General features: G+C 46.6%; 4 protein-coding genes across 7 annotated transcripts in view; 2 read left to right on the top strand and 2 right to left on the bottom strand.

Annotated features, from left to right (window-relative positions):
* The window catches only part of ubald1a (UBA-like domain containing 1a), a 17,414-nt gene extending 5,461 nt beyond the window's left edge, over positions 1-11,953 (top strand). The window contains exon 3 of the mRNA XM_084485328.1: positions 9,319-11,953. Within this exon, the coding sequence (XP_084341454.1) occupies positions 9,319-9,726 (408 nt within the window). The 3' untranslated portion in view covers positions 9,727-11,953. The remainder of the gene's footprint in view (positions 1-9,318) is intronic.
* A 9,577-nt stretch (positions 11,954-21,530) lies between these two features.
* Positions 21,531-24,475, top strand: LOC311366789 (uncharacterized protein; the record flags this gene model as incomplete). The annotated part of the gene is made up of 6 exons (XM_084485570.1): positions 21,531-21,720; positions 22,166-22,255; positions 22,463-22,501; positions 22,807-22,878; positions 23,124-23,244; positions 24,336-24,475. The coding sequence occupies 6 exons, from the start codon at positions 21,531-21,533 to the stop codon at positions 24,442-24,444; spliced, it is 621 nt and encodes a 206-aa protein (XP_084341696.1). The 3' UTR covers positions 24,445-24,475.
* A 1,175-nt stretch (positions 24,476-25,650) lies between these two features.
* On the bottom strand, positions 25,651-49,948 carry mrtfba (myocardin related transcription factor Ba). Of its 4 annotated transcripts, none has more exons than XM_084485867.1 (16): positions 49,819-49,948; positions 45,364-45,445; positions 43,586-43,859; positions 38,877-38,942; positions 38,403-38,458; positions 38,023-38,098; positions 37,292-37,453; positions 36,784-36,986; positions 36,265-36,408; positions 35,693-35,940; positions 35,234-35,405; positions 32,968-34,128; positions 32,278-32,430; positions 31,937-32,074; positions 31,413-31,473; positions 25,651-31,150 (listed from the first exon to the last, which is right to left on the bottom strand). In XM_084485867.1, exons 3-16 carry the CDS (start codon positions 43,746-43,748, stop codon positions 30,645-30,647), a joined length of 3,309 nt encoding a protein of 1,102 aa, XP_084341993.1. In that variant the 5' UTR covers positions 43,749-43,859; positions 45,364-45,445; positions 49,819-49,948; the 3' UTR covers positions 25,651-30,644. The 4 variants fall into 4 exon arrangements, with proteins under 4 accessions (XP_084341993.1, XP_084341995.1, XP_084341994.1 ...); XM_084485869.1 differs by having other exon boundaries at positions 36,784-36,983; XM_084485868.1 differs by lacking the exon at positions 49,819-49,948 and adding an exon at positions 48,007-48,050.
* Positions 49,949-55,415: 5,467 nt separating this feature from the next.
* ercc4 (excision repair cross-complementation group 4) lies at positions 55,416-61,615 on the bottom strand. Its single transcript, XM_084485440.1, has 11 exons — positions 61,299-61,615; positions 60,792-60,972; positions 60,203-60,398; positions 59,831-60,038; positions 59,295-59,475; positions 58,197-58,328; positions 57,972-58,076; positions 57,212-57,863; positions 56,956-57,048; positions 56,715-56,827; positions 55,416-56,323 (listed from the first exon to the last, which is right to left on the bottom strand). Exons 1-11 carry the CDS (start codon positions 61,473-61,475, stop codon positions 55,590-55,592), a joined length of 2,772 nt encoding a protein of 923 aa, XP_084341566.1. The 5' UTR covers positions 61,476-61,615; the 3' UTR covers positions 55,416-55,589.
* Between the last annotated feature and the right edge of the window lie 10,084 nt (positions 61,616-71,699).

Raw genomic sequence — 71,699 nt, 5'->3', positions numbered from 1 at the left:
CTTTCTAATTCCCCCCCCCCCCCCCCCCCCACTGACCGCCCTGTGATTAAGAGATGTTGTACGCGATGACGTCGCTGTCCGACAAGGGAGGGTGCTGTGTCTGGTTTCCTCTGGGATCCGTCTCTGTTGGATCTAGAGCCAAGCGGCCCTGTGATTAGAATGGCCCCGTCGGCCATGTTGGGGCCGCCACCGGTGGCCCGCGCTGCTGTGGGCCGGTAATACACGGGGCACCACAGGCGGCCCGGGAGGAAGAACTTGTAAAACTCTAGGGTTTGGGTTTAAGTGTTCCTGGCACTGGGAATAGCCGAGAGAGAGAGAGAGAGAGAGAGAGAGAGAGAGAGAGAGAGAGAGAGAGAGAGAGAGAGAGAGAGAGAGAGAGAGAGAGAGAGAGAGAGAGAGAGAGAGAGAGAGAGAGAGAGAGAGAGAGAGAGAGAGAGAGAGAGAGAGAGAGAGAGAGAGAGAGAGAGAGAGAGAGAGAGAGAGAGAGAGAGATTTAACGGGAGTGCATCACTACCTATTTTCTCCCTCACCCCATCCCTTTCACTTATTCTGCCTATCAGCCATTTTCCTGTTCTTCAAGTGTGTGTGTGTTGATGTGGAGGGGTATATAATTACTGTGATACATCATGTCAGCAGGACAACACCGACTGTCTGCGCCTCCTTTGCCTCTTCGCTGTCTGTTCCAACCACCGTCGCCACACACACACACACACACACACACCGATGAAAGGAGATGGAAGTAGTGTCAGTAACGTAAAATAATAATACAATTACATGAATGTTTATGTATCATGTATGTTGAATGGCAATTGCTGGGGGTCGATGTGGGGGGCAGTAGAGCAGTCCCACAGGGTGGGTCACAGCAGGGTCTACACTGTAGTACAGTACAGACCTACTGGGTAGAACCATGGCAGGTATGTGGTGGCATCAGCTCGGTTGTGTGTGTGTGTAAACACAGAAGCGGCTCTGTATCTCCGTGGCAACAGACACAAGTCCTGCTGCAGACTGTTACTCAGCGAAACAGAGGTGATTATTATGATCACAGAGCCATCCAGTTTATTTCTTTTTTATTTCACTCAAAGTGTGTGTGTGTGTGTGTGTGTGTGTGTGTGTGTATAAGGGAATCTAAGCTTAAGAAGTATGTATGTGCGTGGGTGTAGTGGAATTTAAGCCTACGAAGTGTGTGTGTGTGTGTGTGTGGATGTGCACACGCCTTCTGCAACCATGCCAGGCAGCGAGCCACATCTGAAGAGGTTTGGCCTGTGCTCAGCATGTTCCAGCATGCTGCCATGCGTCTTTCCAGGAGCAGAGCTTCCCAGAACACAAACCACACACACACACACACACACACACACACACACACACACACACACACACACACACACACACACACACACACACACACACACAAAGTACACACACACCGTAACACACACCGTAACACATACACCCAGACCAAGAATCCATGTGGGAGTGTTTGAAAGTCCAGATGTGTTTATGACCTGAGTTAGGTTTCACACAGACACATCGGTTAGGAAAGACTTACACACACTCACACTCAAACTCACACACAGACCCACGCAGTCAAACACAGTCACACTATCTACCATGACTGCTCTGATTTCCTAAAGCCGTCGGATGTAGCTAGTGTATGCGTATGCGTGTGCACGTGCGACTCTGAAAGAAAGGCCGCATTGTTCCATGTTTCGCTCATGCTTATGTTAGCCTCGGGGACCGGCCGGCCTACAGTGCTAATATTGCACTGTGATCTCCCAACTGAGGCTGCAGCTACGCAAGCTTACCCTGCTCAGAACAGAAAGCGCAGCTCTTCCACCATCCAGCAGTGCTTGGCCGTCTTTGCAGTGAGCACTCCCCAGTTGTTGTGTTGTGGCAGAGCGCGGAGCGCGTGTTGACATTGTAACTGGGGGGGGGTTGCGCCGTGTGTTGGTAAACAGCGAGCTGAGTTTCTAGATCTGTGTGCGGGTTTTCTGTAATCTATTGTCCCTCTGTTTAGGCATTGTTTTGTTCCGGGATTCTGTGTGTGTGTGTGTGTGTGTGTGTGTGTGTGTGTGTGTGTGTGTGTGTGTGTGTGTGTGTGTGTGTGTGTGTGTGTGTGTGTGTGTGTGTGTGTGTGTGTGTGTGTGTGTGTGTGTGTGTGTGTGTGTGTGTGTGTGAGGGAGGTCGCTGAAAACAGTACAGTACACCGCACACACAGGAAAATACACCAAGCTCTTCTCGGCTTCTCTCTTGTTATTGCCGTCTGTCTCTCGCTCTCTCGCTGAGGTTTCAACACACAGAGAATAGTCTGGGTAATGATCAACAGAGCCCACATAGAACATTGCATGCACACACATACACATACACACAGAGTATTGGGCTCAGCTGGTCTGGTTGAAAAGGTGTTTGGGGTTTTCTGTCGAACCTTCAGGAACTGCTGTCTACCTCCTTTTAGTCTGTGTGACCTATGACCCCCATCCCCCCATATCTCAGAGGGAGTGACGTGATAGAGACGCGCACATTGTATTATGGGCCATAATCCTATTATTTGCGTTCTGCGGGCTACAGTAGCCGTGTTTGCAACCGCTCGACTCGTGATAGGCTGTGAGTCCCCTCCCCCCTTCCCCCATTATGAGACATGAAGTGTGATGCTCATTGTACAGAACGTCCAGACAGTGCCTCTCCTCTACCCCCCTCTAACCTGTTAGTCACAGTCTGTCATAGGCATCGCTGCTCCATCGCACTTCCTTTGTCATCTCCCTGCTCTCGTTGCATTGTTTGCATAGCTAGCTTGCTCCCCCGGGTTTGTAACTGTTACTCGTCAGAGGAGTTGCCCTACTGCGACATGCAGGCTAAAGCTAACACCTAGCGGAACACTCCCTGTTTAAACATTCATGAGGCCGGCTGAATCCCGGACAGTTAATCCTCCCCCAGCCGGTTCCCCTGCCCCGTCTATCTATGACCCTCTATAGAACAGTCCTGGCCACCAAAAACCCCCCAGATCCATGTTCTCTGGATCATGTCCTCCATCTTCTGGGCTAGGTTTATAGTTAGATTTCACCTCCTTTAGCTTAGCCCTTTTTCTTCTTTGCTTCTTTTCCTTTTGTTCGTTTCCATTTACTTTTTAATTACTTTGTTTTTTCTTAAGTCAAAACATAGTACCAGGCAGCAGGCAGTACCTTTTGTATTGACAGCATGTTGTTGATTTAGTTTCAGCATTACCATTTCCTGTTGCATCCGCCACAAAATGTCTGGAACAATCCTGCCAGAAGAGGGGTTTGTGGTACACTAGCCTTGGCCTAACCTGTCCAATCTAATCAGTGAAAAACTTTATTATTTAGTATTTCTTGCTCAGCACCGAAATGAAGACTAGGAAAATGAAGGCATTTAAACTAGAGCCCGATCGGGCGAATTCCAAGATGAATGCCATGTTCCTGTAAAGATATCCTTACAGAAACACGATATGCATGCATCGCAGTATGTGTACACACCTTCTACTGTTGGCATCATGTGTAGTCTGCGAGGGCTATGACCATCAGGTCTGTTGTTGTACCAGCACAGGGTGTACCCGACCTTGCTTGCTATGTTATTAAACTAGTCCGGGCTTGATGCACACACAAGCACTCCACATTGTGAGAGAAGGTGTTGACTAACTCCCCTTGTTCTTGACATACCCTTTTTCTTTTTTTCATGGCAAAATACTTTTCATTTGGTTATTCAGCAAAGGTTTGACTGGGCTTGCCCACGCAGCCCCCGTCACCGCACGCACACTTATCCGTAGTTTTCCACTGACATGCCGCTCTCATGGTGAGCTTCTCGCAGCGCTGCATCATGGGATTTCATCGGTTATGCCCTAGGATTCCGACCAATACGACCGCACTGCTACCATTTTCCAGTCCCCCGAGGGAACTGCCCAGGATAACCACTGTCCTCTGCTGTTGTTGGTGCTGTTGTTGGCGCAGTCTATCGGGCTCCTCTGAGCTGGCCGTTACCATCCGCTCTCTTAACGTCCGGCAGCTGGAGAGATTGAACGGCGTGCCAGGGTGCGTTCCAATAGTCGTTCTTCTAATCTCCAGATGTCCTCCTCGCTGGCCATTTCCTCCAGTAAGATTTGCCCCCCCCCCGAAAGGTATAACGGACGAGCAAGAGAAGGAGGAAGGAAAAAATTGTGTTCAGCGGTTTTACCGGAAGCAGTGTCACCAGAGAAGTGCTGGGAAAAAAGTCAAATCTCTCACTGACACTTAGCAGGGATTGATGGGTTAGTGTTTGAAAGTGTGTCTCTCACACGTACAGGACAGCAAGGTCACGGTGACGTGTTTCCATGGCAACAAGCCGCCGGCTGAGGAGATTTAAGGCCTCAAAGAAGGTGACAGTTGAGAAGAGGCAAACACAAACAAGTTATGAACGGTGTGTTAAGCCCAACACACACCGCCGGTGCAGCGCAGCGTCAAAAAGAACGCTCCCATTATTTCCGACATACTAGCCCACACCGGCGGCGCCTTGACGCGCCGCCCCACCAAGCTTCACGCCACTGCTCTATTCCCTAGCGTCGCCACGCGTGAAAAAGCGCTTTTTTTAAAGCGCTTTTTTTAAAGCTATTTTGTACATCCCGGCTTGATACAAGGTCCTGTACATATGGAGATTGTTGATGCGGTAGATGAATAATTCCACAATGCAAAATGAATGAGCAATGACAGTAAATAAAGTGACTAAACCGTAAACAAAGTGCCCGACAGGACATAAGTAACTATGAATTAATGTGACGATCAAGCACAAACAGAGGATCATGGGCATCAGGGCCATATATGTAGTCATAAAACAACTGGTATGACGTTATGGTAGCCTATACCGACTATATGTTTGTTGATCTGCTGCTTTCAAAACATAACCACAACGGTGCTGCAGCACTACGCTTCCTATTGGTGCTAGGGGCGGCGTTTGACGTGCGGAAAACTGCGCACCGCTGCGCTTCACCGGCGGTGTGTGGCCGGCTTTACACTCCAATCGATTGTTATGTTTGAAATTCGGAACAGAGAATAGCAAAGCAAACCACAAGTCTTAACTCAGAAACGGCAGTTGGGAGGGGGAATAGGGGAGTTATTTAATTGGTCTGTGCCAAAAAAGCAATCCCTTGTTCGGTAGGTGCCAAAAAAGCAGTCCGCCATTTCCTACATTAAGACAAACCCTTCCAGAAACAAGTGAAATTGTCAAGGCTTGTTGTTAGGTGAGGCAATAAACTTTATGGTCTTAACCTTTCCCTGCTGCCTCTCTATAATCTGTACCCTTTTCTCATCTGAAATGTCAATAGTGAATGATGAGTACTTTACAAGGGAGTTGGATGGCCAGAATCCAAAAGGGAACAACTGGTTGACTGTTGGCAGTGCTGGGGTTAGGCTGTACCCATGTCACAGATGGAGGAGGTTATATCCAGCATGGCCCTGGGGAGATCCACCGGAAACTTAAAGCATGGAAAAACATGTTTACATAGGCATGCATAGGCAAATGCAAATACAATCACATACACACACATGAGACGCGTACGATATCTAAGGCGTCTGTTTGAACAAGACTAGAAGCACAAGCTCAGTCATCTTAATGATCACAGACAGACAGACAGACAGACCCACGTTTTAAAGTTCTCTCCAGCTTCCTGCCAGCCATGTTCAGTCTGTGAGAAGCTGGGCTTCAAGTACCACAAATTCACCTCCATCCCACCACCATCCCCACAGCCACCGTCCCTATGGCAACCGCACTTTCTCTCTCTCACCTCTGTTTAGAACACAGGCCCCCTCTCTCTCTGTTGGTTCTCTGTGTTTGTCTCTCTGACGGACGAGAGCATGATGAGGAGTTTACGCTGCGTCAAAATTGAACCGTTATGAGTGTTTTATGTAAGTTGGTTTTTGTATACAGGTGTGTGTGTGTGTGTGTGCTCACGTGACAGACGACATACATTCGGTGCCAACATAGTGTTGATTGCGTGCGACATGACGTGAACATTGAAGCGCTCACCATGGCAAACGCAGCGTGAGCCCTTCAGCCCACTCTAAGCCAATCAGATTTGAGCCCCGGCTGGTCTGCCCCTTCCCACAATCCCTTGCTGCAGGTCCCTTGCCGTTGTTCTTAAGGTTAAACAAGAGCTAATCTGCATTCAGCCTGTTCATCACCCCTGTGCTGGCAGTTGACACACTTAAACACACACACACACACACACACACACACACACACACACACACACACACACACACACACACACACACACACACACACACACACACACACACACACATGCCCGTTGTAATTCTGAACAACTTGTGGTTCAAAACAACGTTGAACTTTGACTATGAAGTATCGTCAATAAAACGTCAGATAGCATCTTGGTAAAAACAAAGCGGTTGCTGGATTACATCATTTTGATATAGCTGGAATAGAACGATCATTTAATTACAGGCCTCTCTCCTTATTGCTCAACAGTGGCCTGTGGTTTTCCTTTTCATAAATAATTATTTCTGTATTTAGTGTTGTGCTGTTGATGGCCGCAGCCCTCTCCAAAAGTATTTGAATGTATAATCCGAAAACAAGGCAACCAACTTCTAAATGTACACATACCTGGCCAGTGTAATTATAGCCGGGCAGTTGCTGGTTTATTGGCAGTTGTCACTTTGAGGAGGAGGTGTTTATGAGAGCAAATCCCCCCTTGAGGGTCTCATTGCAGAAATGCACCACGAAGAAGATAGCATTTCTCTCATGTCGGCCATTCCTGAGCCAAGTGGGACCGAGTAGTGTCTTCTTTCGCTGTATCCCACCTGACCCCCCCCCCGCCCCAGTGGAGGTCTGGAGGTCACTCTGGCATTCCAGAATGTCTCTTTACCACCCACCCCACAGGAAGTGGCGTCCGAGATATGAGCCGGCGCTTCCTGTCCGAAGGGCATTGAGGACGACGCTCACCTTTCACAACAATCTCACCCAGAACCTCCTCCCCCACCGCCCCCCTCCCCCCGCCCCTAGGTCCCATGTCCGGTGGGCCGGTCCGCACCCACCCAGGCTCCAGGGCTGTATTTATAGATGCCGGGCCTGCACATGGCAGCACTTTTAGGGGGCAAGGTGGTCTGGTTTCACCCTGGCAAACGTGGACGAGAGGTGGTGGTAAGGGAGAGCGCTGGCTGTCGCTTGTTGTCCTGACAGATAACCCCAACCCAGGCCTCCAGAAGGCCTTTGGGTCCGGAGTTGTACACAGAGAATTCCTCCTACCAGGCGACTGGAAACCATGGATAGGTTTCTCGTACACTGCTGCAAATATCTTGGAATGCGGTTTCAAAGGAAGTCTATACGTTTTGGAGAAAGTTATTTTAGATTGTTTTATTTTATTTTTCTGAAAGAAAAATAACTAACACCGCCGGACCATGTGTGGATCAGGGAGGGGCGGTTGGGTTCCAGGCAAAAGGCAGGATCAAATGCTTTTTTCCTAGTATGAAGTGCGTGGTTTGCTGTAATTGTATGAGCCATGCTTAGCTGTTCATTAAAAGTGTCCCCGTATGCTTTAAATACACGAAGAAGACATTATCTGACCCTAATGCTCATCCCATAATCACAGAACAATCATCCATCAAAGTGTTCAGTCTGGGACCGGTGCGGAGTAGCCCAGTGGAACCTCCAAGCCTCTAAGTCCCAGAAACCACTGTGGGTTTTTATTGTCAGAACCAGATTGATGACCGTGTTGACTGTCTGATATACTATTAACTGTAAATGCATGAATCCCTTTTCTTTGAGTTTCACTTTTGCCTATGCAAATCACATTTGCAACATTTTAATAGTTCTGAAAATGTTCAATTTTCAAGGTCTAAATTCTGTTTTGTTAAGTAAAAAAAACTAAAATACATCAGAGGAAAACTTGGATGTCTCGGTTGGTGATTATAAGACCTGGCAGACTGTGTTAGACCTGGCAGACTGTTAGGCTAGCTGCTAGTTAACCTTGCAGCTAGTTATGCGTAGCAGACAGTCTACGGTCCCACCTATCACGTCAGATCTGTGGTATATTTAGCAGCTTAGCGTTGTTCCAGCCCTGCGTTTCCGCCGAGCGTTGGAGGTGTGTGTGTGTGTGTGTGTGTGTGTGTGTGTGTGTGTGTGTGTGTGTGTGTGTGTGTGTGTGTGTGTGTGTGTGTGTGTGTGTGTGTGTGTGTGTGTGTGTGTGTGTGTGTGTGTGTGTGTTCCTCTTCGCACCAACAGGAATCAGGCTTGTGGAGCAAAGAGGGAGAGAGTGTGTGTGTGTGTTTGCGTTGTGTTGGCCTAGTTCACTGTTGCGGTCAGTGTGGACGACATATTGTTGATGAAACAGGAAGTGAATGTAAACAAGGAGGTTGGGAACAATAAGGAGATGGATGGCCAGGAGGGACAATCATGTTATGGTTAAGGAGCGCTGGGAAAGAGAAGGCTGGGACTCCCCTAGCTCGACACCTCCCCCTCCCTCCCTCCCTCCCTCCCTCCCTGCCTCCCCCCGTCTCCCTCCCCTTCCTCTCCCCATCTCAAGTTTTCCATGTAACAAAGTCCCAGCCCTTGGCGGTGTGACTCAGTCTGTTCCGACAGATGACTTCAGCGGTGGCCGTACATGTGCGGACCCATTAGTTCTGGGTACCGCCACCGATATCCCGGATCGATCCAATTCCGATTCACAAGGACCTGATTTGATTCGGTTAAGGATATTTCAGTTACAATAGCAGTTTTGCGTGGATGTGGAACAAATTCTCGGGGAACTCATTCTGTAAATTGTACAAGCACCCTCTAACCGGTTGCATTATTAAAAATCTAAATGTTTTAATTAGGTATTGATCCAAAAGCAGTCACGTGATGTACTCTTTATTTAACAAGGACAAACCACTACACACTGCAGTCAACACAATATAGTACAAGTTGTCCCAAAGGGCTGGCCACGTGAGACCAACAGGGTTGAAGCTTCAAGCATCCAGGGAAAAGTCCTATATTAAAATACCCATCCCTGGGCCCCACTCAACCCGGTAATGCTCACCATGTAGGCAGTACGCCTACAGCAAGGGCAGTGTGGCCTGGGATCGATGCCCATCGTACTTCTGCTTCCTATGTTGTTCCCTCTCTGCACTGTCTTGCCCATAATGGCAACAACAAATAAAAAAAAAGCCAATAAATTTTCTTCAATAAAACAATCAGTTTGTTATTTTCTTCTTAAATAACAACTTTAAAAAAAATCTAACATGGGATTTTATGAATCGATATCAGATCATTCACGTCATGATTTGTTTTGGGAATGATTCTAACCAAGTCCGAACCCTCTTGTTCCTCTCCCCGTCCCAGATGTGCACGCCAGCCAACACTCCGGCCACGCCCCCTAACTTCCCGGACACACTCACCATGTTCTCCCGCCTCAAGGCATCTGAGAGCTTCGGCGGCGGCGGCGGCGGCGGCAGCCCCATGTCCGCCGCCATGGCGACCTCCCCGCCCCCGCCCCCTCCCCAGTTTGGCGGCGGCTGGGGGGTCCCGGCGAACACCACCCAGCACCACCACCACCAGCAGCAGCAGCAGCAGCAGCAGCACCACCACCACCACCACCACCACGCCCCACAGCCCCAGCAGGGCCTCTGGACTCAGGGGCAGCCCCCCTCGCAGGCCCCCTGCCCCGGGTGGCCGGCCATGGCCATGAACGGGAGCCCGCACGCCGGCGCCGAGCAGAAGGCCAGCGTTGCCATGGAGGCGGAGAGATGAGCGCCTGGATGGGACTTACACCCCCCCCCGCCCCCCCACCCCCACCTCCTTCCCCCCCCCCCCCCGTAGAACACGCCATCCTGTTTGATTGAGAGGCAGGTGTAGAGGAGGGGGCACGGGAGGACTCTGGGAAGGGGGGGGGGTTGGGAGGATTTCAGGAGTCGATGGAAGGACGAAAAGGAAGCGGGTTCCATTTTTTTTTTTTCTCTTTTGATTTCTTCCAAAGTAACGGCGTGGGATTGGAAGAGGAACGCGGGCGAGGGAGCTGAAAGAGAAATGGAACACGGACACTTTTTGACAAATGAAAAGGAGAAAACCAATGCAAAATGTTATATAACAGAAAAACAAGGAAGAAAACACGCATACACATAGCAACGAAAGCAACCGAAATATTTGTACTTCTTTTTCTCAGATGACACATAGTTATGGGAAATATTACAAGGACATAAAAAAAAGAAAGAAAATACAAAAAGCAACTGTCGCGGCCAAGGAATTCTGTGTAATATGTATTTTTTGGCAGGTAACATCTCAGGCAGCGACATCACCACCTTTTTTTTATTTGTGCTTTTATTTTGAAGTCAGCGTGTCTTTCCACCCTCGCTGTGTCGAGAGACTGCTGCGCAGGAAGAGGTCACACAGGCTACGCTGTTTGGATTGACTCTGTTCTAGCGCGCATGTGAGCGTGCACATGTATGCATGTGACTGAGTGGTCAGTTTCAAATCAAGTTTCATTCTCAAGTACACATGTGCGTACATACACGCACACACGCACACGCACACACACAGTCACACAGACACACACACACACAAAAAGACACACATACTCTAGCAGTAAGAAGAAACTTTCATATTTTTCATCCCCACTGTCAAGGTGGGATTTTCTTACCTCACCTGGTGGTCACCTGACTTCTTTCAGCCAATCAGGGATTCTTAAACCAACCGTTGCCGACAAGGACACCGGACACATGTTTTGTTTTTTTAAAGGATTCTTTTTCTTGAAGGCAGCAGCCACTTTCGTAAAGATTGTGCTAAACAAACAAACAAACAAACAAACATAGATTCCTTCTACAATGGCTTCTCCTTCAGCAGAGGACTTAAGCAGTTTTAAACCTGGACTTTTAACAACTTCGACATCTGCCCCTGTTTTGGACTCTTTTTGGACTTTAAGATTTGGGTTTTGTTTTTATTAAAAGAAAAAATGAATTCATTGTTTCATATAATATAGTTTGTAATATTACATGTCCGGGGGTTTACTGTTTCTCGGTTGTTTTTTTTAGGAGGTAACGGGCCGTGGCTTAGAAATGTGGGCGGGCTTGTTCCTATCCTTTGTTTTAAGGAGCCAATCGAAACACGGCTAAAACTGCAGCTGATGGTGGAGGGGCTTGGACTGTCATTGTGTAGTTATTTGTAAGCTCCCCCTCGGAACAATGCATTCTTTCAACACTTTGTAGCAAACTTACCTGAAGCCTAGACATAGCCCACCCCCACCCCCACCCCATGCAGTGTTAGCCTACATTTCCCAGCATCCTCCGTGGGAGGGGAGAAGCTGTCCAAACTAAAGCGCAAAAACTCCATTCTGCAACTTGATGTCAGAGGTCCACAGAATATAAAATGAATATCAAAATATATAATAACGTGCTATACAACGTGCATCATCAGGAGATTGGAAGACGTAACACTGGCTATGCAACACTTTAAGAAGTTGCATACTGTACTTAAGAAGAGGGTGTGGACACTTCAGGAACGCACCTGACATATATGGCAATATTTTCTACGATGCAGGTCCCTCCCGTTCTCGTTTAGGTTTTTCTTGGACGGGATTATCCTGATTTCCGGAATGTGCTAAAGAAAAAAAAGAAAGATATTTTGATTAGTCTGTTATTAGTTTTTCTGGAAAGACTTAAAAGTTATTAAGATTACAAAATATATTAAAGGAGAACTTAAGAGATGTTGCTGTTCATTCTGACTTCACTAATTCTTTTCCATATGCTCCATACTTTATTTGGTGAAATCAGAGTGTTTTTTTTAAGTGGGAGGGTGTTGTTTTATTTTGAAAGGGGGGAACGGGGTGGGGTAGGAGGGTGGAATTGTTCCTTAATGGTTTATCATGTATGTCCCCCTCCCCACCCTTCTTGTATGACCCTATGATACCATTCCCACAATATTTGTGGACTACCTGATAATTAACTTATCATTTTTGTGTTCCTAAATAAATATCGTATGTCGACCTATCAGTTTACACGTGTACTACTATTGCGTGTGTGTGTGTGTGTTTGCAGCCTATCCTTGTTTCCATGTTAAAAGGCTTGCATATCAAAATAGTGTAAGGCGTAAACTCTGCTGCAGGAGTCAAGAAAAAACTTAGAATTAGAATTGTGAATCTTGCATACAAAGTACACACAGAGCCACAGGGGGAAACACTTGTTTGGCGGCTTTAACTCTGACACATAAAAAAATCTATCTCTCTCTCTCTCTCTCTCTCTCTCTCTCTCTCTCTCTCTCTGAGAAATAAGCAGGCTTTGTGTCGGTGCGGCGAGGAGAGGCGTGAAAAGGCGAAGAAAAGATGAAAGGACGGATTCAGCCGAGAGAGACGTTTTTAAAGGGGAATGAATATAATTTGTCAGTCTTCAGTATCCATGACTTAATGGTCCTTGGATGTAAACACAAACAAATACCAGCTGTCCACAGACACACACCACAGTTAAACACACACATACCAGTGGTGATGTGGGTGGTGAGCGAGTGCAAGGTCACTAGGTTCTTGTTCTGCCCTCGCTTCAACTCCCTTCCTCCACTGCAGGAAATTAAGAGTCTGTGTGTGTTCTGTGTGTGTGTGTGTGTGTGTGTGCGTGTAATTGTAGATCAGCAAAGCAAATGTGGACGGGTGCCCATCTCTTTGTCCCCGTCTGTCAGTGTGTGAGGGCACAGCGAGTGTGTGAACGCATAGCCTGGCACCGCAGTGGAGCTAGTCTATGGCTGTGCTGGCCAAATTGCATTAGTGAACCACACACAGCATTCGACAACAAGCACACGGGTGTCCACAGTCTACACACCTAGGGGGTACACCAGGGTACCGGGACATGTCCCAATGAAATATGCAAAGCAGGTTACAAGGTCGCATTTCTAACCAGCTTAGTGTAACCTCATTCCCAGGAGTTTTCATGGTTAGAGAGTCTTTCAACTGTTTATAGGGCTACCCATAGTATACACATGCAGGGGATTCCTGCAGTTTTTCAGTAATGTTGTACAGTAGGCCTTAGTATGACTATTTAACTTAATTTACATTGATGCCTTTACATACTCTGTGGTTGACACAGCTAGAGTCTGTAATTCACTGTGTAAAACAAACGTTCATCTATTAGGCCCATGGCCTAGTTTAGCAGTGCTGTGATAGAGGGCTATAGGGTTTCAAGGTAATTAAATGACTTTCTCATAGACCCAGGTAGAGGTAAAATGAAGGACGCTGTGTGCAGTGTCTAGTGCTGGGCTGGGGGGGGCGGGGGTTGCACAGTCAGGGAGTCTTTGGGTGCGTTTGTAACCTGGCACCTCTCCTCCACCCCCGGTCTGTCCACAGGTGGTGGTGGAGGTGGTGATGATGGTGGTGGTGGTGGTGAGGGTGAGGGTGTCTGGCTTTGCAACTGAAAGAGGCTGCAGCTAGATGGAGGGTATATAGGACAAAGGTGAATTCACGCAGACATCGCCAACTGGCTGGGTGGCGCAGGGCCCAGAGACCGTACCGCACACTACCGGGGATGTGATTGAGACTAGAGTCCAAGAGACAAGAGGCAGACAGATTGTAGGACACACAACGACACCTTACACTCGAGATGGGTCGCTTCATTACGCAGAGTTGACGGGCTACATTCCCGAGCGATGATCCATGACAACACTCAACATCTTTTATGAGACCAGTAAAAGATCCCAACCCATGTTTAGAAATCCACCCGGCATTACTATGATGACTGTGGTTTGCAAGGCAAACCCTCTTTTGTTATTGAGTATCTTATTCTTCTGATTAGGGGTTCCAGCCCTATTGTTTTCCTGGTTTAAGAGTTTTTCGTCTCCAGCCATGTTGTCTCATGTTCCCATGAGATGGTAGATAAAAGAGAAATTAAACTTTGCACATGCATAGATGTTTGCCCGTATCCCCTCGTACGGTTTTCAAGGAATCGACACAGAAGATGCTCGGCCCGGTGACTGCTGATATGAAATATCTAATCAATTAGGGTTATACCTTTTACCTATTAAACTTTATAGCTTCATTGATTTCACATAGACTACCGTGTCTGAGCCGTTCCACCTCCCTAGGATTACAATCTATTTTGGCTTGCGATCCAGTTGGACCCAATACACCCTTGCAACGCCCTAGAGACCCACCAGAACACCCTAGCAACCCCTTAGAGACCCACCAGAATGCCCTTGCTTGTTAGCTTTAGCATGCTAATGAAATGTTAGCACCATACTGTGCTAGCATGGTCACATTGACGTGCCAATGGAAAGTGCTCTAGTATGCGTTAGCAGGCTAGGACTGTAGCGTTCTAGCGTATTCGCGCACACAACGATTTAGCTCAAATGCAACTGTGTGTATTTTCTTCTAGTTCGACTTTTCTCATTTAAATAAACCGCCATATTTTCCGTTGTCCACCATTTCATCAATTTGCTAAAGTGTACTGTCTCTTACAAGACGCAAACAAAAACAACTTTTAATCTTCACGGTGGGCCTGAGTCGGTGTTCAGACCTTTCCCTAAAAAGATCCCCCCCCCCCCCCCCAACCAAAAAAAACCGATCCTCTTCCATCATGCAACACTCAATCATAACACTTATTCAATTTGAGCAAAGCCACGAAAAACAAACATGCCCTCATAGAATAAGAATTCCCCAACTGTAATAAAGCTAATGTAGCCCCTGGCTGGGCGCTGGTGCCCACCCTGCCTCCTGTGACCGCATTGAACCCAGGCACAGTCAACAATGGCGCCGTGCCATCTCAGCCGTTCCACTGCCCCGCTGCTGAGTGGGACACAAAGCCGCCTTTATCTCTCACACTCTCTGTTTTTTGTTGTATCAGTGCTGCCTGAACAGACACATTAGCACTGGGCATTGAGCACCGCGCATGCACACACACACACACACACACACACACACACACACACACACACACACACACACACCATAGACCAGGATAAGCATTCTAAATGTTCTCTGGCTGCACGTCAGGAAGTTAGTGATTTTGTTCTCTCTCTCCTCTCTCTTTCCCTCTCATCTCTCTTTATCGCTCACCATGTGCAGGGGCAAGACTACTGCCTTTGAACCTGTTACTCCTCTGGCTTGCATATGAACATCCCCCTCACTGATGTTAATTTGTATTCTACCCATAGAAGCATATTGAGTAGCCAGCCATGTTGGTTACAAATTACCATGAAGACTTTGAACATCACATATTCATCTTCCTAAGCAGCTGGGTTCCATTCTGCTCTGCTCTGTTCTTCTCTATTCCAGTGGGGCTTAACTGGTAGTAAAGGTATTACAGGGTGTCATTTTTGTGACAATAGTGTTAAGTTAACAAGTTCACTGATGATCCCCATGGAGCACATTCCCATTTTAACACATTTGGATCATTGCTCTCCTTTCCTTTCTTTCATTTCCTCAAAGGGAGAGAAGGAGAGAGAGAGAGAGAGAGAGAGAGAGAGAGAGAGAGAGAGAAAGACTGAGACAGAGAGTGGAATTTGGGGGATTATTTAAGAGGTTGTTAGGGTGTTATAAAAGTGTCCTAAAAAGACGTTTACAGTTGAAGTTGCACCCCAGGGAGCCTCGCCTGAACCAGACATTACACACAGGAACAGCAAGACGCAACTCTTCAACCCTTTTGTGATGGAGCTCCCACACAGTCAGTGGCTGATGGTCTGTGGTAAAACACATCCCAGACATGCGTCGTTCCCCGCACACGTTCTACATTACATTACATGTATTAAGCAGACGCTTTTATCCAAAACGCCTTCCCAGTGTCACCTTCACCCAATGGTAAGATTTGAACAATCGTCAGACCAGACCAGGATGACGTTGGCATGTGTCCTGCACTGTCTCCTGTGTATACTGTAAGCAAGTAGACCAGCCCTGGGCGTGGCCCGGGGACGCTGTGTCTCTGGGCATGGGACGGAGGCCGTCTGTGTGGCCGCACAGAAACTGCAGGTAACGCTCCCCACGTCAGACCTGCATGCTGGCCCCGTGCCCAACATCTGCCCCTCCCTGCAATCCCTCCTTCTTCTGCGTCTTCTTCTCCTCCTCCTCCCGCTTCCTCCATCTCTTTGTGCTGCTGCTGTCTTCTCCCCCCTCGTCCCCCTCCTCTCGTTCTCTCTCTCTCTCTCTTCGCCCTCTGTCCGTCTCCCTCTATCGCCTTCGTCCCCTCGAGCGCTACCCTCAGCCAGTGTGTGTGTGTGTGTGGTTGTGTGTGTGTGTGTGTGTGTGTGTGTGTGTGTGTGAGTGTGTGTGCGTGTGTGTGTGTGTGTGTGTGTGTGTGTGTGTGTGTGTGTGTGTGTGTGTGTGTGAGTATGTGTGTGTGGGTACATGTGAGTGTGTGTGTGTATGTGTGTGTGTGTGTGTGTGTGTGTGTGTGTGTACATGTTGTCTGCTCAGTGCCTACACACAGAGGATTAGCAGATTGGCTGTGATGCGGTGACCAATGTGTTTTTTCGCAGATCAAGTGACAGGAAGTTCTTTGTTTCCCTGTGTGTGTGTGTGTGTGTGTGTGTGTGTGTGTGTGTGTGTGTGTGTGTGTGTGTGTGTGTGTGTGTGTGTGTGTGTGTGTGTGTGTGTGTGTGTGTGTGTGTGTGTGTGTGTGTACACCACTGACCCCCACCTCCAACAGCCCATCGCTCAATATAAAAGTCCAGCTGCTGGACAGGAAGTTGTTCATAATAGCTCTCTGAAATATGCTCTCACACATTCACACCACACACACACTGGTGTTGCAGTCCTAATCCGGGCGCGATGATGCAACCTTCCCAGAGAGGGACGATGTCATCACAGAGCTTTCCTCCGGGAGTGTTCGTGCAAACGCCTGGCATCTGCTGAACAGCCCGGGTAGAGGAGTCATCTAGTCAGTCATCTAGTCACACACAGGGTCCCCATATACATCCTACTACTGTACTCATGCATACACAATGTCCCCATACACAACCTAATACTGTACCTAGGAACATGGTACATAATATAAACATATACAACCTTATATTGTTCACAATGTCCCCATATACAACTTTATACTGTAGATACACACACTTTGCCCAATTACCTCATTATACTGTACTCATAAATTCACAATATCCCATATACAACCCTTATACTGTACCCATACACACACACTGTCCCCATATACCGCCTACTACTGTACTGTACTGTACTGTCTACAGTCTGACGAAAACGAGACGATAACTAAATAAAAATCAATTTAGGATGACAAAAACTACAACAAAATCTTTTGACACTTTCGTTAACTAATAAAAACGAGACGAAAATGTAAGCGGGACGATTTGGGAAGCGATCCAATCAGAACTAAGCTCTTTATGTGGGGAAGTAGGCCTACTGATCGTCCCGCCCGGCAGGTCAACTAGCAGGCGCTTGCTGCGTCACAACTTAAGCAAGTGTCCCTTTGTAAACAGTTTGGCGCAACAATCACCGGTTAAAACACAACCAACTTGAAGTCATTGGCAGACGAGTCATCCCGAAATTCATTTTTATATATTTTTTAATATAATTTTTTTTCATATAATTTTTTTTAATAATTTTTTTATATGATTTATTTTTTATAATTTAAAAAAAAAATGTTTTTATATTATATATTTTTTTATATATTTTTTTAAATAATCTTTTTTAATACCTTTTTCACCATATATATATATATATATATATATATTATTTTTTTTTTTTTTGGATGATGATGCGTGTGTGTGCGCGCCCATCTGTCTAAACACACGCAAATTAAACAAATTAAACACAAATTAAACCGCATAATGCAGTCCATGGCGATGTATATTAACAGGGGGACACATGCATATTATGAACACAAGTCGACAACGATAATTTATACAATACTGGTAACAAACGATGTTTATTAATGTATTGCCGCACATCATTAAATAGACCCACAGTTGCGGCCATCGAGGACCGCGTCCGCATATGTTTTAAGTTGTCTTTGCCGCAATTTACATGACGAATCAGTGTTTCTGAAGTTGGAGAAGAAAACACTATTCCATGTGTTAATTATGCCTATTATTTGACCATAAACTGAGCCATTTGAAGTTTGAAATTCATGTGGACATGCATCTGTCTCAGCGGAGACTGCAAACGCGCTGTCAAAAATCAACTCGTCAAGTCAAAATGCATGCATGTTACGCCCAAAACACACCTACGGGTTTCAGCCCAACCCATTTTAGATTTGCGCCGGGCGCAAAGCTCATTTATCTTGCCGTCATAATAGCAACAGCGCCATAGAACCGCCCACAAAGTAGCCTACTTTGACTTTGTGACTTTTAAATTTAGATCGATATTGCGCAACAATCGGGAGATGGGGACCCCCCGCGAATTTTGAAGGGTATTTCGCACACTGTTCCCACTACTGTACATACACAATATCCCCATATACAATTACAATACAGTAATATTGTACCCATACAGACACACTCTTTCCCCATTTACTTCATACTACTGTACTCATGCATACACAGTGTCCTCTCATACAACCCTCATGCTACACACACACACACACACACACACACACACACACACACACACACACACACACACACACACACACACACACACACACACACATACACACACACACAGTCCCTATATTCTTTCTACTGCTTTACCAATACATACACAATGTCCCAATATACAATACTAAACACACACTTTCCCAATATACATCCCTCTGCTGTACCCATTGTCCTACTATGCCTGCTGCTGATTCTGTAATATCTATTTAAACCACCTTAATGTCTGTCATTTGTCAATCAAGGTTTTTGTTTTCTCAGGTCAGTTTTATGTGCAGATACTACACACAGTATATGTAGGCTACTTGTACTTGAATTGTATAGAATGAGGCCATACAATGATTGCCATGTTTATTCAAATATATAGTCATCCAAAAGTAAATTACATCTCTGTTGTTATTATATGGAAAGATCATGGTGGATATGCAAATGATCGCATGCCATTCACACACATACACAACCACACACAGGAAAACAAAACATTCGTCATTTGATCTGTATCAAACACAATGACGCGCAGATAACAGCTATATTGCGAAATCCATATTGGCTGCATGTGTGTGTACGGTTGTGTGTTTGTGTGCGTGCTTGCGCGTCTGTGTGTGTATTTGAGAGAGAGCGGAAGAGTGTCAGCCGCTATCCTGAGCAAACACTAAATAAGAAGAAATACAACGGAAATACAGCAAGTAATGTCCTGCTTCTCTCATTGTTTCGCTTAATTTAAGAAAGAGTTATAAATATACAGAAGAAATAAGGGGGGGGAGAAATAAATAAAGGAAGAGAGTGAGGAAGCTGAGGCAGAGGGGGGAAGGGAAGGCAGGGCTCGCTGTCTGTTGGTTAATATTTTAGGTAGGTATGCGGAGGCGAGTGTAGGGAGCCTGGGTGACGTCACGTTGGTAAAATGAACACATTATCCGCTGGAGCGGTGACCTCCCGTCCCTTTAAGATAGCAGCCTGACATCTAGTGGCGAGCAGGTGCATAAGCACTAAACATGTACCCCCCCGCCCCCCCATTTCTGCATTTCCCTGCAGCTTCTGATCTTAGCGCAGTGTCTTGGAATGCTGTAGTAGTGTACCGATAAGATGTAATGAGCTACAGAGCATGTACATGCATCTATCCCACGTGGTGAGATTCTCGACGTTATTACTGGATTTAAGGAAACGTCTTTGTTATTCCAGCGTGTTTGATTGACTCTCGTAAATTCTAGGCTACAGACTGCGCAGCCAGGGCCGACGGACTGCGGTTGTAGAAATTAGGCTTTAATATATATATATATATATATATATATATATATATATATATATATATATATATATATATATATATATATATATATATATATATTGGATTGTTGTAATAGTTTAATAAAATAACTAAATGTCATGCGGCAATATGTCACAGCAACAGTTAAATAAATTGAAGTCTGCCTCTCAGAAGAGAAAGGTGAAGAAAGACAGGGAGAGTAGACAAAATTGAGGACTTCTTGTATGGGACTTGGGACTTCTTGTATATAGGGCCCAGAATTTGGTGCTACGCCCCTGTGTGCAACTATCACAGTAAATTATGCAATCATTTATTTTAATGGTTGCACCAATAAAGTAAAATGAGGCCACTTGATAAGGATTGGGATACAAACACATTCTTTATCCACATGCCATTTGTGCTGTCCGTAATATAAGCAAGACTCCTACTTAGTGTTGTGCGTGACCTGATGGGAGTGTTTGTGTGCGGATGTGTGTTTCTGTGTTTGTATGTGCAAGTGTGTGTGTTAAGGTGTTTATGCATGTCCTGTGAGAACAACCGTGTGTGTGTGTGTGTGTGTGTGTGTGTGTGTGTGTGTGTGTGTGCGTGTGTGTGTGTGTGTGTGTGTGTGTGTGTGTGTGTGTGTGTGTGTGTGTGTGTGTGTGGGTGGGTGTGCAAGCAACGACAACAATGGACACAAACCTTTAAAGGAGACTGTCTCCTTTCTAGTAGACAATTTCTATTGTCTACTCCTTGTCAGTGTGAGTGAGTCGACACACACAAGCTCACGTTAAGGTATACACCGTCTGCGTAATATAGGTCACACGTCGCTTGCGTTGTTCATTTGTGTATACCTAACACAGCTTGTTAGGTATACATCTTATTGTTTTTCCTATAGGGGATCGGTATTATTATTATCTTTATTATCATCGGCACATAAACAACATGCTGAACACAACTGGCTATTATATCCCATATACCATTCAGTGAGTGTTAAATGTTTTAAAATAAAAAATAACTATAGATGACTATAGATGTATCAGATGTGTATTCGTAATGTAATGTCCGTTAGGTTATTTTTGCCCATCAATACAAGTGAAAAAGTAATCTTTTAATGAGAACAAAATGGCATTCTCTGTATATTATATGTAAATGACATATGCCCACTATCTGACATCAGGTTTCTGGACTACTGATTTGCTTGTCCAAAACAGATAAGAGACTGTAGCTGTTTATACACCTCCACCACAGAGGCACACAGTTCATCTAGGTAGGGCCGCGCAGTCCCTGCCAAATGAGGAACAACACCAGGATGTACAACAACAGGCGCACTCGACTGTAACCAGGCTGGATCTTTTCCACAAGAAGAATTGTTGCTTTTGATGCCCATGTTTCATGTGTCTTTCTTTGAGCACTTGAGTAGGCCAACTTCAGCTGCTCACTGGAAGCCAATTAGCCATTAGCTCTCTGTTTGAACGAAGGCCACATGACGTCGCTGCGGTAACGAGAATCAGTCCTAGGTTTTTGTGTGTTCAATCAGCCCTCCTTAGATTTACGCTTTCAAGATTTGGGAAAAGGCGTTGGCACAAAGTTCTGTTAGATGTTGAAGGGGTACCAGGAGGACTTCAGCCATGGGCCCTTCAAGCAGTTGAAATTCCTGCAGAGCAAATTCTGAGCCTCAGACAACCAGAAGAGGTAGATCACTTTTATGTTGATTAGAATCCTGGACGTTATGGTAGACAAGTGAGACTTAACAAAGTGCTTCACAGAAAACATTCAGAACTTGGGGATGGACACATCCTCGGGTCCAAAGGCCCACACGGAGGCCTTTTACCCTGGCTTGTCTGGGCCTGTGGTGGGGCCCAAGTCAGAAATATTGCAAAGGATCAAGATACGCAAGGCGCAACTCAAGTTCCGTCGCACGGTGCTGTTGAAGAGACAGCAGTTCAGGATGAGGGTATCGGCATCGGAGGACCAGGGTGAGTTAAAATTTGAGGAACTAGCCTATATTCATATATGAGGGTAACAATCAGAACCCAATATTATATACAAACAGGAGTATTAAGGAAAGTAATAAGCCTGTCTGTAGTTATAAAAATGGTATAATAAAATATATAAACTATTGAATTATTACTAGAATTTTATTTTATATATAATAAAAACAAACAAACTAAAAAAGAACATGTATTAAGGAGAAAAGGAATAGAATAAATATTTATATTTTTTCTTTTCATTTATTTTGTATTTATATAGGCCTATACATCAAAGTCTAATAAAAGATACATTCATTATGAAAACATTTTTAGGCATCAACAAAAATTATCCAATATAGGTAGGTGTCTGTCTTGAGTTATTATTATTTTTTAATCTGTTGTTATTGAGGAACACATTATTTTATAAATGTATCTTTGTGCTGTGAGCCAGAGGAGGAAGTGCAGATCCCTGAGCTAGTGGACATCTCCAGAGAGCTGCAAGGCCTGACTGCTAAAGAGAGAGAACTGGGCTACTTTGACGGTAGGAAAGGGGGGATCCCAGTCCATGTCGAGGCATCTGGACTTCCACTGGACCTCACCACTGTATTTTATGAATGCCTTCTCACTGTTTGATAGTGTGTTCTTGGTCATTTATATAGTGTTATAGTGTGGTCACCGGTCAAACAAGTTTTAGCTTAAAACATCCACACAGAGTATGTATCTGACATTGGGTCTTTTGTTTGGTTAGATGAAGATGACGAGGATTTGACACCAGAGATACTCACAGGTGAGAACAAACTAATTCATGAGGGCATCATGGCAAACACTGTAGGATTTTTGACTCCATAAAAAAAAGAAACAAACCCTCAAACCTTGAATCACCCTAACCCTAGACACTAGGAGTCAGATACCCTAGACACTAGGAGTCAGATACCCTAGACACTAGGAGTCAGGGATCCTAACCACTAGGAGTCAGGGATCCTAACCACTAGGAGTCAGGGATCCTAACCACTAGTAGTCAGATATGTTAACCAAAAGGAGTCAGAGATCCTAACCACTACTAGACTAACCCCCCCTCCCCTCTTCTTTTAGAGGAATGCATCCACTGGCCTGCCCCGCCTCCATGTAACGTCCCAGATGCTAATAAAGTAGTTCCTACTGCAGGTGAGCTCAGCAAATCAACAAACAAACGTGACGAACATCAGGACAGGAACATTTAACTCAACATACAATTCATCTGTTTTGGTGCAAGGTCATGCTCTTGCAAGAATATATATGTAAGCCTATGGGATGTACAACAAACACTTACATACCATTATACTCTTCACATGCAAATGTGCCCCATATTAAATGCACACCTGTACCCAGTGAACTCAGACCCATCCTCTGCTCATCCCTTTAAATGAAAGAACTGGGCAGGAAGCCAGCTGTCACCAAGTGTCCCAGCTGTGGAGCCATCGGAACCACAAAAACTGCCAAGAAACGGGGTGATGCCCCTTGGTTGGTGTGTGGGCTGACTTCCGTATTCGGGTAATACCTTCACTAATCTAATTCACTAATCGGATGCAGAAGTTCTACCACAGCAGAAATTCTGGCTGGAGACGGAACAGAGCCTGGGTTGGAAACCAAAGACTGCAAGGGGCGTATTAAGTCCTTGTTTGCTGTTTTGTTCGGATTGTTACGGATATATTTAAGCGAACCGAGTGGATGAAGATGATTCATCTAAAATCTGATTTGGGCGACATCAGCGAGCTAGCCTGGGAACTAGACGAATCTCACAAGCTCATGTTTCATTTGCTCTGCAGATAAGGTCTGGCTCCCCTTCCCTAAGAAAATGATGTCTGCCCGGTACGAAATAGATCAATAACAACCATTTATGTAAATGCGGCGGGATAATTATGATGACGCTGTGGAGGCATTTTCAACCACAACAACAACAAAAATGGCTGCCGCTGATGTAAAGTGGTCTGTTGATATCACTATCGAGACAGTATTAAACAAACTGGTTGTTATATTTTCACATGAAAAAAGAACAAACGACTGCACTGAAAGCTTTAGTTGAGAAGAAAGATGTATTTTATTTTAGTCGCTCAGAGCTGCGTGACCCGTTTCGTTTCTATGATTGGCTGTAGGCCTATCCAATTGAGAAAAAAAAGTCTCTGTAAAGGTTTAAAATCGTGTAGACTAGCCACTGTAGATACACTCTTCTTACCCCTTCTGAAATCTTCATCCACTCGTGTGAACGAGTTTTTCTGAATCGGTATAATATCGAACAAGGTGTGACTCCGCCACTTGCAGTTTTAGGTTTCTGGCAACCAATGACGTGCCTCCAATTACAAGATTGGTCGAGACAATTATGAGGTGAAAGAAAGTGAAACAACCCGTTCCCCCAGTCTGGAGCTCGTTTGCATTCATATTTTAGATCATTCATCCAAATTTGGATATCTTGATCTTCATAAAACAAACAAAAAAAAGTGATTCTGATCCGTTGCCTGGTTAGAGCGCCCGTCTGTGTTTTTAACAGGTTTTTGGTTGTCTTTCATTGAGGCAATTGCCCATGCGGTAGCATCACAATCCTCCCATTTCCAATCTCATGCCCCCTGTGTCTGTCCTACTCACAGGTGTATTGGCGGATGCTGTTTGATTCCTTTCTGCTTGGACAGCCTAAAGGACGTCCATCACAGCTGTCCATCATGCCAGACTACAATACACATCCTACAAAAAATATGACACTATCGTTTTAAGACTCTGGAAAATATTAACTCACTCACTTACCCATCGAGTCATACGTTCCTATTCTGGAAGGAATGACTGATTTTCAAAGGTGATTAGGCTATATCCGTGGGAGTACAGAGGAAACATCCTCAAATTATTCATATTACATACTATATATATTGATATTCGTTTTTACTCTTGCATTGTGGATTCCAACCATATTGCTCCATTTATATATACTGTTGTGTATGATGACATTATCGAAGAAAGTGTATAACTCTGATGTTAGGTGGATGTCACATGATATCCCAAATATATATAAATATTTTGAAAAGTCGTATTATTTACATAGACAAGATGACATCTTGCCTCAGCCAGTGATGCAAATAGTGCCTGATAAACTGAGCCAGCTAACAATATTATGATTATAGTTCATGAACCCAGAACAGGTTTCAAAGTCACCCATGCAAATAGCCAGCAAAGGTTGTTGAATTATGAAATACAAGGAACTCTGCTCCAAGTATTTATTTTCTCTCAAGATATTAGCTTGAGAGGTATGGAACTGCAATTGGGACAATATTAAATAAATAATTCAAGTTTAATTTAATAAATGCATTACATGTTATGGTCTATTCCCGCATGCATTTAATTGTGTATTTATTAATGCTAGGTATTTAATAATTGTAATATCAAATAATTGATTTAACTATGTACGTGGCGCTAATCATGATCGTCTCGTGTGCACACACACCATGGCAACAAAAAAGAAATCATCAACATCACCTAAGAAGGCCAGTGGGCCTTGGTTTTTCTTCCAAAGACCATCTAACTAGCTTCGGAACCAGAGAAATCTGCAAACTAATTTTATTCGCTCTAGACAGAGCTCCATCAGACATCATGTATTGACTTAATTACTGCTTTACAGATCCTTCACCATCCTCACCTCATTCTTGATACCCTTGGATAACCAACCCAACGGCACTTTTAAGAGCCAATCTCTCAATCTATCCATCCAGCTATCTTTTCTATTCATCCAGTGTACTACTGACCCTCTAGGAATGTCAATACTACTCACATTCACAGTACACCAATTGTTTTATTGACAACATAAAAGGCATACAGTAACATTACTTATATACACATCTCGAGTACTATTTACAAAATAATGAATGTGTTACACATGTAGAAAAATATGCATTACATCTATATAAATATGTACACAATGTGCAAAACATATGGCATACACACAATACGAGGCATAGCAAGGGGTGTGGGCGGAGAATGGAGGGGTGAGCCAACGGCTGAGACCCAACAGAAGGTGGACTCACACTAACCCTTACAATAAAGCAACTGGCAAGGCGAGGCCTTGATGACCCGTCTGTCCAACCGTGATGTGTAGGAGGGCTGTACTGTGTTAGTACAGTACTGCACTGTAATAGAACAGCAATGTTATAGTACAGTGCTGTAATGTGATAGAGGAGCGCTGCACTGTATAGAACAGCGCACTGTTATAGTCCAGCAATGCACTTTAATAGAGTGCCACTCAACTGTAATAGAACGGCTTCAAGCGCTGCACTGTAATAGAACGTTAAGCACTGCACTGTAATAGAACAAAACAGCACTATAACAGAACAGCACTGTTACAGAACAGCACTGTCCTGTAATAGAAACGCACTACACTATAACAGAACACTGCACTATAACAGAACAGCACTGCACTGTAATAGAACAACACTGCACTATAATGGAACAGCACTGAACTATAACAGAACAACACTGCACTATAACAGAACAACACTGCCCTGTAATAGAATAGCGTTTGTGAAAGGAAACAGACATTGAATTGTACTGATTGTATTGTTGCTGCCTCTGACACAGTAGAAACTCTTGGGATAGATATGGGTGCTAGACGGCGATGAAGAGCGGGGCATAGAGGTCAAGAGAGTGGTGACATCAGGAAGGGGTGGGGTCAGGGTGGACCCCTGGTCGGGGAACACGCACGGTCAAAGTGCTTCTGAACCGATCTCAAGGAGTTAGAAACATCAATGCTGCCCGGATAAGACCGTCCAGCACCGCTTCAAAGAAAAATATTTTCCATTATTGCTTCATATTAAACCCAGGAACCAACCAAGAGCCACCAGGGCTCCATGTGCCATAACTTGAACCATGTTGTTCCTCATGAGTAAACCTTGTTCTTTACACTATGCTAAATCACCTACGTATCGTAGCGTCCCAAAGTACTCTTTTTGTAAAATATTTGTCAAACACGATTTATGCAAACTGACCAAGTTTCTGTAAAGCATGTCAATTACCCAAATAACTCTACATTGCACAGACCTACATAGAAGCCCCCTCATGACAAGCCCCCCCTAGCTAAAGGGGGCCCTCACATATGAAATGCTATAACAGAATAACCGTTAACATTTAGTATTACTTTGTAAAGGATCTTGCATTGATAATCAGGCAGGATCGGACATACAGTACGGTATGTCAGGAGATCAGCTGGGAGTATTGCGTTGAGCCGTGTCTCTGGCCAATCAATGATAACCTCTGACAACCTGTGGCCAATTTGAAGTGGGAGTAAAAACAAAAAGACATAGCTTCATGCACAGCACACCTTTATAAACCTATGGCATGGCTGCCGTGGATTTCGAGAAAATCTGATATGAAAAGTTAACAAAAACCGACTTCAAATAACAATAACATTTCTTACAGATTATTTTACAGAACTTCTTAAAAAAAAAGATTTAACAGTGTTGATCTTCTACACACTTATCCCCAAAAAAGTGATAAATAGAAATAAACTAAACAATGAAACCATGACATTCAGAAAAAAAAGTGAACAATATATTCAACGTGACAATATATTCAATGCAACCATATATTCAGTGTTCCTCTGCCATTTTTGGCAACAAAAGGATGTGTGTTCATAAAGCCCTAAAGGCAGCAGAGCGAATGTCAAAAACATAGTCCTATGTTGTAAAGTCATGTCTACAAAAAGTACTGACAATTCCTCTATCCTACTTGGTTGAATATAATCAACAAAAACATAACAAGTGAACCACTGTAATAATATTTAGTCATGATCATTTTTGGAATTACATGATGTACTCTGTGCAGTATTTGGCATTTTCTTTGACTGCGGGCACACACAAACATAAAAAGACCTGTACAGATGCGTGCACACACACACACACACACACACACACACACACACACACACACACACACACACACACACACACACACACACACACACACACACACACACACACACACACACACACACACACACACACACACACACACACACACACACACACAAATATCTCTTACTTCTGTTGTCTTCCTTAAAGTGCAGCTTTAACCTTAACGAGACTATTAACCACCATGACATCACACAAAAACTGGGGAATGATCCACCATTTCAATATTCAACAATTGACAAACTATAAATGACTAAGAACATCATCGTCATTGCACTGCTGAACAGGATTAGTGAAGATTGTGCTGATAATTTGTAAATCCATAAAAAAAAAACAAAGGATAATTTACTGACGTCTATGAATCAAACAATTCCCCAAATTTTGCAGATATTTGAGCAGTTGCAGTAATTGATGCTGGGTGACAGTTGACACTCATGAAAATAAAAGAACACAATCTCTTATTATTTCTTATCTAGTTATTACTCCCTAGTATAGAGAACACCTCTATGCTATATTTTTTGCATGACCCTTATAGCTTTGAAAAACCATCGCACACTGATGCTTCTATGCGTAGGCGTAAGATTATTGCCGAAGTGAGTTGCAAAGCGTATCATGTTGTCAGGACGAAATTAAATATTTTCTTAAAGGGTTTTCAGAAAAAAAAAGAAAAAAAAAATATCAAATGTATATATCCACAGAAACTGGCCTTCGGAATGAATCAATCAGCGATACCCAAAAGCCTCTGTCATGGATCTAGTGAAGTGGACCTAGAACTAACAAGCACTACTGAAGAGAAAGGCCTTAACAAATGAGATCAATGATAATAAAAACTCCTTGGATTCCAAAGCGCTGTACAGCAAGTGTGTATCAATCAAAAGGTAGTGAAATATCAAAAAGGTGGTCGTTTTAAAAAAGGTACGTTCTATCCAAGAGAAACATGTCACCGTGTCAAAGCAGTAAACAGAAGATGCGTTTTATAAAACCGAACCCCGGGTTCAACAGTCATCAGAAGCCTTTTCTTTAAAGTAAAAGTTAAAGTATCTAGCAATAGCAAAAGGACAACACGTGTCCTTTTTCTCTAGATATAGATTTGAAGCAGACAGCTGGAGGGAAAGTGGCTCGATCACACTATCCTGAACTCTTCAACACGGATACAATTGTACACATGGAGAAATTGTGCCAGGACTTACATGCAGAAAAACACAGAAAGACGAATTTACACGTTTAAACAAACATGCTTACTTGCCCACATTCTTCCTCTTCCATTCTCTCTCTCTATCTCCTTGACACAAACACGCATAGACACAGACACACACGGGCAGGAAGGAATCTTCTTAATCTTAAAGTTATCTATTGGCTGGCGAGTCTACATTCTTCTCCTCTGCCACTTGGCTCGACAAAGGACGACCAACGACTGGTGGAGGCCAGACATCATAGACAAACCCCTCAATGTGGAGCCATTTACCATCTCAGTGGTGAAGTTCCCACTCTGAACCACATGCAAACAAAAGTGCAGAGAGCTATTTACAACAGCACTAATATATATATATATATATATATATATATATATATATATATGAACAAGTAGCACCTCTCTGTAAAGTCTTCAGACACCTCATAAGGGTGTGGCCGCAGCATACATGCACTTCAGTCAGCTGTGCATGTGTTGATGTAACGGTACTTGTTCCCTTAGTCGCTGTGGTCGGTTATAGTTTCCATCGCTAGGGAAACGAATGAGCTGCCGGATGTGTGACTAGCGTCTTGCTTTAGTCCTTCTTAACATCTCAGAGGTTACATTCAGGAGCTAAGGGCTTTGGGAGATCACCAGGGCTGATCGCCGTGGTGACCGTGGTCGTCGTTTCATTCCGGGGTGCCGATCTGACCCGGTCGGAACGGCATCAAAGTTCACATTTCCTTTTGGATGTGGATGTGAGGTTGGCGATAGCTTGCCCCTGCCTCTTTAGTGCATAGTGTCTCTCACTGAGTGGGAGGAGCCTCCGACCCACTGTCATCTGACGAGCTTGACAGGACGACGACGATGACGACGACGGGGGGGGGGGGGGGGGGTTGTCTGGTGCCAGCTTCATATCGCAGACTATACTGGCCACACGCATGTGTTGTATATTCTGGATTAAGTGCTGTACAGGGTTGAAGTGTGTATACTGAGCATCCAGATGCAGCAAGTGGAAGAAAGTGAGCTTTTGCTTTAGTCATTTTAAAGTATTGACGACAGAGATCCTAAAACAACCTGGTCCTGGTCTAAGAAGTGAATGCCCTGCCTAACACTGGGTCAACCGTCAGAGAATCACTGATAGCACCTCACCTAGTTTGGCACAGAATGCCTCAGGATATCAGCAATTGTAACAACAATGTCTACCTAACGGGTCTGTCGCCAAGCCAACGTTGTCTTGTCAGGGTCGTGTGTGTGCGTGCGTGTGTGTGCAGTATTTACATGCACACAGCCACACACCAAAGAGTCTCTGTAGGCCTCATGTTCCCAAGGCCCGGTCTGTTCTACTGTTTAACCCTGTACTCAAGGTAGTGGTCTACAGGTTACCCAGGTTAATGCTGACTTATAAAGCCATATGTGACTTTCTCAACTTTGATCAAATGCTATTATAAATGGAGTCTGCGATAATCGAAAGGTAGCGCTATGATCAACATAGCTTCAACTTTTGCTGGCCGAATGGGCCATCGTGAAAACTTCTGAACGATTCAAATGTGAATGGACATTCCTTCTGAGGAAACAACTCCTCGACAAGTGCTACGGCCATCAGACAAGCTCAGCGTCTTCTCTCTGAGAAACTACCGTTGTCATCACTACACTCTGACTGGATTGAGTTCCAACGATTAGCCATTGGTGGACATCTCCTCACTAGCCTCCTACTCGGTCGGTCCTTCCTTCTCTCGGGCGTAGTCCGTCCTTCTCTCGGGCGTGGTCGAGCCGCTCTGCCAGACGCCATCACCTTGGGTCCTTCCTATCAGTCTAACCCCCCAGCCCAGCTCCATCTATTCCCAATGCAGCTGCAGGTCCTGGGTGTCCAGGAAGTCCGAGGGCATCCCCAGAGGGGTCAGCGCCCCGGCGGGCCCCGGGGGCATGGTGAGGTCCAGCCACTCCATGTTGTCCAGGCCCGGGTCGGACAGGCCCATGTTGAGCGAGGACGGGGACGAGTCGCAGAAGGACAGCTCCGACGTGTCCATGGGGGAGTAGGGGTGCTGCTGCTGCTCCATCAGCTGGGCCTGCAGCTCCTCCATCAGGCCCAGGGTGCGGGGGTCCGACACCGGGGAGGTCCCGCCCAGGGTGCGCTCCAGGAAGGCCTCCAGCTGGTGGTCCGAGGCCAGGGAGGAGAGGCTGGGGTCGGGGGACGGGCTGAGGGCCAGCGGGGGGGCGACCTGGATCTGGGGCGGGGCCCTGGAGAAGGCGGTGTTCACCGGCAGGGTGGTGACGGTGGCCGTGACCGGCAGGCTCTTGGGGAGGGGGCTGTGGGGGTCCTGCTGGATGAAGGGGGTTATCTCTGAGGAAGGAACCAAGGACACAAAACCACGGGTTAGTGTCCTTTAGGGTTTGATAAGAGTCCTGACGCGAGATGCTTTTCGTTGTTCCAATGGTAGAAAAGAACCTTCAGATAACGATGTGTTATCTGAAATATCAGATGACACATTGTTGGTTATTTTTAAGACAATGGTGTCTGGTGTCATCAGCACTTTTCAACATTTGACACTTTTCTTTGGATTCCTCCGATGTGTTTGTGCGTGCGTGCGTGCGTGCATGCTTACCCCCACTTTCTATCAGGATATCAAACAAGTCATCCATCTGCTGGCTGGTTGCTGTGGGAACCTGAGAACCGAGCCAATAGAAAAAGAGCATTGAGGCGTGTGTGCGACCAGTACCAAGGAAACAGCCTTGAGGCTGTGAATGAATAAATACTTGGTATTTAAAAATAAGTATTTATAGATCTTTGCAGTGTTTTCAGTGGTCTGTCAGATCTGCCAGAAATTCACTTCCACACTTTGAACTGTGTATTTGTGAAACACATACTTCTACCAGAGTGTATTCGGTCAAAGAAAATGTTGTTAAGTGAGCAAAGCACAAAAATGAAGCTTGGCTGCATTATCTTTGCTCGCTTCAAATAGACTCAAATCTATTTTGGGAAAACAATTATAAAAACGAACATCTGATACGGCCATGTGTTTGGGCTCAAGTGAGCTTTGTGCGTCGTTATAAAGTGTTTTTGTGGAGTGTGTGATTGTGCATGTGATTGTGAACGTGCACGCCTCAGAGCACTGCGGGCCTGTCTGACCTGTGAGATGTTGTTCAGATGCAGATTGCGGCTCTGTTTGATGGCGTCCTCGTAGCGGGGGGGCTCCTTGCTCTTTGGGGGCTGGTTGACCTGCGATGTCGGGTGCAGGATTAGGGTTTGCTGGAACGGAGAGGGACACTGCAAGAGACATAGAAATTGTATATACAGTTAACAGTTATGAATAGCAGGAGATTTTAAGACACTTGCAATAAAATAAAATAAGGTGTATTCTATTAAGTCCCAGACCAGAAAAGAGGGTTGCTATCAAAGTGTAAATGCAAGGTACTGCAACAATAAGCGCTATAGAGCCTCAGAGGTCCCTCAACAACATTCTAAAATACCTTGTTGAGGCCTCCGTTGGGGAGGCTGTGGTTGGGAGAAGCCCGCGGGGAAACCCTGTTCTCCGGGGAGCGACTCAGGAAACACTGGGGATTCGCCTCCGGACTATTCCGCTTCTCCAGGCCCGTGGGAGTGTTGTTGCACATCGCCAGGGTCTATGAGGACACGGCCGGGGGGAAAAAAACACGTTGACAAAAAAATCAGTATAGTGTGGCCGTGAAACAAGGCCCCGTGAAGAAACAACACCCATGTGATACACAGCAGGCTCATCCAAGCCAGCGGACTCTGCGGATGCTCTGCACTGCTCTTCTCCATTATTTTTCGGATGCAAAGAATTTGATTTGAGATGAGCCTCAAAGGCCTTCTTACAAACGTACAGTGTTAAGGTTATGGCTCCCCAATAGAGTGCAGTGATTATTAATGCATGTAAAATAAATAAAAAATAAATGGGTTACAAAGGCACCTAGTCGTGAATTATGTGTTATTAATATACAATAGCAGATAAGTTAGGTGCTAATAATTGCCTGTGTCAATGGGTTTAATTTCAGATATTCTGTCATACTTTGTCACATACTGTACTATGCAAGTCATGTGTCGCAACAGGCACAAGGAGGCCCTGAGCTCACTTTATTTTTTAAATTTTCTTTGTTGACATTGTTCATGTCACGAAATTATCAGGTGATGTCACGGACCTGCATCAGAGGGGCGTGATTGGTCAGCTGCTGGCTTGGCTGGCTCGTCTCCATCTTGGAGCTCTGCAGCTGGGCAAGCGAGGCCTGCACCAGACAAGGGGCTGGATTCGACGCCGCGTGCTGGAGCATGGGCTGCAGGCTCACAGAGGCGGAGGGCAGCTGGATGGTGGTGGTGGATGCGGTGCTATTACTGGGCAGAGAGACGGGCAGGAGGATCTGTGTCGTGGGCTGGCTCCCGGCGGTCAGCAGGGTCTGGGGCTGGCCCAAGACCTGGGAGACGGTGCCCTGGTGGCTGATGAAGAACTGCTGCAGGCCGGGGGCGGGCTGCTGCGTCTGGGGCTGGGGCTGATGCTGATGGCCGTTGGGGCTCCGCTGGGACTGCGAGACCAAGCGGGGGCCGGGGCCTCCTTGGCGCTGGATCTGGGAGAAGAGCTGCACCTGGGGGATCATCTGGGTCTGGACCTGGGGGTGGACGGGCCTCCCCGAGGACACGGTGACGTCCTCCAGCTTCACCACCGTGGGCCGCTGGTTTGGGAGGGCAGAGGGGCCCAGGATGGAGTTAGTGGACGAGCAGTTGGCCAGGAGTCGGCCCTCTAGTTTGATCAGGTTGGAGTTGACGAGGGCGGGCGCGGCGGCGGCGGTGGTGGTGGTGGGCGCGGCAGGGAAGGAGGAGCTGACGGAGGAGGGCGTGTCCTGGCTCCTCTTCTCCACCTCCAGCTGCATCTTGAGCTCCTCCACCAGCCGCTGCTCCTGCTCCAGCTTCCTCATCAGCTCCTCGATCTGCCGCTCCTTCTCGTGCAGCCTGCGGTCCTTCTCCTCCGGGACCGGAGCCTGGCCCGGGTGGGCCCACACCAGGCCTCCCCGCCCGGGGCTCACCTCCTGGGGGTCGGGGGACGCCCTGGACCTGGCCAGGTCCTGCTGGAGCATGGAGAGCTCGCTGCAGAGGGGGGAGACTGGAGGAGTGGAGCCGCTGCCCTCCAGAGCCCTCTGCTGGACAGGTAGGCGTCCCGCAAGGCTGCCGTTGCTCAGCTCCATGGGGGTGGAGTTGTGGGTGGAGGCGCCGTGGTTGTCCTGGAAGGGCTTCAACCTCTCCATCAGGTCGGTCTTTGTTCCGGACACAGGAAGCCCACGTAGTTTGAGCTCCATCTTTAACTCGGCCACCTGGAAAGAGATCGGACGGTCGTCAGTACAGAGGTGGGCTGAGGAGACCAGGTGTGTCTTGCACAGTGGCACATTAGACTTAGACACTGCACTATGACTCTTTACCACTGCAGCAATGTACTCCATTACAGGGTAAAACAATGTAGAACAATGTAGTAGTGGAGCCCCAACACCATGCTCCTTTCCTGCATGTTACATTTATTTCGGTCTTTCGGATCCACTCTTGATCCGAGTCGGACCAAGTAAAATTAAGAACGTGTCGCACATTTTAAGAGTGGAAAGGAAAACACACGTCAGGAGATTGGATTTTAGGTCACACGTTCTGTGTTTATAAGGCGTTTTATAAGGTGTGGTAATGGATGGCGCTGCAAGGAACGCCAAGGTTCTGAGCAGCACTGGTAGTTACAGTGCGCCACAAAGGGACCCATTACTGGAAACCATACATCTATAACAGTATCCGTCACTAGAGGTTGCTAATGCGTCAACGTGCATGGAGCAGGTTCAAAGAACACATTGACATGACGTTGCATGACGTTCTGCTAGGGTGGTTATTTTTAACCTTTCCAGTTTTTCCATTTCATACCTCAAACTAAGTAGGCCCTTAAATGAGCCTTGGTATGTATGCCTTGGAGGGAAATTCCCTGCAGAGAAAGTAATACTTGTGGCATTTGGGAACGCCTCCTCGACTCAATGTCTTCCAACACATGATAGGGCTCACTTACACAACAATCACAACAATCAGTGCAAGGGCCGATAGACGCTACAACATTTTGTGTTTGTGTTGTGCTGTGTTTCGGCAGGATCTCCTTATCTTCATATACATCCTACAAACAGCCGCATACCATGCGCATCACTCACGCGCCGACGTGCCCCATTGGCATCGCTGACTGAAACACAACATGGAGTCTATAGTTAGGATTTTTTGGGCTTTTGGCCTCAAAGCGTATTGTTTCTTCTATTCCCGGGCCCATCTGGCACTGTTCTATTTATCGTGGCCCGTGGGCAAAGTCTAGACAACGGTGCCTTGTGTAAATACGTAGTGACGGCCCGTGGTAAATCTCTCTCCTCCTCCACCTCCACCTCCTCTGGGACCAGCGCTGGGTACCTTCATCTCCTCCAGGTTGGCGGGCAGCACGCCGGGCTTGCGGTTGGACAGGGAGCCGCTCGGCCGGGCTGGGGTCTGGGCCGGCTGGGGTGGAGGGGGCGAGGTCTGGGGCATGGGCGCGGCCGGGAGGGACACCACGATGGAGGTGCCGCCCTGACCCTCGCCCACGGGTCTAGAGAGAGGGAGAGAGCGAGAGGGGGAGCGAGACATGGTAAGAGTTAGGAATATCAAGTAAAAGATGGAAGACGAGGAGAGTGGAAGTCGAGATACCGCTGGCAAAGTAGAGGGTGGTAGGACAAACTCCAGATTGTAGCACAATACAACTTTTTACTTATTATATAGTGAATACACTTTATAATACTGATACTATATGCAGACTGAAGAATGGTAGTTGTAGTTTTTAAACCTACTTGAGCGGAGCAGGCAGTATGGTCTGGTAGTTGTAGTTTTTAAACCTACTTGAGCGGAGCAGGCAGTATGGTCTGGTAGTTGTAGTGCTGCTGCTGCTGGCTGAGAATCTGCAGCTGGAGGAAGAGCTGCTGCTGCTGGAGGAGCCGAGCGTAGGAGGAGTCCATGGGCGCCTCGCTGGCCTCCAGCTTCTGGTCCGGGGGAACGTACTGGTGGTACTTGAGCTTCCTCACCCGCGACTTGGCCTCCTTGCCCTTCTTACTGCGGCTCTTCTCCGAAGGCAGCTTGGGCTGGCTTTGCTGGGGACGCAGGGAGAGATGGAGTTGAGGAGTGACCGGATTGAGACATTATAAGCTAAAACAGTTCTTGTTGCTTTTTGTTGTACACAATAAACAATGTGATTGAGACAAATTCTACAGCCGATCGCATGGACTTTAAATAAAATCTATTATTATCTGAAATGTTTGTTAGTAATTGTATTATTGATACCTTTTTGATTTTCCACTATAGCCATTTACAATGCTGGTGATTTAGCTTAATCAATGATGTATTCAAATCACTATAAATGAAAATAAAATGAAAACTACAGCCAAAAATATGTAAATTGGACCTGTCGTGCTTACTTTAATAAGCGTCGGGCCGGGCTTTGATGGAACTACAGTGGTGATTGGCTGTGCAGGAGGAATTGCTTGGCCAATAGTCAGTTGCTCGTTGGTGGAGAATGCCTTCATGAAGTCTGCCACCGCTTGGGAAACAACTGTGAGGGGCTGTAATGGAGAGACGTTTAAGACATTGAAAAGACTTTATACTGGAAATATCAACAACCTCCATTGAATGCATCGACTACTGCATAAAAATCTAAATTGCAGATGGGGCAGAAATATGCATTGTCTGTGTAAAAAAAACAGCTCAAAACAGCAATGTTGCATCCACACTCAACGCTTACAAGTCTGCACACTGAAACCTCTTTGAAGCAGTCTTACTTAAATTACCTTTTTGCCATTGATGAAACTATTTACTTTTAAAAGGTAAATACATATATTATATTATATACACAACCTCCAGACCTAAGAAGCAAAGGTATCTCCACCAGGTACAATAGTGCCATTACCCTACTGCAAACCAGCCACGTATCCTCCTACCTGCAGGGTCTGTGGTGCCGGCGGCTGCGGTGGCGGTGGTGGGGGTGGTGGTGGTGGAGGTGGGGCCTGGGTGGGGGTCTCTGGGGGCCGGGTCTCCGCGGGCGAGGGGGCGGAGCTCTGGGACTCCTGGCTGGCCGGCGTCTCTGGGGACATGGCGTCCCCGCTGTCGTCCTCCAGCACCTTGGGGTAGTTGACCTGGCCTACTGTGGAGGACAGACCACACCACTGACGGCCACCGCAGCGTCCACAGCTGCCTCTCTTTTGACCTTTGAGACCACGCTTCAAACAGTGTTTTCAAACGCCAAAAAACAACCGGTTTGTTCGGAGATGCTCTGTATTCAAGCAAAACGTATTTATTTCTGAAACAAACGATCGTGTCGCGTTTCGTCTCGCGTTTTCGTTTCGTCGTCGTTTTTTTTTGTAGTGTCCCTGACCCACGCACACCCACCCACCCACCCACACCACCAATCAGATGTCTTGTCGTCAGCCCCTGGCCCTGCCCACTCACCGATGATGGCCTCCTTGACGCTGGAGTCCACCGGCAGGATGTTCTTCTCCACCAGCTCCATGGGCCCGGGCCGCTGGGCGATCTTCTCGTTCAGGTTGTCCGCCAGCCGGGCTCTCTTCAGCCTCATCTGGGTGGCCTGCAGCGACGGCTCCGCCCCCGTCTCTGGAGAGCGGGAGAACAAAACAAAACAAAAACAGAACAAGGTTGTTAATGGATGGATTAAAGCTCGACTGATGGAGGTTAACGATGTCCCTGCCGAGGTCGGGGGAGGTCGGTGTGTTGATGTGGCGGATGAACGAGCCTGCCAAATGTGATGTATTTATTTATTATTAAGTATACCGGAAACCATCAAACATTGATGATTACTGGATTGATTCACTCACCATACCCCGGGTTTCACCAGAAGCGGCGCTGCCCAAGCCATTTCCATTTTAGTACTTAGTTCCTCTTTAATGTATAACGATTTAATATCTAGGCTGCAATGTTTTGACTTCCCTCCCCCACGTGCTAGCATAACACTCAGCGCTCGGTGGATGTAATATGCGCTGCACCTCCCGGAGCACTGTACAAACAGCGTCTGGGCCAAACTCAATTTTGTGAGATGCGGTGGAGAAGGGACCCCCTAATCCTGGGCAAAGCCAGAGCAGCATTCGGGGAAACATTTGAGTCTGTCAGGCTAAGCTCAGATAATAGACTGGATGTACCAGCGGTGATGAGCTACACATCCTTACCCTGGAGGATGTGCATGCGGACCAGCTCTGCCCTCTCCGGCCGGCTGCGGATCTTGTGTTTGAGGAAGTTCTCCGTCTAAGAAATGAGACAAAAAAACTAAAAGTTGCAGGAGAGTCTTTCTTTTCAGGTGTCCTGTTTGCAGATCGTCTCCCAATGCGTTTCTATCCCTTTGGGCACATTGGCCACCATTGACCAATTCATATCCATGTATCGGTCTCAACCAATCACATACGGGATTGAGTTTTTGACTTTTCTTTCAAATGTACAAATTCTGTGTTCCGAGTTCCGAGGTTGCCGTTGCTGGGTCAAGTCTGAGATGTTGTCATACCAATGTATTTCAGTGTGTACTGCACTCTCTTGTTCACTGCTGCAGTCTTACCCTTGCTCTTTCCAAGCTGCGTATCTGCCCATGGAAAGCAGCTGGGCTCTTGAGGGCTACGGGGAGAACACAAAAACAGTTTCATCAACACATGCATCAAAACAGGGACGCACCATGGATTCAGAAGGATGCGCGATTCCCCCCAACACAATGGGTTTCATATAGATTATATACAGGGTGTCCCATTCGTTTAACCGTGTCACTCATGTGCGAGATATTACACCCCACTTGAAAAGAATAACATGTGTTGTGCATGCAGGGGGGGGGGTTAGTGTAGCGGCTAGGGACTTCGACTGTGCCAGCCGAAACAGTTCTGGCTTTGGATCCCAATGTCTGCAAGTTTGACTGTAGGCGTCATCCCTGCCTCTTCGTTCTGTGTCAACCTAGTTTTAGCCAGGTTTTACTTAGCTAGTCGTGTTCGCGAGAGGTAGGACGTCAGGTAGAAGGATGCGTTAAGGGAGGCTCTCTACTCACGTGGCATGATGCCCTGGTCCACCAGCTGTTCTCTGGTCCGTCTCTGCTGGAGCCTCAGCTGCAGAACTGTGAACAGGAGGACGGAGGCAGCACACGTAAGCCAGGCTTGTAGGAGGAAAAAACGACGCATCGGCTGACATGTGGACCACGACAGGAAGCACGAAGGGTCAATGCTGTCCGTAAACAGGAAGTTTGGGGAAGTGAAACAATAGAAAATATGTTTCCAGTCACACCGTCCAGCTGAAGGAGGTTCGGACAATAAAGAGGAAGAGGCTTCCTTTCGATTTGTAGATCCAAATGTTTTACTGGATAGCATATTAGACAAACATTGATAGACAGCCGTTTTAGCAAGGCTGTATTCATTGAACACATTGGAATCCCCCCAAAAGCTTGTAATGTCTCCTAAACGTATCAAACTATAATCAGAGAAGTCCTGTATGTCTGTCTGTCTGTCTGTCTGTCTGTCTGTCTGTCTGTCTCTCTGTCCTGCGATTTTCTCGACAACTGCTCCTTCGATCGACGTCTCGCTCGCCGTGTGAATTGCTGAAGTTGTCCTCGGATTAGCGGTTCTCCAGATATCCGCAAGCAGCAACACCCTAGGCCAAGCCATTGACCTGTTTCGAACAGGCACGCTTTGAACAGACACTGCACTGGTAAATCTAAATTGGCACCCGATAGCTCACCCCGAGAAACTGTACATATTTTCCGTGCAGCTGGCAGAGACAGCGTAGCACCTGGCTATGCACTCCCCCCCCCCCCCAGATGCATGAGAGAGACGAGGTCCTTCATTACATTCAATACACAGCACCAGTCTCCACGTGTCCCACTAACAGACAGACACCCCAGCCAGGGGGCCCAGACACCAGGGACAAACAGCCTGCAGGTTTAGATCTGAAAATTTGCCCGCTTGCTGGAAGACTCTCTGGACAAATCCCCGGTGCAGGAAGGATGAGTCAAAGCATCGTCAATCAGCAGGAAATGAACTGATGAGCTGATTTCTCTACCTTAGATTGGTGGCTTGTCAGTCAAACCACGCAAAATTAAGATATCCATTTGCACTCAGGTTCCATTCATATTCATACGACTTTGTAGACTAAATGATTCTTCCACGAGCCCAACAGAAGAAATTAAACAATCGATGAAAAGAATATACTAGTGCTGCACTAGCGACAAGGGAAAACACTACAACACAAATGTTCCGTCCAACTTTGAGTACAGGGGCACTTCAACTAACTGCACAAAGGGAGTTGTAGTTCCTGCCCCTGGGCCGCTTTATGGATATTAATTATTTACTTTATTACATAGTGTGTTACAAGTGCATCACTGTTGTAACACCACCCCCTACATCCCAAACACACTCAACTCTACTACAAGTAGCACCAAAATCAGCGTGTCAAGTGATATGATGCAAGTGTCCAGCCTTGTCCTATTCCTCAATAGTTCAGTCTAAGATCCCCTTCGAGGGAACAGAGGGTCGCACTCATGATTCACTTCCAGAAGGAGCGTCCAAACTCTGAAAATAGTGTGACGCCCACGGCCCACGGCCCACCCGCCCACCCCCCCTCCCCCCACCCCACTCCTCCTAAATCCTCCGACAGACAGACTCAACTACAGCTACCAACACGGAGAATGAGAAAAGCTGAAATGGCTACGGTCAATAAGCATTAGCAACCTGCAGAATTAGCATGATTAACACCAGAGCAGAACAAAAACAAAGTTCTTACCGGAGCTGAACCTGCTGGTCAGGTCGACAGGTGTTACTATCTCCATACAAGCCATCGTGCCCTCGCTCGCCTACTCCCTTACAACTTGCTCTCCAAAGCACCGAGCTTTAGCTTCATGCCACTGGCTGCTAGAAGAGCCGGCTCTCAGCTAACATAGCATGTCCGGCGCTCTACAGTCATGTTGTGTTCGATCTGGATGGAGTGAAACCGGAGAGGCTGCGAGTCCGCCGCGCTACACACCCTGTCCAGGAAAATAACAGCACTATAACAATGCCCAGATTTTTCTCTGGCATTCACTTGTATTTCTCTCTTTGCTCTCTCCCCCCCTCTAGTCTCTCAGTGTCTCTTGGTGTGCCTAAAGAGGGTATCTGCATACACACATGCTCACAGCCAGACACAGAGGAGGGAAAAGGGGAGGGCAGGGGAGGGCTGGGCTGCACTAGCTCCTGTAACTGCCTGACGTCAGGACAGATGCCTGAGTCAGCAGCATGGGCCAATCAGAGCCGAGCACAACAGGACCGCTGCATGCACAAAACAAAGCACACCAAAAAACACCAACAACATCTAGAGGGCTTTGATGAGAGGCACGCTCGGAAAATAAAGCGTGCGATCATCGTTTCCTATAAAAAGATGAACACTTGAATCGGTGCACATATTTCCATCAGCCTGGATAGCGAGACATTCGCTTTGTATATGTTGAGCACATGTCTTTCCTAAACATATATCTGAATCTTTTTTGCCTGGTTACACACACACACACACACACACACACACACACACACACACACACACACACACACACACACACACACACACACACACACACACACACACACACACACACACACACACACACACACACACACACACACACACACGTTTGAGGACAGAGAAGTAGCTATTATTCAGACCAATAATGTTTATATGAACTGCACCAGATTTTTTTTACAAATCTCCAGTGCAAAGGGAACCATACGTATTGACCAGAAGGTTGTGTTCTTGTGCCTGTTTAAGGTGGGACCATCAGACTTCCAGTCAATTTCACCATCTCTCTCCAACGCCCGAATGCCAGGAAGGGGCATGCAAACACAAAGTGACCTTTCACCTGCACAGCACAGATAGGTGCACACATACGTGCACACAACACACGTGCATGTGTCAATCATCAGTTTGACCCACACCACTGGAGAGATACTGTCAGTTATAAGAGTCCCCCATTCTTTCTCTGGCTGAGTGGTTCCCATTCTGATTTTGAAGTGAACATGATAAATAATGGGCTGCTTTGTGGCTGAGCCTGCTAACACTCTAACCACAGAGGCGCTACGCCTTGCAGGGATCCAGGTTTGATTCTGACCTGCTGTCCTATGCGAAATGTCATTCTCTCTCTTTCAACCCCACTTTAACCTCCATCTTCACTGTCCATCAAAAAGGCTAAAAAGACAATATAGCTAATTTATTTTAAATGGCGCCTAGTTTAAACTGTACTTAAATGTTGAGAGCGTGAAGAAAGAGCAGGAAGTATCCTATCAGATAAGAGAGTCTTTTATCTGTTCTCTGCAGCCTATTTCTGGCTTGTCTGACTACATCTGTGCTCACATGTTAATCTGATAGATTAGCCTCCCGGTCAAGTTGCCGATGCCATCGCGGCACAGAGCTACTGCCAATCCAGCGGTGCTGGCTGCAGTCCCTCCGTCTCCTCCTCCCCCTCCTCCACCTTCTCCTCCCCCCAGCCAACCGCCAAGACCAACCAAGAGCCAAGTCCAAGTCAAGGTGGCAGTTTCAACACATGGGTGTTAAAACACTAGAACACAGAAGGGGAACTGGTCGTTGGAAAAGGTGGAGGTGGAGTGGATGAGCCATCTGTGTCTGGGCCATGTGTGTGTGTGTCTGTGTTTACGTCCCGGGGGGGGGGGTGTATGTAGAGAGTGTGTGATGCTGCTGCTGTTGTAATTCCACAGAGTCTTTCCACTCAGTCACTGTGCAGTGTAAATCCCATTCTTGGCCGTGCTGAATACAAAACCCGAGGCCCTCACACGACCTGCGCCACTTTATCACTCCCAGTACTGGGCGACAAGCGCCCCTCGAAATCCGATCGATATCGCTGGGTATAATTTGCCTGAGAAAGCCCGCGATCGCTCAACACCAGCGTGTCAATATTGTCCCAGGCTATCATTACCGACTGGCACTCCACCCGGTACAGCAAAGGAGCTGCGTGCCAGCGCTGCTGAAAAACCTGCTGCAAGAACGATCTTGCCCATCCGTCAGCCTCTCAGTCCGGACGGTGGCCCCGGTTCAAACAGCCACAGTCTGGTGAGAGTGACGGGAAGCCGGGCGAGTGGAACGCACTGCAATTTCCTTTGGGTGAAATCTGATGGGAATATCAGGGCTCGCCTGCTGGAATGTTGATGAGGCACTGCCGTTAGCCAATGATTGGTTGACCCAACGACAATGTGCACAAGCCGACCGGTCGGAATGACTGACTAACCATGGGCACACACAGACACAACCCCACACACCCACATACCCACACACGTGTGTACGTGCAGTTTCTATGGTCGGATACAGACAATACGACTTTTGTATTTTAATGCTGCATTACTTGGACCTTCTACTGTTTTATCTCTATTCCAAGTATTGCTGCTGCCTTCAACGGTGCCCTGACTGGATCATCTATATGGATCAACTACCTAAATCTCCCTATGTTCTCCTCCATCATCATTGCACACACTGTCCCAACACATAGTGAGCCAGAGCAGCAGCCTGAAGCCCGGACTGAGACGGCTATGGTCTGAGGACAACATCATTGTACCCTACGCCGGAAGTGCCTCAGAGCTCTTTCGAACTACGGCGCTAGAAGTGAAAGACGCTATAGCAGCTTGCCAGTCTCGTCTCCACGCTTCTGCTTCCCTCACTGCTCAACGACTAACTAACCCCATGACGGCATTCCAGTGGGAAACGCTGGCCTAGAAGGAGATGTGGGCTTACCGTTCTTACGCTCGTTGAGGGGGGGCAGCTTCACTTTGGGCTGGAGAGTCAGCTCCTCCAACTCGTGGGTCACAGCCTCACTCTGGGGACTGGGCACGAGAAGACTCAACATCCCACAATCCCCCTCTGCTCCCAACAGCCCCATGGAAGCCTGGAGCTCCATGGTGCCGTTAAAGAGGGCAGGGAGGTTGGATGGGGTGTGGGGGGGTCCCGGGCAGCGGTGGACGAGTCTGCAGGCGAGGCTGCCCTCCTGCCTCTGTTGTCACAGCGACACCTGAGAGAAAAGAAAAGGGAAAATACATGTGGTTAGCGAAGATCAGATAGAGGCACATAGCGAAATCTATGCCTATTAGCAGCCGATTAATTTGGACTTTTATTCCTAACCACAAAGAAAGGAATACAGGACTGACTGTAGACTAGATGTGGGGGTGGGTCTTTTTCTTATAATAGCATTTGACTAATAACTAATTAGTCTTATAAAGGAAAAGACTAAATTATGCAGAGTATAAATTATTAAGTACACTTTAATGTGCACGATCAATGGTTCAGAAGAAGTAGAAATAAAACCCACAGGTTCACGTCATGGTTCAACACCATTTTGTGGGCTCTTCCAAAAAAGACTCCAGCAACTCGGAATAACAATCATTACCGACGCGTTGGCACGGCGCACTAGGACCGGGTTAAAAGGCTTGGGGTGGCCTTTCGCTCGCAGAACATCTGGAAGCATTCAGGGCCTGCCCCCATTTCTCATTAAAAAGCACAGCACTTAGCTGATAATTATATGAGGAATAATCATTTTCAAACCACGGAGGCCTGAGAAACACAGGAAGCCCGTTTGAAGAACCGGCTCTACGGCACCGCCGCCGTCGCTGTCGTCTCCATGTGACGGCGGTTTTCTAAAATAGAGTCCGGGAAAGGAACCGCTTCAGGGAGCAAAACAAACAGCCGGGTAACCAAGGCTCTCTGACTAGCCTCACGACCCCGGGGGGGGGATGACGGATGGCCGGGCCGCACCAGCGCAAACGGGGCCGGCGCCGGTTATTGTTTTTCAGCGAGGGCCGACAGCCATCAGTCGTAAGGGTCCGAGGAGCCGTTAGTGAAGGGAACGACTGTGTTGGCGTTGGCAGAGGACACCCCACCTCGACCGAGCGGTGGTGCGGGCTGCGGCCATCGGGGCGAGGGTTACGCCATGGGAGTCGATGGACTGACTGAGGGGCGGCGCCGCGAGAACCGCAGAAGACATCACAGAAGGAGAGCGGGTCGTAGAGCAAGAGCCGGAAGTGCAATGTGAGATTTCGGGTTTGATTCCCTTCAATCTCCGCAGGCTACCTGTAGGCATCGTTGACGACTGCTCTTCCGTGCCTCTGACTTTGTAGGGAGTCACTTAAAGTGGATTCAAGTGTAGGTGACTATTTGCCTACACAATTGTGATAGAAGTCAAAACCTGAATTAAGCCTGGCACTGGATCCCTCCCTCCTCCTGTGGTGGAAGGAGGGATGTGATGGATAGGCAAGCGCTACACTTCTAATGGGTTTCTACCTAAGCTGAGAGGCTACATATAGGAGAAGAAAATGCAAGTGTAATATTATAAACCCTACCAACACATATGCACAACAAATGGAATCCATTCCTATGCTGGACATTTAGCGTGAACATAACAACACGGAACATACGAACCATAACGATACGGAACATACGATGACGGAAAACAGACCAAGAGCTATTTAGGGTCATATCCCGGTACAGGTGGGATTTTTCTTTCGTAAGACAAAGCTTACCTTTGGTGGGAGAGGAGTGGATCAGCCGTCTGGCCAGTCTGTCTGATCGCTTGCCGCCACTCTAAGCCATGGATAAGGAAACCTAAAAGATACGAGAGAGCGGTCCAAGCATAAATTTCCAACACTCAATAAGAAATTCAACCCTCAACAAAAACAACCCGTGTCCAACCATTTTAGGACCTCGACATTATTCGGGATCAGAGTATATTAACTAGCTTCGGTGGGCGAGGAAGGAACCAAAATTAGCCACAGCGAAACGCAAGCTCTCCGATCTAGTGCGCTTTTGAGCGTTCTGATAAAGGCCAATGTGTTGTGTGTTGCTGGGGAAACTGGCAGCGGTCTCTATGACGATGGGAGGTGGATGGGTCCGATCAGAGGTACAATGGCAAGGGATGCTCAAGAGACTCTTGTCAGTTTAAGTGCTGTGGCATCAAAGTGCCGGAGAAGGAGAACAATATGGTCTTCTTGGTGGTATGATGCAAAGAGAGACCTTTCCCAGCCATTCGCTGGGGCTGGTGTACAAAAGATCAGCCTGTTGGATTGGATACCAGATGGGCTTCAATTGGATATAGGTCGCTAGGAAACTTCAAGAGAGCGAGAGCGATGAGAGAGAGTGGGTGAGAGAGAGAGCAAGGGAAAAAGGGAGAGTAAAACAGATAGGGTGTACAGGGTGAAAGTACATCTCATGCTTGTTTAGACTCTCTCCATACATTCCAACACACAGCCTGCCACATGTTCGGGAGTCGGGATTCAATTCAAACAGAGATAGTGAGGAGAGAGAGAGAGACAGAGCGAGTTTGTGAGCGTGAGATAGAGAGTAATTCAGGCTGCAGAGAAAGAGAGCCAGAGAGAAAGAGAGAGATGGTAGAGATAGCAAGACTAAGACAAGTGGCAGAGGGCGAGGGAGTGAGAGCGAAAGAGAGAGTGAATGTGAGTGAAGGAAAGTAACGGCCCACTAGGATACATTGGGGTAAACACAGGACCGTGTCCCCGGCAGAATTGTATCCCAGGTCCAGATGGCAGCCCTGGCTTGGGGCTCTGAGCCTAGCAACAACCATTCAGAACAACTACAGATTATCAATTGACCTCTGGTATACTATATATGGTACGGATGTACTGTATATATATATAAGTTAGTAAGGAAGAATTGAGAGGCTCTGACTTTTATGTTGTGCCTCAAGTTGCCTGAAGAGCCAACTCAGTTGTGGGAATAATTTAATGTGTTAGACGGCCACGACTAGGGCCATGGGGAACACAATGTGCTTCATCCAATGTTTACTCTTCAGAAAGGGAAATGTGCTTCGAGTTAGGCTCTCGTAGACTAAATAAGCATTCTAGTTTGCAAATACATACGCAGATCGGCAGTTTTGCACAACAGCTTATTTTGTCATTTTTTACCCTTTAATCCAAAGAAGCTGGTGTCAACAAAAAAGTCATTAAAGAACAAAAATCTTGCTTAAGGATGCCTAAAGGTTGGGCATTGAGACATGAACTAAGTCAGTTTTGGCAGGTAGTCGAAGATCCACAAGACTAACCTGCCCCGAGCTTATAATATGAAATATGAAAATACTCAAAAAACATCTGGTTGCACCTTTATCCTTGGACAGAGAGATTCAGAGAGCCTGAAAAAAGAAAGATGGAGATAGAAACCAAACAAGTGAAATAGCTCTTCCTGTGTGTTTTTACATAACAGAACATTAACATAACAGAATTGACAGCGTCTCAGTGAGACCATTCTCACTAGACTTCATTAATGTCCGCCTCAGGGGACCAATAAGTCATTACTGTTCTACAAAGAAACGGGGAAATAACTTCATTTAAATCGTTTAAAAAGGAGCCAAAACAAGTAGCAATTTCCTCTGGTGTTCAAAAGATGTCCAAGTATCCGATACACATTAGTGGCTGGAAGTAACTCTTTAGAAACCAAGTGAATGCCTCAGCTTTCTGCTAGAAGGCCAACAGCCACAGGCTTAGCTGTTGCTGTTACAACTAATTAGTTACCTCCTGTTGGCGGTGTTACCACTAATTAGTTACCTCTTGTTGGTGTGTCTGGCAACATTGGATTCATTTGGCTTCACCAGCACACATCAATACAGCAGAAATAAAGAACAGCTTGCCTGCTGTTGTATATAAAATTAGATTTGAGTAGAAAACTACATCATCAATATTGGCTTGTATGCAGAGGTGCCATATGCAGAGGTGAAACGATAAATAAACTCAATGGCGCTAAATATGGTTTGATCCACCCCCTGCCTGTCTGCTTATCCTGCATTTCACGTCATATCAAGTGGTAAAGCTAAGTAACCAATGCTAATTGTGAACTAGTTAGACTCAAGTGTGCCACAATTGTGTTATCGTGGAATCTCAGAATCGCAGTGGTTTTCCCAAAGCGGATATACACTCCAGGGGAAGCTAAACCAAGTCATTATTTGTTTGTGTCTAGGACCTGAACATGGGCTTTATCCAGTCATCCACACATGTACATCCATGGGAGTTGATGGGAATTTCACAAGGCCACTGAAACCAAAAACAACCAGAGTGAATGATTGACCCATTTGCATCAGCACCACAACGCACCACAGTTCCAGTAAGAGAGGAGCCTATTTGGTCAATGAATTAGGTCACATTCAAAACCGGACTTACCGTTGCAAACTAAATGTAAAGTTGCCTTGGGCGCACAGGATCCCACCTAGACCAGACTAAACGATCTGGGAAAAACAAAAAGACAGAGCAAGAGGGGGTGGGGGGACTGTTGGAAGAGCTCTGCATACCGACGAGAACGGGGCCAGGGGTCATCGATACTACAAATAGCATCGGTCACACACACACACTTCATATCAAGTACTCAATGGCATACTTTGTTAATACTACTACTACTACCAATGAATACTATATCCTACTATTTGTGTAAATAGGACGAAAATAAAAACAAACATAACAATTGGACTGATGTCCCTGCCATCCTGCCATAACGTCCATGTCATCTCTAACTCGCACGCACACATGAAGACACACCCACACACACACACCCACACACAGAGAACCACATAATGGTCAGCTGTGTTGGTGGTGGGAAGCCCGTGTAGAATTAAGCAGCAGACACCAGACTCAACTGGTTGCTCTCTCCCACGGAACAAACATTACAAATGATGTCATCGCCGTGGTCACTGTTCATCTGTGTTGCCACACATTGACAGGTCATGCCATTTCCTCCCTGCCTTGCCAGCTGCTGGCCTATACTGAATGGAAGACACATTTTAAATGATAAAGCAATAATAAAAAAAAGAAAAAAAAAGGATAGCCTGTACAATAGCAGAGGATAGGGTCTCAGGCTTTAGAATAAGGGGCCAAAAATAAAGGTCAGGTGACAGGAATTAAACTCTAGTGAGGGAAGTCAACACACCATCGAAACAAAGGAACCACTGGCTTTACATTTAAACAATGAAATGCAGCCAGTAGCATACACCCAGGTGCACCCAGACTGCAGGCTAAATCTATTCAGGGACTATTGTTAAAATAATATTCATACTGCCAACACGACTGACAGACAATGCAGGAGGAACAGGTTGGGGAACCAGTTGGTGAAAAGTTTCACACTATGGTTTGACCTGGTATATTTATGACAAATGAGACAAGTTTTCAGTTAAGGCTGCAAATATAGTACCTAGGCATATGGCAAACATTTACAAAACTAGGCTATCATTAGCTAAATTATACACATATTCTGAATGAAAATGTGTGTTTTAAGCATCAGTGAGTACAAACACTTCACAAAAGAGAAAAACAATCCAGAGATGATTGCTTTCCCAACACCAATATCCGCCGTTTCAGACTTTCCAATGAAAAGAACAAATAAGAAATGACCTCGGAAATGACCTCATCATGTCTGTGGTTGACTCATAAGTCTCGGTCTGATTAGTTACACGATGACATCACTATTATTACATCATATAAGAACCGCACGGCCTTCCGCTCGGTAATAGCGAAAATAACATTGGATTGGGTAACAGAGACGAGATGTCATGTTACTAAACGCGATATGGGTTGCTCATCGTACAGTTACTCGCTTGACAGCGACCGTTGCTATTTTGCGCTCAACATACTGCCTTTCAAATATGCGACCAACGTTGATACACAGGGGTTTCGATGTCTACCTGTATGAATAATGCGGCGGTGGCAGCAGTGTAGGTGTAGGACAGGCTAAAGCCGCTTAGATAATACATCTGACAGGTGTGACAGCGGCAGGCACTGCAAATATGACTGCACCCAACGAACATGATATCATTGCCTGTCAGTCGCGCTAACGTTAATCGGTGCAGACCCCCATGTCGCAGACATCCATCCATTCCCGCTACGTAAACAATCATGAATCTCTCATGACATGTACGCGAGCTATATCGAGCTAACACGCTAACGTGCCAAAAACAAGACAACACGGCAGCTGTCGGCTCTTACCAAACAAGAAACAGGTTGCGCTCCGGTAGACGGCACGGCGAACGCGGCCCTTGGCGGATGTATGTTGTGTATTTTTCTGAATAGCCAAGTTTATCTGACGGAGTAAAATGGCTGCGACTGATCTATTGGGATGCACTGAGTGACGTCACCATGAGCATCGCACTGGACGCTTGCATGTGGTGCTGGTGGGGGGTGGGGGCGCGCTTGGTTTATTTATGGTATTTCAACAACAACCACCTCTGGTTCGGTTTCAATCGGCATCCACCTAACCAATTAGTAGAGCGTAACAGTGACCGCCCCCTTTTAGAACGGTTCTGGTTCCGAAAGTAAATTTCCCATTCATTTTCTCCATCGACTTTTCAGAAAATCGTTATATAAAGAGTTTAAAGCCTGGAACCAAGCCAATTATCCGTCAAGTTAGTCGTGACAATAAAACATCTGATTTGGGGCAACAACAAAAGAAAGGAAAACGGAAAGAAAGACAAAGGTACAAGACTGAGTACATTATTTTGTGAACGAGCGAAGGAACTACTCATCCCATAAACCATTGCAAACCTTTTCCGACGGCTACAACCCAATAGTCTGTTTATTGCATCGTATAACCTTTGTCATTATTATACTGTTTATATCGTTGATAAAAGTGTGTGTGTGTGTGTGTGTGTGTGTGTGTGTGTGTGTGTGTGTGTGTGTTATAGTTTATATAGTGTTGTCATTTCCATTAATCTAAGGGAAATCATGGTTGCTGTGGTGGTAAGCGATCGAGTTCAGTGGCAGCAGTTATCGACTTGACTTTCACGGGTGCGGTAAACATTTCCATGGTAACTGCAAGCTCCACCAATCAAAGACGTTGGGTTACACTTAAGGATTGTGTGGGTAGTGTATTGCTTTTAAATGACATCACAAATAAAACATAACATAACATTAGCATATACCATCATTTCACAATCTCTTGGCTTGTGGTAAGCATACTTTGGATGGGTTCTAAATTAACTTTTTTGATTACCAGCCAATCAGAATTTCCACTAGCCAAATTTTTTGTTGATATTTGTTGTTGATATTCTCAATCTCATCCCCTGCCTCCTTCCTCTTCTCGCCCCCAGACGTCTGTCCAACCAACCACCGCCGCATTTAGTTTAACGCAGTGGTTCTCAAACTTTTTTCGGTCATCCCCCACTTTGGACAAGGGGGAATTTTCAAGCCCCACCTGCCCCCATCGCCCCACAACAATGCTAATGAAATACGCCAAGCTTAACATTTCCAAATTTATTGAAGTAACATCAAGTTACATCATGTTATATCTAAATTCTAACTAAATAACATCAAATAACAGCAAGTTCAACAATAGAGAAAATAAAAGTACAGCTGAAAGAAAAAAGAGCGAGACTTCTCCGGTGCTGGATCTGATAGCCTATTCAGGAGGAGTCAACTAAAACCTTCAACAGTGGATGATGTGCTTTTTTGCACGGCAATCTAAAGCACCACGCCAAACACCACTAGTGTAATTCCCCGGCGTTCCCCCGATATAGAATGACGAGTTGGAGCGCGGCAACGGCACCTATTTTATTGCATGCTCACCAGGGCAGGGTCCGGAGCAGGGGGACCTCGTGGCAGATTGCTCGAGGTCCCCCAGTCCATGAGGAATGGGATCAGGAACCCCATCACAGCCATGTACCTCCATGGCTGCCTCGCAGAGGCCCCTGCCCCACTCCTCTGGAGCTCCCTCTCCTTATTACGCTCCCTCTTAAATTTGTCCCTGAGGGGCCGCCACCTCTTCATGCATTCATCCATTGTAAATATATAGGAAATACAATTATTAGTAACAATACAATCTGCTTCATTCTTATCTTTCTGTAAAGTCTTGTACTATACCATCTACTTTTTTTGTATTTCAATAAGTACTGCGGAGACCATAGGGAAATCCAGAAATTAGGAAGGTAAACAAACAAATGATTAATAATTAAGAAAGTTGTAAATATTGAAAAATATGTTCAATGAGGCAGCCGCCTTGGCCATGTGGAAAGCAACAAACTTAAAATGAAAATCCCTAAACCGGCAACCATCAATTGTCAGCAACAACAGGGATCACTTTGGGATTGGCCCAATGAGATATGCATATCCTGCAGTCAGGGTTGTACTTTTTGTTAATTTGTTGTCTAATTGTGTGCGTTTTGGGTACAGAGCTTGTGAATGAGTCAAATAATAAGTTCAAGGAAAATGTACCCAACCCAGAGGATTGATCAAAACAACCGCAACTCTATTTAGCGTATACATGTATTTGCAAATCCAGTTTGGGCCAAAATCATTCATTATAAATTTTTTAAGATGGAATTCTGCAAAAGTAAATACCATATTGTAACCCAGCCCCCTTTGCTTTAAAGTGGCTTCCTTCATATCTCTTCCTCACACAAGCCTAGTACATTCACAGCACAAAGAAGACACTGGTACGTACCCTTATTCTGTATTACAATTATTGTATGTATTGTATTCATTGTGTACATACATATAAACATACCCAGACACACACACACACACACACTTGTAATTTATTGATATCTATTTTTTTCTGGTAGATACACAATAGATCATACATTTGCATACATGAGATGTACATGGCTGATTAGGAAAAAAAAAAAAATGATTGAAGGGAAATTCCTCTAGCTACTCTTGCAGGCGGTGACTTCTGATCTCTCACACAGATCCTTAAAAGGATCTCCGGCTGGTTGGACAAATTAGCCTTATTGGGTTAGCGCTACCGTTTTCAACACAAACGTGACAGTAAAACACACCAATGTTTTTGTTTTAGTGAGATATTAAAAGATTAACGTTTTACCAGTAAGTCGCCATTGTTGTTTTGTACCCATTGCATTCTGGGCCGTGACGTAGATTGGTCCCAACGCCGCTACAAACCTACTGTGTGTAAACGATACCGTTATCAAAAGTTCTGCCATTACCTCGATTAGCTAGCGAAATGTCTGCCGTTCAGCCATTCCAGTTCGAGCCTGAACGTGCCGTAAATACGGAGGAAGGTAATCAGCAGGGTAATCTCGTAGGTGAGGAGGAGGAAGAGGAGCAGGAGGAGGAGAGAGTAGGGCACACGCGTTGGTGTGATTGTGGCAATTGTGTCCCAATGCTTACTGAAAGGGAGAGTGTTTGCTGCATGGTTCCCGAATGGTCTCCTACGACCAGTTCAGTAATGCATTACATTACTGGCGTGAGATTCTGTAGAATCTTGTAATGCATACCTTATAGCAGGGTCCGCGGGTGTACTGGGCTGGGCTTTAAGCCCAGTTCAGACCAAAGATTCGCGACGCAACGACTTGCAACGAGACGGTTTTAGAACGTCGCAGGGGAAAAGTTGCAGCAGTGTGAACTGGTCGTCGCAAGGCGTTGCAAGGAGTCGCCAAAGATTGAACATGTCAAATCGCCAGGTCCAGTTTTAGAACGCAACGATGTGGCTATTTCTCTTCAGCCAATCAGGACACAGCACAGAACAATTTAGGCTTATTAAATAGGCCTACAAGTTGTAGATCCTTATCTTTGGTTCCAGAACAACGATTGTAGATAACGTTAGGCTTGAGCTGATCCATTGACATTATTTTAACGGGACCACCGTTACCGTTACACGTTAGCCGTTGTTATGGTTACATGCTGCCAGTCCGACATGTTCCAATTCCGACAGTCCTGTGCGCGTATGTAAATTAGCCATGTGCGCCAAACAGAAGAAGGGCCCTATCTTGCGCCCGGCGCAATTTACTTTCTACACCGACGCATGTGTCGTTGCTAGTTTGCACCCGGCGCAAAGCTGATTTTCCCCCGCAGCAACCAGGCACCACTACACTTGCATGTTAAATATTATGATGTCAAAGATTATGCATACGTGTGAAACTGCATAGAAATAGCGTGTGGATTGTGGAAACATTTTTTTTCCCTGCATGAATGAACATGAATGAAGTATAGTAGGCTATGCCATGCGTTAAAATAATAACAATAATACATTCGAGCAAAGTATATCCCAGGCTTCCAAAACGAAATCTAGTTTTAGGGTAAATGATTGGTTAAATTATTTGGGAAAGAACAGCTGATACAGCGGTAAGTTGTACTTTTAAATCAATGCATCTGCAAACACCGTACAGCAATTAGGCCTACTTTTAGGATTGATGAGTATTTGATCGTGAGAAAACATAGTTTTACCGCGAGTGAGTATTTAATAGAATGAATGAATGCGGGTGATGCTTGGTGTGCGCGTGTGTGTGCGCGCCCATCTGTCTAAACACACGCAAATTAAACACGTAAGTGTATGAGAAGGAAATCGAGTCAGTCGACCTGCGATAAGCAGCTGATTCTGAACGGACTCGTCTTCGAGATGGACGTGTTCTAACGCATTTTTAATCAATGAAATGTTAACACAACAGTATATATCTGACTATTTAATTTTCGAAATTTTAGGTGAAGCCGAGCTTCCCTTGCAGTAGAGAAGTCGCCACTACGAAAGAATGCAATGCAACTAGCGGGATCTAAACAAACTAAGCTCCAGCGAATTACTACAATGCAGAAGTAGTGGAGAATGGCGAAACACAGCAACTCTAGCCTACTCTCAACCAAAATAAAACTAATCGCCGCCCGGTGCAGCAGTGTGAACTGCCCAGTTTTTAGAACGTCTCAGCCCGTCTCGTCGCAAGGAGTTGCGTCGCGAATCTTTGGTCTGAACTGGGCTTTAGCATTATAAGCAGTGGCGGTTTTAGGCACGGGCGAAAAACGAGACACACGAGAAAGAAAATGATCCGCATTTTCTAATACCTCAACAACTCCGCCAGCCGGTAATCGCGCGCCCCTCCCCCTCCCCCCGTCAACAAATCCGCCACACATTGCTACCTGGTCTGTGGGAAACACTGCAAGCTGTCACTCCGATCAAGACTGGCCAATAGAGACGTGTCTTACATCTTTCGGCGTAGGTCCCGCCCACGAGATTCAGCTCAACAGCAAGCAAAACTTTTGGATTTGCAAGCAAAACTTCTGGATTCGCAAACAAAACTTTTGGATTTGCAAACAAAACTTTTGGATTCCCATTAATACATTTTTAATCACATTTATTTTACTTGCAATAAAACATTTTTTGATTGCAGTATCGATAGTTTTGCTCTCAAATCTATTCTGTTTGATTGCATAATAAAGACACAAATCTACCTCCATACGTCTCCACGTTCACTTTGCATTGAAACGTGTCGTGGGGCGAAGTGCGGTGTGAACACAGTTAGGTCAGTAGCTTCTTTGGCTTGGGGCTAGCTACAGCCTTTATGCTGTTGAGTTTATTGTACTAACCTCCAGTTGGCCTGTCGAAGTTGACTGTCCGGTGTGTTGAGTGGATGGTATACTCAAAAATCTAAGTTTGTTGGGAGCAGCAAAAGACCGTGTGCTCTCTGGCGTCCACTGTTCGTTATGCACACCTGCATGCAATGCCTTTGTCGCTACCTCTGGTCAACACCGGAGGGAAGCGTTCCTCACTTTATAAATTCAAACTTATTGCAGACTAGATATGACTACTTTATTATATGTATCAAAACGCAGTCTGATATCACATTTAATTATTTGTCGCAAAATTCATAACATTTACATTTACATTTCAAATAACACCAGCATTTCACACAGGCTTAAGTTAACAATTTCATAATAACATCAAAAACAAATAGAATTCAGTTCAGAAATTCCATATATAAAAACATTGAAGTAAGTCTTTCTTCAACAACAATTCACCACCTCCATGTCCCCCCCCCTCACGTCCGTCTCCCCTTCGGCGCGGGCGCCGGCACGTCGGCTACGTTATGCAGGAACTCGTAGAGCATCTTAGCGTTGCCGCCGTGCCCCAGGACCTGCGCTAGCCTCTCCTGGCTGAACTCCGCCAGCTCCGCCAGGCTGTCCGCCTTGCTCACCAGCGCCCGCACGTTCTTGCCGTTGACGCCCGGCATCTTCAGCAGGAAGTCGTACGGCGCCGGGTTGTACAGCTCCGCCGTCTTGGCGTCCGACTCGGCCGTGATGGCCTGCGCGGCGGCGGCGTCGGGCTCGTCGCGGCCCCGCTTCATCTCCTCGAAGAGCTCCGCCGTGGCGTGCGGCGACGGGCACCAGAGGAGCCGCAGGCGCGGGAAGTGCAGCGTGAGCAGCGTGAGCCTGGATGTGACGTCGCTGGCTGACAGCTCGTGGCGGAACTCGGAGCGCGCCACCAGGGAGAAGGGCTTGGCCGGGTCGAACTCGATGAGCAGCACGGGCCGCGCGTAGTAGCGCGTCATGGACACGCACTGCGTGTAGAGGCGGCCGCTCTGCAGCGAGCCGATCAGGTCGCTCACGCTCTTGCGCTCCACGCAGGTGTCCGCCGTCAGGATGTAGTCGCCCACCTCCAGGGTGACGGGCTCGATGTCCAGCCCGCGGCGGTGCAGCAGGGAGGGCAGCTCGCTGCGGAACTCCCGCATGTCCACGATGACACGGGAGGGCTCCCTGGGCTGGTCCTGGCCCCCTGCAGGGAGGGGGAGCGCCGACAGAATAAACAGGATATATTTAGATATGAGCGGGGGGGGGGGGGGGAAACGGAAAGGGTCGTACAAAGCAAATGCCCTGACACCTTTTTGATCAATTGTTCCACCATAACGTATTACATTTATTGCATTCAGCGTGGCCTTGGGATGTGTTAATCAGCAAAGCAAGGGATTTGACTCCCGGCTAAAATATACTAGATTGAATGCCCAATTTCCACAAACTACCTTTTGGCATCATTAAGCATGACGCCCTAACCCCTCCCTGCTCCTGACATTGTTCTGAATTCACCGTATACTACTTTGGATAAAAGCTTCTACCACAATAACTAAACAGAGACTGGATATGTGGAGAGTCCAATGAAGAAGACGTGCCTGCTTTGCGGGTGTTGGTGGTAGCGTTGGCGGGCTCCAGATTCCTCGCCAGGTCCAGATTGGTGTCTTCTCGACCCTCACGCTCTTCCGGCACCACCATGGTCGCCTTCTCCCTGTAGGTCCGACACAAAACAGACCCCTCAAAACACGACATCATATGAGAGAGCAGCCCTCAACTATCGACATCTGGAATACAACCACATATCACAACAGGCCTGTTATTTGTTGTTGACCTGCGTACCTGATGAGGTGTTCGAAGGCTTTCTTCTCCTTGGAGAGCGCGGTGAGGTACCTCTGTTCCTCCGTGGATCCTCCATAGATCAGGAAATACACTCTGGACGGCCAAACGTAAGACGTGTCAAAACGAGATTGACTTTGTGTTGGGATATTATTATATAGTAATAAGGCAGACGCTGTCATCCAAAGCACGGGATGCCCTTGAACCCAAAGCCCCTTCACCTGGACGTTAACCCCCTCCCCCCCCCGTCCCCACGTACCGCAGCGGCTTCCCGGGCCGGTTAGCCTTGTAGATCTCCAGCTGCCGCACGAAGCTGAGCTCGGCGTCGTACAGCACCACGAAGCTGGGCTCCACCTCGCGCAGCACCCGCGTCAGGCTGTAGGGGTCGGCGCAGCCCCGCAGCGGGTGGATGACCGTGAGCGGCTCGCGCACCACGCCGTAGTAGCAGTCCGACGACAGGTCCAGCTTCAGCGGCGCTTCCTCCTCGTCCGAGAGCCCGTTGTCACCGGCGCCACTGACGCCGCCGTTGTCGTCGTCGTCGTCGTCGTCTCCGCTGCTGCCCATCCGTTCCGCTCCGTCCCCGCCCTTCGCCCCCGCCATCTGGGTCAGTGTCAGGGAGGGCCGGCTCTTCCTCTTGGACGTCTGTCTGCCGTTCTTGGGCTTGGCGGCCTCCGTCTTCTTCTTCTTCTTTTCCCTGGAGGAGGCGGCGGCGGTGCCGTCCTGGGGCCGGTTCTTGGCCCAGCCTCGCCCCTCGCGGTGGGACTCCAGCTGGAGGGCGGCGGCGGCGCCGGTGTCCCGCCTGGCGATGGTGCGCGCGTACAGCCGGTGGAGCAGCGCGTCCGAGCCGCGGCTGATGTACTGGTGGAGCTGGGCGCACGTGCGGTCGTCGCTGGCGCAGATCAGCACGCGGCCTGGGGTGCCGGGGGGGGGGGGGGGGGGGGGGGGAAGAGGAGATCTGTTTGTTATAGTGTGTGAATGGCATGCACACACACACACACACACACGCAAACGGTGGTCACCTGGGTCATGCGCAGCGTTCTGGTTCTCCTTCTCGATCTCTTCCAGGACCTCTGTCAGTGCTGCCCACTTGGGAGCCTTCTCAAGCACCAGCTCCCTCCTCCCCTCTGTTTACACCGTTTACAAAGAAAGAATAGACATGAGCAATGAACAAAGCATTTGTTAATGTGTATTCAGTGTCAGGTCTTGGAACACAGCACTAGTAGTCATCTGTTATCGTCCGTTACCAGGGGCCACGGTCGGTTGCTTGGATTCTGGCTCCAGGCCCATCTTCATTTTCTTCTTATTTTCAGGGTAATGGTAAACTCTGCTCCTGGCGTTCACAAACATGGAGGTGCTGGAGTCCAGGAACAGCCAGCCTGCAGTTCCAGAAAACATCCCACACATCTTTACACACTTTTAAAACAGACGAAACAATGCTGCTACACCTACAAGAACCTGTTTCATAGCATTTGTGGGTACCACATAGTGCATATGGCATATGTTGCATTAAACATCAATTATTTACAATACAATATGATAAACTGCATGAATCCATACTCCCACTTCTTCATTCTTGAGTGACCTAGTTTCTGTACCGTGCACCTGAATATGTGTACTGAATCCCCATAATATGCGTGCAACCCCATCAAATGAGCAGGTAACCACAGAGAGACCAAGAACTGGATATAAGCAATGGCAAGGCACAAACAATTGAAGTAAATTGTTCAAAATAATTTTGGTATAAACATGAGCAATAAACATGAGCAATCATGGTATAAACCACAAATGTCAGGAGACCATATATTTCCTGACATATTCCCTTAGTTGACAGTTTCATATCACTTTTCGGAGAACAGAACATTCTTCCCATATTTCTGCATGCTACTTTATTGTATTTATCTGATTTGAAAGCACGGCCATTATGCGTTTATTATTGCTATTACTAATTACACAATTTAGTCATTTATGAGACAATAGACCTCTGAAGAATAAGTCCTGCCTCCGAGGCTCCGGTTCCCTCGGTCAAATGTCAATGTCGGTGCCGTTAAAGTAGCATAAATAATCGTTTACTACTGTAACGGCACAGACAATCCAAAAACCCAGTCGAAACTAGACGGAAAAAGTGTGTAGTTCAAAGCATGACGCTTTTACTTCTTCACCACCTACAGAGTTTGTTATGTACGTTCATTCAAAAACCCCATGTTATATCCCATTTGACCGAGGGAACCGGGAGCGTCTGAGGCGGGACCTATTCTTCAGAGGTCTATGGAGACCCAGATCCTCTCTGCTGGGGGTCCTGCCCGTTAACCACTCGACTCTGCTGTGTTTTAGTGCTTTCTCACCGGAGTTGCTGCCAAAGTTCTTCTGGCTGGAGCGCAGGGACTCCAGCAGGTTGAGGAATGTGACGCAGTCGTACTGAGTGAGGTAGAGCAGCAGCACCCGCAGAACCTTCAGGTCCTGCACCAGGGCCTTGGTCTTGCCCCCCAGCTGGTGCCACAGGGGGTCCAGGTAGTGGCGGATGGTCTGGGGGGGGGCAGGGGTGAAAGGACGATTACACAACTACATTTCTAAAACGGTTTGTAGGAGGTCTGCTGCGCAAAATACTGTGACGACTTGCATTTTTATAAAGGCTCTTTACATAACAATGTATTCTTAGTTTTTCAGATGCACTAAATCAGATGACATTGTCTTCTAAACGTTCTGTTAAATACAGTTTTTAAAACGTATTTTCAGAAAAGATATGCCTACCTAGTAAAATGCAGTATATATAAATACACAATATCAAAAACAACAAACGTCTCAAACTAGGCCGTATTTCAAAAAATCTGCATCGACAAGTCGAGAACGTAAACTATTCAAACGGACGTTGGCGACGGACCTTGTCGAAGGCGCTGCCCAGGGTGTTCTCCAGGGACAGGTCCTCCGCCTCCAGGCTGGGGTTGAAGCGCTTCAGCTCCTTCAGGCAGGCGCTCATGATGTCCATGACGGAGGTCTGGATGGCGCGCATGGCCGGGGTCAGCTCCACGTGGAGCTCCACCACCTCGGGCTTGTGTCGGTCCAGCGCCCCGTTCACCGACGCCTGGAACCTGGGAGAGGGGCGGAGCCAGAGGGGAGGGGGGGAAATGAGGCCTCAACTTCCTGCTGAACTTCTATCTACAATGCATATGCTTTAAAACGGTGTTTAACCATGTTTAAGTCTGTGTGTGCGACTTGCGAGCGCACGCGCGTGTGTGTCCTATTGGGGTTCCACCTGGGCCAGAGGAAGAGCTTCTTGACGAAGAGGTTCCTCATGACGCGCTCCACCTGGCAGAATCCCGAGGAGAAGGCGGTGGCCTTGTCGGTGAAGGCCTTGATGAAGCCCGTCTTGTTCTTCTGCCTGAACAGACGCAGGATGAAGGCCTCCTGGCATGACTCGATGATCTTGTGGGCGCGGTACACTAAGATGCCTGGAGGGCAGCAGCACAGGGGTAAGATGTTAGTGTAGCACTGTGTCCACTAGGGGGAGGTATGCCTTTGGATCCATCAAATAACAGACTACTATACGAATACGATGATTACAATAAATATGAGCCAATTCAGTGGAGGCGAGCATACTGAGGCATTTACATCGAGTTAATCAATTCAAAAAGGTAGGGTGACATTTTGTAAAAACGGAATTTGAAAGATTGTGATATAAAACATGGATTCTAAAAGTAATCAATTGGTTTGGTTCTGTGTGATTATATTTCCACATTTGCATTTGATTTTATTATCAAAACATATTGATAGAATACAAATGCTTTAAAAAAAATATAGGACTACCAGAAGGACATCCGTTATAATTTCTGATATAATCATACCTGATATGAGATCAGCAGGGATGCGGTCAGTTAGGAAATCCACCACCAGGATTCTGCTGGTGACGAACAGCACCCCTCCCTGGGTGTAGACATCATAGCGCTCTACGCTCTGGATGTCGCTGGTCACGGTCTTGGGCAGGTGGGTGACACCTTCCAGTCGTAACTGTTCAGTAAAATACTCCTACAATGCAAGAGGGAGAGCAAGTGACAATGAACGCAAACCATTTATTTTGGACTATTGTGTATTACGTGCCATCAGTAAGATGGTCAAGCAGTTGTAAACGATAGAAGTTCCTAAAAGATAACACACTGAGAGGGGGTAGGGAGATCACAATGACTTACAGTGTAGATTGGTTCAAGCCATCATAATCAAAATCTGGTTTAGGATTTGATGCACATTTAAACTGGTATGTCTTAACTGAAGACATGCCAGTTACACTAAACTAACCAGCATTTACACCCACCTACATAACAGCGTTTCAATGCATTTCGGAGGTTCGGGCTCACCTGTTCAGGAGGGGTCGTGTTGAGCAACAGCACCAGACTCCCTTCTTCGGAGTAGACCCTCATGAACTGCAGGAGGATGCGGTCTATGCCCATACCCTCTGCCGTCACCAGCAGCCCATCAGAGCCGAACAGACTCAAGAACATCTCGGTCTCAAACTCCAGCAGAGGTCCTGCCATGTTGCTGCCACGATATATTGAGAGGGACGTACAGAATATTATAAATCTATCTCTCTTGCCAAATTGGCAATGCCAATACTAGTTTAAAATAAAATAATGCATGGCGAGGAAAGTTGCAGGGATAGATGAACGCTGCAGGTGCAAACAAGTTGCACAATGTTTTGAAAAAGCATATCCGGTCACGTGGGAATGGCCTCAACAAAGATATTTCAGGCGTGTGAAAGTAGAAACAGCGTCCTCTGTTGCGCCGGAGTATTATAACATTCAGAGTGTTACTACGAGTACATGAATAGCTAATTGACATGAATGTCATGTACTAACTAATCAATCGCTGATGAAATATGTATTTGCATTGTAGCCAATTACAATTACCTAATTAGTATATATGCATACACATGGCATATAAAGAGATCACCTGCTCAAAGTCCTTGGCATGCTCACCTCCTGGAATGTGTAATAATACCAATACTATGTGTAGATCACGAGCTGTATAAAGCAATGCACTTGCCTGTCAACTCTGGTAAAATGTGTCACCTGAGTTATTTCAGACTGTGGTACCCTAGTCCCCGTGGAGGAGAGCCGAGAGAGTGAGAGTGGAGAGCGAGAGAGAGTGGATTTGATAATTAAACTAGAGTTTCACACAAAGAAACGACACACGTAACCACTCAATCACACACTCATATACACACACACACACACACACATGTGCGCACATGCACACACACACACACACACACACACACACACACACACACACACACACACACACACACACATGTGCGCACACGCACACGCACACACACACACACACACACACACACACACACACGCACATACACACACACATTCACATTTGAATCCATCCCTTCAGGCTATGTCAAATTGAGTTGTAGCATTAGTGACTCACCACTTTTTGAGATGTACGTCTAGAAAATTCCCTATTATATGTTTAGCTGTGTGAGTGTGCCTGTGTGTAATGTTCCTCGTGAGTGAAACAGAACATTTTGTATTTTCCTTGTGCAATGTCAATTTCACAAAAGTTTTTAATGATCCCTAAAATACACACATAATGTGTGTGTGTGAGTGTGTGTGTGAGTGTGTGTATGTGTGTGTGTGTGTGTGTGTGTGTGTGTGTGTGTGTGTTTGTGCATGTATGTGTGTGTGTTTGTGCATGTATATGTGTGTGTGTGTGTGTGTGTGTGTGTGTGTGTGTGTGTGTGACAATTTTGCTCATTATCTTGATGAGGGGATTCAATGAGGGATGAAGGCCTATTTCAGAAGTTAAATTAGACGTTAACAGACTTTTTAATAAAGTACCCAAAAATCAACATAATGTATCGTTGTAGTTTTCCCATGGCATCTCATCAGTCTTCTGGGTTATGGAAACCTCCACAACATGGCTGTTGCCGGAGAGGCCACACACAGTGTATCATCTCTGGATTCAGAATCCCGGGGACGGGACAGGATGTACAGTTTAGTTTAGTGTGAAGATCGTCGGTTTAATCTACATCAGCACCGGACATGATTTAATAATAATTAACGTCTCTCCCTTTTTGTACCATAACAGCCCCTATGACCCTAAGCATCATCATTTAGAATATTATTAAATGATATCGGCTTCCTTTTCCAAGTGCATACACACACAAAAATGTTAGGACTTGTTTTTTTAATCTTCTATTGTATTCCTTTATTCAAAGAGGCTTAGTATGAAATCGAAAATGATTGAATGTAACGTTTTTCTTAACCAATAGAGAGCAGTAGAGTGCTTTGGTCTAAAGGAGAGTTATTCATATTTTAATATGTCAGTTGATATCCCATGATCTCACAGGGAAGATAATGGACTTGCAGGCTACTTATCTGTGTGTGTGTGTGTGTGTGTGTGTGTGTGTGTGTGTGTGTGTGTGTGTGTGTGTGTGTGTGTGTGTGTGCATATGTGTGACTGATTTACATTACTCAGAGAGTTTGTCATTAAGATTTGAAAAACAGTTTGTCCTTCATTAAGATTTGAGTATGTGTGTTGGTGTGTGTGTGTATGTATATGTTTCTGTGTTTTCATGTTACAAGTTATCAATTTACTTCACTCCAAGGGTAAGTAAATCATTAAGATTTGTCAGTGTGATTGTATATGCATGCGTTTATGTGTGCAGACAATTTTACTTCCCCTAGAGGTTAAGTCAATCATAAGCTTTGTGTGTGAATGTCTGTGTGAGCGTGTGCGTCTGCATGTGCATGAGTGTGGGATTGTGCACGCATGTGCACAAAGCAACACTTGCAGCCATCATTGACTCGGCCATTACTTCACACGCGTTAATCGTACACTAAATTACAATCAAATGATCCATAACAGGATCCCAGTGGAACGAGCACCAGCACGGGCCCCCAGGAGCCGCTGTGCTGGGTCGGCCCTCAGTGTGAAAGACCCCAGCAGGGCCCGGTCACACACACACACACACACACACACACACACACATGTGTGTGTGTGTGTGTGTGTGTGTGTGTGTGTGTGTGTGTGTGTGTGTGTGTGTGTGTGTGTGTGTGTGTGTGTGTGTGTGTGTGTGTGTGTGTGTGTGTGTGTGTGTGTGTGTGTGTGTGTGTGTGTGAGTCCCTGGCAGCCGGCAGTGTACTGCTGGTGGTGGTGGTTGCGGTTTGCTGATGACATCACGGATGGCGCGGCACGGCTGTAAATGAGAGGAGAACAGCTTGAAATTGATGGCAGACCTGAGGGTGACATGAGACATCTACTGGATGCTTAATGCTGCCCAGCTGCCTGCTGGGGTGTGTGTGTGAGAGAGAGAGAGAGAGAGAGAGAGAGAGAGAGAGAGATGAGAGAGAGAGAGAGAGAGAGAGAGAGGGAGAACAAGACACAGAGACACAGAGACACAGAGACACAGAGACAGAGACAAAGAGAAAAGATTGAGAGAGAGAGACAGAGGAGATGAGAGCGAGCGAGAGGAGGAGGAGGTGAGGAGGAGGTGAAGGGGTGTTTCATTCTCCCCCTCATTAGCCAGCAGCAGTGCTGTAAGGTAGCTGGACCCTGAACCAAGCAGACCTGCTGGGGGACCCGTCCTCCAAGGCCTGGCCTGGTGTGATTGCCCAGGAGCAAGGCAGCCCAAGGGGCAGGAGCTCAGACCTGGAAGATCATCATCACGTGTCCTCCAGTAAGGCTTCAATAAGCCCATCCACAATGAACAATGTCGACTTTGTCTATTTCATCAAGAAATAGAAAGATATATGTTTCGTTTTGGGAGTTTTAACACAATTCCCCAGCATGTGTTCCTTAATAAAAAGATAACAACAAAGTCTGTATGGTATGTGTCTATTTAGAGGGTACTTTTCCAATTTAGTGTTGCCCTGAAACAGCTTAGGTAATTCAGCCGTTTTTTATCCAAAGTGACTGGTTTGGCTTCGGACATTCGGGTACAGGTACGAGCTGCGGACGTTGGGGAATCAAACCTGGTGCTTTTTGTCTGGGAGTCGAAGACCTTATCCCACACTATCCCACCTTAACATAAGAAATAAGAGCTCAGTCCACAGAGAACGATCTAACTTGGGTTAAAAACACGCTCACCACCGGAATACCGCTCCGCATCTCCATCTTACCAAGCCCACAGCCTCAAACCTCCAGAGAGCGACCAGAGGCAGAGAGGACCGTGGGGTGGAGAGTAGCACAGAGAAACCTTTTCAAATCAAGGAACACAACGGGAAAGTGATTGACTGTGCCTTGCTAGTTCAATTCAGTTCAATGACGGCCCAGCGGTGAAGAGAAAGCGCTTTGTTTATCCTAGCAGCGGGAACTGATGAAGCCAAATGAGAACTGCTTGTCAGGGATCACTATTTTACGACGTCCATTAAGAGAAGTCAACCCCCCCCCCCCCCCCCCCCCCCCGCACCCATTGAAGCGTTTAACATAGCGCTGAGCAGGAAGGGTAAGGCAAACAAAAAAATAGGGGGCAGAAGGAAAGAAAGGAGAGAGTAAATGTACGGCCCTTATAAGAGTCACCAACAAGGGCCCCATTCTGCCCAATCCACTTTGGCAAATCACTGTGACACTGACTGGCCATAAAGGAGCAGGGGGAGAAGTCTGCGGTTTGTCAAGCAACGCTACAGAGACCGAATAACGGTGACAGACACAAACACGCAAACGCACATACAGAGGCACGCACACAGACACACACACACACACACACACACACACACACACACACACACACACACACACACACACACACATGCACACAGGCACTGAGAAACACACACCAACGGACAATGGTCTGTGTGTCTGGTTTTGTGTGGGTGTGTGTGTGTGTGTGTGTGTGTGTGTGTGTGTGTACATGTTTGTGACATCTGCATTTATGGCAGGGGTTTGTGATAAAGCAGAGATCAAGTGAGCTCAAAGTCCCATTGTGATCTTGAGCAAGACTATTTTGGGCTGGGAGAGCGAGGCCTTTTGTAGGAAATGTGTGTGCATGGATGTGTGTGTGTGTGTGTGTGTGAATTGAGAGGTGAGACAGAAAGAGAGAGAGAGAGAGAGAGAGGGGGGGGGGGGACTGCTTATTCTGAATACAAAATACCAAAGGCAAGGAGGCAAGGATGGAAAAGTGGACCTGATGCCCAGGTATAGGTCATCATCATTCCAGCCAAGACTTGGCCTGCATGGAATTCACTTTTGAGGTAACTAAGAAGTAACTAAGAAGTGACTAGGCTCCCCAATCAGACTTCAGATTAATAAAGTTAAGTCTGATGGAGGACAAGCCTGAATCTGGTCCATCTCTGTTTGCCTTTCTTTCACTTCATGTTGTTTACACAAATCCTGTTTCTGGAGGCAGGGGTCTGTGAGGGTTTAACTGGCAAAAACAATTACCTTCTGAAAGCTTTGTCCACTCTGTAACTAGACAGGAAACAATGGGCAACTCCTCCCCTATCAGTTGTGGATGTCCTGTTTGATTTGAGACTAATCAGAAACAAATTACGCTACTACTGAGTGATCACTAAGAAACTGAGTTTAAAACCAGGAAAGCAGTGTTCATGTGCTGGTGATGATGGTGATGATGCAGGAAGGGGGGGAGTGGGGGGGGGATGGAAGCCAAGGGGTCTACTGTTGCTGATCAGAGATGGGGCTGTATATTGACTTTGTTAACTCCTTTGCTTAGCCTTTGTTCAGACTCACAGACCCTGCTCTCCCTTTGATCCTTGGGATCCCAGAGAGGATGTGGAGAGGAAGAGTTCAAGGCTCTGGGGATGGGGAAAGGGGGCGTCGGCATCTAGAAGAATAGCTTGCCCTCGGTCCTGATGAAGAAGAGAAGAGAGGGATGAGGAGGAGGAGGGAGATTGGAGGAGGGAGGGAGGGAGGGAGACGTCAAGGCGACTCACTTAAAGTGTATTTTTATAACGCTTTAATCACCACTGCGCTCTCAAAGTGGGGATCACAGGCGCACATGCTCAGTGTGGAGTGAGACACAGGAACCCTCCCCCATAGAGAGAATAAGCCTGGTGGGAAAAGTGAGAAAAGTACCTGGTTTATTCAAATGGTTGGGGGTTGCTGCAGAACGTAATATTACTGTGTTCAAGACAAGACAAACCTGCGAAAAACATGAGCTCTGACTTGTTAAGATGAATTAATCTGTTTTCCAACTCGTCACTTGTTAAGAGCAATTAATCAGTTTACCAACTTGACATTATAGGGCGGATATTCATTATCGAGTGACGGTTTGTTGACTTGACATTAGCATCAAGATCAATCATGACAGACTTCACCGCTATGAAATAATTATATAGTTTGTTGACGTTGCAACTCATCATTAGATGTATAATCATGTTATATGTGTTTGCATCTTTGATATTTGGAAATGTTAGAAAAATAAATAAAAAAATCAATCTTCTATATTTCCATATTATCTCAAATGTGTACTTACCTCCGGCCTCTGCTTTCATCTTCATATTTAAAAAAAAATGAAGCATAAATTGATTTATTTTTCACATTCAGCAATAACATGCCCCCTTCACCCTCCGGAGTTACCTTACTGGTAAGGCGGAACATTCACAGTTGAAGCTTCCAAGTTCTGGGTTGTTTTGAACGCGGTATGTATGTCAAGTTACGCCACCACCTGGCATGACAAGCCGCCCCAAAGCCCTGGTGCCTGATTCCCAGCCACACACAGGAGAGTCATCCTGTTCATTTGTCAGTTATCCACATGCAAACACATGTCGACATTTCAGCCAATCACTGTAATATCCCCACTCGTATCCACGATTACTCAGTGAGAAGAGTCCTGAACACACACACACGTGCACACACACACACACACACACACGAGTGCAAACACAAAAACGTGCAAACACACACACACACACACACACACAAACATGCACGCTTGCACACACACACGCCTCTGCTATAAAAAGCCTGATAGCTGTCAAGCATCTGATGTGGAAAGGCAAATGCAAAGGCAAAGCAGGATTTGAAACATTAGCATTCGCCCGTAATTCCCTTCTTAATCCCACCACTAACACCGCAGCAGGGACCTGTTCTAATTGGGTAACAGATAGGATGAAAGCTCCCGGATACTATGTGAGGGAGAAAAAAAAAATAGATGTGGATTAATTAGCATTGTTCCCGACCCAAAAAAGTACACACACACTAGGGTGCATGGTGTGTACCAATACGTATTTTCCGCCTCAATGTGTTTTCCAGGGTGTCTGCTCGCTTGCATCCCTTGCATGTGCATGTGGGATTGTGTGTCTGCATGTGTCTCTTTGTGCACATGCGTGCGGATGATTGTTAGTGTAGCGCATGAAGCCAGCCACCTTGTCGGTGAACTCTGTGCCGTCATAAAGGAGCGTGTTTGATTGGATTTTCCTGCTTTTAATTACCTCTATTTTTACCAGCCACAGACCCAGCTAATTACCAACAGGGATTAAAGGAGAACGTCAACATGTTAAAAACATGCAATCAAGGCTCGTCTAAACGCTCACACATGGAGGTGGACAGAGGCCCTCTTTATGTAGCTTGTATGTATGTTAGCTGTGTGTTTGTGTGTGTGTGTGTGTGTGTGTGTGTGTGTGTGTGTGTTGTGTCTGTGAGTCTGTATGTCTGTGTGCATGCAGCTTATTAAGGATTTACTGGTCACACTTCACGTATACAGTGTCCTTCTGACAGTGTCATTATGTAACAAGAAATGTGTATTGTATGTATAACATTATGGAGCAGCCCAACTCTATACCCTAGTTTGGAACCCCCTCCCCCCCCCCCCTTGTAACCTCAACCCCTTAGCCTAACCATCCTTCAGGGACCGTAAAACCCAGTTTATTATATCTGGGTGTTTTGCAGGAGTTTGGTGAAGATCCAATGTTTACAGGAAATGTGCAATCGATGTTTGCTTTTCATGAAGACCTTCATGTATTGTTGTTGTTCTATTCCTTCAGAAGTAAGGAAGTATAGGTGAGTATAGGCAGGGTTGCCAACTCTCACGCATCTGGCGTGACACTCACGCTTTCAGCAACAATCTCACGCTCTCACGCACACGCCAAATGTCATGCCAAAACAACCCCCCCCCCTCCCCCCCCCCGTCAACAACTCTGCCCGCAACCCCATACTCCCCATCCCCTCAACAATTCCATCCACGGACCCTGTTATAATGTAAGAATTATAAGATTTTACAGAGTCTCACACCAGCCAAAAACCCTTAATTTGTCTTTAATCCTGGTTTACTGGCAACACTTTGAAAAAAGTACTTCATTATATTTGCTGATTGTGTTGGAGTATCTTCACTTTTTTTTTTTTACTAATGTGTTTGTTTATATATATATATATATATATAACAAAGCCCTCTCTAATGAGCAACAAACAAAGCAAAAACCTTCACATCTTAAAATCTCAGAAATCTTAAAATCCACACCAGAAAAACTAAACAAAAGAAAATTTGCATCCAACCTCACTATTGACAATCCACAGCTACACACCACGGAGATGTCTGTCCCCAGCCAAACCCCTGTCGGGGCTGGAGGTGCGGGCCTGGCAGGCATTATCCTGCTGCCCATCCTCACCTCATGGTGTTATCCATTTGTATGGTATGCCCACCATCCCAGTTGGATCTCCCAGCTTTTTTGCAGCATTGATGCATTGCGGCATTGAGGCACACCTCCTTTTCTTTGGGGATATCAAGCCCCAAAGAAAACTGGGGCTTCTGATGAGTACACCGAGTAGCGAAAGATCCCCGTAGTTGAGATGTATTTTCTTTCTCTTTGTTCCACGTTGGTGTCGTTAATGTCGATGTACACTGCTCTTACGCACTTGATTACATTGCTGCTTTAATCCGGTCACCAATGTATGCATTCCACGGTCTTGCTGTGCGTGCAATACAATGTAAAGTTTTGTTTTTGAGCTGCTTTGCTGAAGAGGCTAGTGTTGCTAACAACAATGACTAGCCTGCTACTACTGCTGCCACCTCCAGGCGTCCTTTATTCTCCCACTCGTCGCACACAAAAGACTACTGGGACACTTTTAAGGTGGTAAGCGCCAGGAAGTTACGTCACGTTCTCGTTGAGCAGGTCGGCGTACCAGCACAAAAGGCCAAATGGATAGCAGCATTAGACATCATACTTTGGTGATCGGCTTCTAGGAAACGTAGTTGCCATGTTGATCTTCCGGAATCCCAGTGCACTGTTCCTTTTCAACCATGTCATTGCCGACCTCTTCATGCTGGTCAGCTTGCTGCTGAGGATGTAGTTAGCTGCTGTTCCATAATGTTGTTACACATTAATTCCATGCTGCTACATTGCTTACTGCACAGTGCTTGAGTAAACAGGACGCTAATGTAAAGCTGAGCCTGAATGGTTATATTGTTTCGTCCATCAGTTCATCCATCCGCTGTTCCTGCTTTGCTTATTCAAGAGACGTGCTGACGGACGAACTCGCTACTCTCACTCACGCACGCACGCACGCACGCACGCACACGCACACACACACACACACACACAGTTTATCAACCAGCCTTTGGAGCCCAGCTGTCCAAGACATGCTTATCACAGTCGTCCTAATGAATACACTACCACACAAGGAGACGAGTTGTTCCACTCGTATTGTTGCATTTGTATAATAGTCAGTCCTTCTATAGGGTTTTTCAGCCCTCAGGGAATAAATCAACTCGGAAGACGCAATGTCGGTATACCAAAAACATAGGCACGCCTTTGCCCACTCCCCTGTCCGCTAGTCCCCGGGCGACGGAGCAGAGGTACGGGGGGATATTAATATTTAGAAACATTGTTGGCGTGCGGCAGCCCGAAAGGCTTTTAAGCGATGCTCTGATAGTTTGCCGCGTTCATCAATGTGGCGCGTTTCCCAGCATCTCGCCGGCGGCTAATGTTCTTTGCGCCGCTTATTGCCGGGTAAAATGGCTCCATTAGTATTGAGGCCCCGCAACGTAATGACATACAGATGGGCCGCCGTCCGCCACACACACAGGCTCCGCTCACTTAGCGGCGGGAAGAAAAGTTCACTGACACACGAGGTGAGAAACACGAGGTGCCGCGTCTGCGGTTGTGTTTTCACCATTTGGGTTTTTCTTTGCCTTGTCTGGATATAGAATAGCATATAATGGAATACAACGATAATAGCCCTTAATAGATTAGGCTAGAACAGATGAACAAAGTTTGCCTGCTTTCAAGAGCATGCAGTGTGTGTGTGTGTGTGTGTGTGTGTGTGTGTGTGTGTGTGTGTGTGTGTGTGTGTGTGTGTGAGTGACAGAGCGAGAGAGAGCGATATTGCGTGTGTTGTGTCTGTGAGTGTGTGTTTGTGTCTGTGTCTGTGCGTGCGTGTGTGTGTCTGTGCGTGCGTGCGTGTGTCTGTGCGCGCGTTTGTGCGATAAAACATATGTCCTGTTTTGCAGGCATACCTGTACTGTGTGCGCGTGCAGGAACGCGACGCAATATATTTTTGGTAAATATTTGTGTGAACGTAAACCGAAAGCCCTCCCCTCTCTCCCACCGCGGGGATAACGTCCAGCGCTCACTCAGCTGTGAAGGAAAAGCTCCCGCCAGGCCCCACCAGAACCCCACAGGAGACGGTGGAGCACGGCGATACGGAGGAGCAGACAGCCACTCAGACCCAGACGGAGAGCCGCTGACGCACCCGTGGCTGTCGCCGCCACCACAACCCATTACAGGGAGATAATCCCGGCCCTGAGAGCCCACACACGCCGGGGTAAGAGCGCGCGTGTCGGTCGCTAC

The sequence above is a fragment of the Micromesistius poutassou genome (genome assembly GCF_964030765.1).
Source record: "Micromesistius poutassou genome assembly, chromosome: 21".
NCBI lineage: Eukaryota > Metazoa > Chordata > Actinopteri > Gadiformes > Gadidae > Micromesistius > Micromesistius poutassou.
The sequence above is the reverse complement of the archived record's forward strand: the minus strand, read 5'-3'. Positions and strand labels throughout refer to the sequence as shown.

What these genes read in the sequence shown, in the direction of transcription:
- ercc4 (XM_084485440.1), bottom strand. Translation starts at nt 61,475, where the DNA reads ATGGCAGGACCTCTGCTGGAGTTTGAGACCGAGATGTTCTTGAGTCTG. An exon ending in AAGCTCTTCCTCTGGCCCAG is followed by an intron (nt 60,039 to 60,202) that starts GTGGAACCCCAA and finishes CCCCTCTCCCAG; the next exon opens with GTTCCAGGCGTCGGTGAACG. An exon ending in GAACTTTGGCAGCAACTCCG is followed by an intron (nt 58,329 to 59,294) that starts GTGAGAAAGCAC and finishes CTGGAACTGCAG; the next exon opens with GCTGGCTGTTCCTGGACTCC.
- mrtfba (XM_084485867.1), bottom strand. Translation starts at nt 43,748, where the DNA reads ATGGAGCTCCAGGCTTCCATGGGGCTGTTGGGAGCAGAGGGGGATTGT. An exon ending in CCGCATGCACATCCTCCAGG is followed by an intron (nt 37,454 to 38,022) that starts GTAAGGATGTGT and finishes CCCGCTCTCCAG; the next exon opens with AGACGGGGGCGGAGCCGTCG. An exon ending in TATCCTGATAGAAAGTGGGG is followed by an intron (nt 31,151 to 31,412) that starts GTAAGCATGCAC and finishes TTCCTTCCTCAG; the next exon opens with AGATAACCCCCTTCATCCAG.